Below are 72,089 nucleotides of genomic sequence, written 5' to 3'. Positions count from 1 at the left end.
AAAGGTCGATGCGCTAATCAGCCATTTAATTCCAGCTGTGACGTTTCGCGACTCTGTTTGTCTCAGTAGAGGTATGCTGAGAGATGATATTATCCTTTGAAGCTGAGCTTTTCTAGTCTGAACGGTAGTCTATCGAGCATCTGTATTCTAAGTGCCACCGTCCACATTTATTGGTCCAACTTATTGATGGAATAGTCACGTAATCCGTAGTTCTAGCTAAACATGCGTGTTTTATCTCTTTTTCTCGATTTGTTTTTGTCGAAGATCAGACGACACTTCTATTTTGTATATTTCTAGTTGTCATTGTAGGAGATATGTCTTTTGAGCTCTGTTAGAACCTTCTGTCTATCTTTTATTACTATTGTGCGATATTGATTAGACAGAAATACTACTTAACATACAAATATGAAAAATGTTTGGTTATTTTATCGAATTAGCAGAACCTGGAAATTAGTGTCGGCTGAAAATCCTATCTTCTTTTCCTTTTAAGCAAAAAGGCTAGATTCCAGCCGTCAACGATGATATCCACTTAACGGTTTAATTACTATTACCATTATCATACTTGTATTTGTAATAGAAAGTTTCTCACTCCCCGCTGGTATTATGATCCAACAAATATGTACTATGTCAGATAAACAAATGGCGTATGGGAACCAGCTGCATTGCGATTTGCACATGTTTACTTACACGTGCCAATTATTCATCAGTTATTTAGGCACCTGTTGGCCATAAAAGAATTCCATTAATGGAAGGCATATAATTACTGGCATTTTTCTAAGTCAACTAATTCACTTCTGTAAATTCTATTTTTCCTTCGCTATTTCCTCGACAGCAGAAACACATCAATGAGCTGAGGTCATGGCAACGATTGCTACGATGATGGGTTGATCCAATTCCCGCCAGGATCTTCAAAAACGTAATAAGCGGAAGATCTTTCTTTTAATGCGCTAATCGACGTTGAACGGTTGTACTTTATTACAGTTCAGTGCTAATCGTTCCCACAGAAACAGTACGTATGACACACAAACTGGCTCTACAATACACAGCTGTCCAAGAGAAGATATAGTTTGAACTGGAACGTTTAAGCGTCGACTACAGAACATGTTGAACATTGTGGAACCACCAATCCTTATGAGGATTAATTGGCACCCTAAAATAACACATCACAGAGCAACACTACTTGACCTAACCCCGCTTAACATAAAGGTGCACCTGATCAGTTAAGGAAAAATTGCAAACACTGCCGCAGTTGCCGAAGCAGACGGGTAACATCCATAACACGCATGGGTACTTCACAATGCTGTCAGTTTTTTCTCTCTGAAAAGGGACCGCTGGGAAACGGCAGAGGAACCTCTCGACGGAGGGGCCAACCGAAGCCCAGAAGGCGCCACCGCAGAGCAACAATTGGCATTAGAACCTCCATGTACATCCGACGATGGAGCCACTGGCGTCAGTCGCAAGGAACCACACCAACCATTTAAGGAATCCTAAACAGGCAGCAAGGGGCTAAAAAGGCTAGCCCTTTCCCCACTAGGAAATAGATAATCCCTGATACTTCCCAAGCGCTCATTGAGGGAGCCACTAGCACAAATTGGGAATGGGTTTAGAGAGAGGAATGGAAAGGACAAGCTCGTTGAAAAAAATAAAAGGGAAAGTGTATTTTTATAGGACTTTTTACTCTGGCATAGAAGGATATAGAAAAAGACGAAGGCTCAGTGATCCATTGTTCGAAGAAGCCCTGTTTGACCGGAACCGAATGCTTACGTAAAAAACCACTAAGTTAGCCTACGAGGCAAACCTAATAACGTCTTTTATGAAATTATCTCCAGTCTACATAAGCAAGGCAGGCCGTAAATAGTTAGTACACGTAAATCTTCTAAATCAACCTGGTATTGAAGATACACGACTACCGTTATGGAAATTTGACGCCAGTATCATATTAGACATACTTCTTTTAATTACCAAGATATTCACATATTAAGTTAAACCAAATCCAAGACCAAAATTACAACGCTTACATAAACTAAAGTGATAAGTTGCCGAAAGCCGCAGGAATGAGCAGATACCAAAAGGACGCTTCTATCATTTGACAATGAAAATTACACATCTGATAATCTTCCAAACAGTTTTATCTATCTTTATTTTAATGAATACTCAGAAAACTGAGCTTGATCTTTTGCATTCTAGACTGCGTGACAACAGAAGTACAACCCAGATTGACCATGACGCACGCAAAATCTAAGCATCACGTTCACACTATTTCATCCACAACTCACCATTTTCTAAACAAGCAAAAAACTTACTTAGCAATTTGCCAAACCTTAACAAATTATGTTTCAACACTTATGCATTGTAAACCCACAACTCTGCTATGCGGAATATCTTAGAAACCCGTAATAAAAAAAAATCAAACGGAATCAAAGGAAATTTCCGACCGGCAGCTGTTTTTTGTAAGTGTATCTAAGCAGGATAATAAATTCTATAAAATTTTGACGGTAATTCATGCGATAAAATTGTCACTAACCATCACTTTTCGTTCATTTCATCTAAGATTTCTCTCATTTTAGTTTAATTGATAACTCTACTAATACTGAATGCAACCAAAGGCATCATGCAGCTTTATACGGTTGTCTTTGCCTTTTTATTCAAGGATTCGTTTGTTTTTTGCTTTATACAACACAAAGCACCCTTATTCAAACAGAGATGATACAAAGAAGGTGGTGGAACATTAATATGGCATACATAGAATATCCTTGATAGAAGTTTTATAAAAAATATTTATAGGAAGGTCCTGCTGACCGAAACACTTGGAGGGCAAGACGCTGGACATTTGTTGAAATCTTTCAAAGGTACCATTTTTATTTAGGCAGGTTTTATGTATGTGTATGGCAAGCTTGGCATCGAGATATAAATTCTAAGCTGCTTACTCAACAACTTATCTTGCAGCAACCCATAATATATAAGTATTACTAAGATGTGAACTTCACCTATTATCACATCCTGGACTGCCAGGATTTCATTACTTTGGACTTATATTAAAATAAGGTGTATAAAGTTGCGTAACAAATAATTCTTGCCACACACCTATGGAACAAGTTCCTAATTCAATGAACAAAAATACTAACGTGGGTTTTTAAGATTATATTGTTCCCTAAATAAACGGAATTTGTTTTTTAGTTAATTAAAAAATGTGTTTCATTGTTAGGGGGCGCAGTTAAAGTGCTATCACGCATGTGTGCGGCGTCCTCTCAGACTGACCTGACTATGGTAAATTTCTCTACATCAAGGATATATATTCTGCAGTTTCTTTCCCATTCGTGAACTTTCTTATAACCCTCCTATGCTCAACTTAATTAATACTACTAAATGTCCACACTGAAAGCATACGCAAATCTGGTATTAGGTTTCTGGTCCAACTTCCCTTGGCTGCCCTTTTAAGTACCAAATCTCCCGCGAGGTACCAATAGTGGCCTTGCTGGCCATAATCAAGTTCATATCAGTGTCCATGAAAAGCGAGCTCATTTTTTCCGCTAGAAAATCTAAGCGCACTATTTTAACTAGGATCAGCGACGCTTTGATCGAGACCAGTCAGTCAATCTGGATTATATGCGTAGTTCGTATAGTACTGCTTCTTCCACAACCGAGGCTGAGTCTGCAGTTGCCATTTGACATCCTCGGCAGAAGTAGAATCACATTCAAAGTGTTTCACTGGGTTCTTGACGAAACGTATTTTACATGTGCAAATTTCAATGACGCGGCGTTAAGAACGACCCCGAGATACTTTGCTTCTTTTGCGATTTCTGTCAGGTGGTCCGCTGCTACAGAGTTATTTGTCCACTCACAGCCTATGAGGTACAGGGGCTCTTCTCTTTTCAGGCTTTAATGGCCGCATCCTGTAGGATTTTTTCCGTTCTGCCCATGATTATGAACGCAAGATTATCGGCGTAAGCTAGCATTTCAAACACTTCTTAAGGTTTTTGTAGTTCTAGCACTACCGTCAAGAGCCAGATTTCAGAGAAAAAGTTCAAAAATCAAATCCTAGGAAACACTGGCAGTAACCTTGCCTACTTCTCCCCCCCCGCAACTATCTTCCGATATTTCAAGTATAATGAAATCAGCGGGTAGAGATACGGTAAGACAAGTTTGCTTCTGGGTGTGTTTATATTAACCCTTCATTTCAAACTATTAAACCATTTTTAACATCGACTAGATTTAGGAGGACAAGTTCTCTAGCTTTAAGCGATTTAGCCTTCCACTCCCGGCTAATTCCAGAACCTTCCTGAGTGCTTCCAGCGAAGACTTTCCGTCTTAAATCCGTATCATATACCTCTGAGTAAACCTTTTTTGTATGTTCTATATGCTAGTCTAGTCTATAACCTGCATACCAAAATATTTTTCAAAATCTTCAAAAAGTTGTCTAGTAAACATAAAAGTCTGAAAACTGAGGATGTAACCGCCATTTCGGATCTGGGGATGAGATCCAGGCTTGTTCTCGTCCGTATCGTCAGAAAGCATGTCTCCTTGAAAAGTCCGTTTACCAATTCACGAAAGAGAATAGGCCTTTTACGCACGAGTAGTCTAGCCGACTCGTATCTTATCCGGTAGGAGTGAAAGCCGTAATCTAGCTCCCTTATTTTTCGCGATGTAACTTCTGCACTATCCCCGTTTCTACTTAGTGTTCTTCCCCTCCCTTTGCCTGGTTGAAACGGTGATAGAACCAAAACTGTCTCCTTAAACACACCTTAATAAGAGTATGTTTTCTTGTTTGTTTACAGTTCTCCGTTATTTTCTAAGTGCCCTTAATGGACGAGAAGAGTCCTCGTCTCCCCAGCTTGCTCTTTAGCCATGCCATCCCTGTGCTTACTTCTTCTCTCATCTTTTCTTCCCATATAGAATAAATTGACGATGTCAGCGAAGATTGCTAGCAAATGCTCTGTCAGGCTACGGCGTTATGTTAATAATAGCTCTACGTTGCGAGTTTTACGTGTAGTATTCCATCAAACGGTTGGCTTCCAAGCGGAAATGAAGTCAGTTCGAACCTAATCCACAACGTGTCCTTAAACCCAAAAAACAAATACATTACCCACTAAGGTATCATGGGGATGTTATTACCAGTCTTTTCGGCCACGTAGTGACATGCCAAGCCCAACAAAAAAATATATATCAGTGTATTAATTAGTTCGTGTCACTAATTTAATTCATCGTCAGAGTTTTCGATACATCTTGCATTTGAGTATTTGTTTGCAGTTATTTTTGACTCCAGAATTTGTATACCGTTTGATTACTTCCGAACTGTTAACGAGCCAGCTAAATTCAAATAAATTTATTATTTTTCGACTATATTAGCCATGTACTATTAAATATACATTTTAAATAATAATAGCAAAACTGTTTTATGTACCGTCGTATATTTATGTTTTGGAAAATATAAAAGTAGCAAGGGTATCAAATAGCATCCGAAATATAAATTGCATGCCTAAATATAAACAACATAATATCTAGGACGTTACCATACATTTGAAGTGTGAGTTGACTCCAATCTCATCAAATCGTATTCAAAAGAACAGTTTTTCGCTAATTTCAAACTATCTTTTGCTCAAAGTCATTCAAACTATGGCAGCATATAGAATAAAACCTTGACTTACATATTTTTTTTAATGATTTCAATATAATTATTTCCTTAATCTGTACATACTTTTCATGATAATTCTTCATAGAAGTGAATACTATCATATAGAGTTTAACATTATAATAAGTTTATTATCATTATCATCACCGTTATATACAAAACCAAAGCTATTACCCTTGTATCTGTTTATAGGCGTTTGTGTATATCTGTCTGTGTATTTAAATTTGTTTCAGTCGTCGCCCTGTTGTCCCATTATTTTGTCAGCATTAGCTTTGCAATATCAGCTCGTAATCATTATCTGGTTTACATCGCCATGCTCTACTACGATATATAATCACCACTAACAGCATCCTTTATTTACTATCAATACACTTCGGCCGCAAGAGCCTACTAATATTTTCATTAAAAGCGATGTATAATAAAAACACACATTTTCCAATTTACTCTTGACCAGATTCGATAACAAGCTCGAAATATTATTAGTTTCGCCAATATTATCGCCAAATAATAATAAAATATGAATTATGCCAACGGATCTTCTTTATCTGCCTTATCTTTAGCGACTTAAATAGCGAAAACTCTATTGAGAGAGATTAGTAATGATTATTATAATGAAATGGCTGTTTTTCACCTTATTGTCATGATCCCATGGTGAATCTATAATTAGCATGTGCAGGTCTATGACTTTTGTCACGACCGCACCATCAGTATGATTCTATGATAAGAATTTTATTATTTTCTCAATTTCCAATCTTGTGTATCGTCACTGCGTCCATAGCATCCCTATATTATGCTGCCGCTAATTGATAATTACATATACTTTCATGTTATATAATCACCATAATTAACATCGATTTTTAATGACTGAACAGAGTTAGATTTAGATTTGCATTATACGTTTGACAAGACTAATTATCTTTTTCCTTATTTTCTTCTCCCTTCAAACTTTTACTATCTTCTTGATAGATATCGTCACGGTTCTGCCAGCAGTAATAGTTCGCTTTTATTAGCATCGTGGAAGTATTCTTACGAATCAAATAAGAAGTACTGACTACGCTTATATTTCGCAGAAATTCTAATCCGACACCATATGCAATAAAAACCAGTTTTCCTGTGTTTGCCCAGATTCACTTGACCGTCGTTAAATTTCGATTTAGAATTTAGCTTATTCGACTCGTGATGACAGACGATAAAAAAATTCTTCTCAACTTGTAAAGTAAAACGGGCGACTGTGCATACAGGAAATATTCTTTCCGTGTCTCTAGTCCGCTACGATGGCGTAAGAAGTTAAATATGAAACACTGCGAGGTACAAGTTGAAGGTTTGTGAAGGAAGGGTTGTCGTGTACATTTCTTCTCTTCCATTACTGAACCCTTTCATTCTTCATAATACCTATACAAACAACTATCCGTGTATTCATTCAAGAATCAATTCATTCACCGTGTTCCATCAGTTTCTGCAGTTCTTCTCATTTTACATTGCATCATTTCATTATTACACATTCTATCGTTGTGTGACCATCATATAATAAATAGCTTTTTCTATTTCCCTTATTCAATGTTACTCTCGTTTTCGTTTTTTGAACAATTTTCATCAAGCAGTTTGTAGACGAATACAATGCACAGACCTCATGCCATTTATTACACTCGATCTCCGTTTCTGTAGTATAATAGGAATAATTAATAATAATACCTGCATTCGTATATACCTATGATCATTGCACTATTCGGTAACCCTTCATTCTTCATTTTAGCTCTAATTACTATATCATATCTTGAACATAAGTCTAACTTCGTTATCGTTAATAGTGTCCTTTAAGTCATTAACCATCACATGATTTATCGAATTTTACTAGTTTACTATTTTACTGCTAAATTTGCTCTAGCTCTCCTGCATTCTGTGTCTGATAAATATCTTTGTGACGATTCTCTAATTCTGTAGCATGTTTATCTACATCGAATGAGATACATTGCAGTACATACTTCTGTCTGATGCTTCCACTAGTCCTAAATGACTACTGAAGCTCTCAACACACTGCTATAGATCGAAGTCGAAAACGCTAGCTTTCCCGTTTGACTCTCGACTGTTTATATTATATCTGTTTTAATTTTCTCCTTTTCGTATAGTCGCTGGATTTAGTAGGAAAAACGGTAAACAATAGAAATACGTATACATTTAAGAATAGTACAAAAGGGGTACTAATAAGCTTTTCTACTATTTTGTACTTGTACAAAAAAAAAATAAAGTCAGTGATATTATAGGCATTGATGTAATCTACGTAAGTACATATCAAAACTGCAGTTACCCATTATTAATAAGTGGTTGTAGAGTTGGTCAGAAATGTCCTGCAATCAGACCAGATATATATTCTTGCGCATCCTTTTGTGAAACATTCTGCGGTTTTATTCCATACTTAATTTATGGATCAAGGACCTGCCATATTTAAGATAGTTCGAAAGTAATACCCGCGCTGAAACAAAAGGGTATGTATATTTTAGATGGTAGTGAAGTGTAGTAGTTTTAGAAGTGTTTGAATGAACGGTACGTTGTCGTAGCACTTGCGGTTATGACAAGTCGGTTAAGCTGAACCGCGATGCCGCTAACCGTTTCGATAATTAAATGACATGAACAAGCAATAAATACCAAGTGTAATTACCCGGTTTTTTCTTGTTTAAAGTAGAAGATAAAACGTACGTTTGTAATGGTCTCATACAGTTATACTTAACGTCAAATGCCAAAGCTAAGTTGTATTAACGTATTCGACGAAAAGATTGAGGGTCTTTACAGTAGCTTACTAACGAAGTTTTCCGCGTATTCACAGATCACAGTACTACATAAGCTCGATGATATTTTTTAAATTTTACTATACTCCAGTGCCGAAGCGCATAGTTTCTCATGTCGGCGTTAAGGAATGCGTGAATCTGCGAGTATAGTTGTACCAGATGGTCTTGTTTACTACTGTGATGGTACGTTGTTGCAAATCGTCAATAGAACCGTAAAAAAATAGAGAACAATTATTAAGGAAAATTTTTGGATAATTTTTAAGGATAATTATGGCAGCAAGTCTTGGTATTATTTACTGTTACGGGGCATTTTCAAGATATTCAGAGTCCAAAAGTAACTTTACGTGTTACTTCTCTACGAAAAACACTTCAATAGATAAAAAAAAAAAGAGTATTCAACATTTGCGAGAAAAAAAACTTATAAAACGAACTGGCACAACACTATGAAGTCAGGTAAGTATATTTCTCTGTAAATAGACCTTAACTTTCTTTAACAATATCGCGAATTCTTAAGAAATTATATTAGACAGTTCCACTCGATGTCCTTTAGAGTAGCATTGCAATTCACTCAATAATTACTCGAGTGTTACTACCTGCGGTATATTGAGTACAACTCTCTACATTACATAAAACTAGACAACACTTCGGATGTTATTAAAAATGTCTAATACATTTTTATGGTTCTCGCTAACATGCAGAGTAGATATTCATTCCAAGGTAATTTATGTCCTAGTAGTATCTAATTTACAAGCGTGACGACTATACGTTTGGTTCTCTTACATCTTGCTTATTCTAAGATTACAATGGCTTTTCACATTTAATTAGAACTATACTGAAACCAAGGTCGATTGATTATTTTTCTTAAACAGTATCCATGATACCGACATCTTGTACTTCTCCCACGTAGAACTAACATGCTTTATTCGCCAATATTCAATCGTTATTTCTATATATTATAGCAGTTAGTGTTGCTTTGTATTTATGCATTTGCAATTGAGGATGGAATGTCCTTTCCATTTTTGAGTTAAGCTCTTAAGTCAACCGGTTCTCTTGTCTCTCAGCTATTCTTTCTCGAATGGCTGTAATTTGTCAAGAAAATCTTCCTATTCATATGTAATATCCCTCTCCAGACGGCCCCAGAGTTTCTCTAAATGATCGTAACAAATCCCTTTGACCGGTTGTTTTGACTTTTGAGACCTTGATCACGGTTTGACAGCCTTTTCCCTAGTTTCAGGTAAAAAAAACCTTGTTGAACAGGTTGTCGTTCGGTCTCGTTTTTAATGCGAACTCAGTTGGCCAAGGTTCGGTGGCTTTTTCGAAAGCTTCCAAATTTCTTAAATAAGTTTTTCGTTAAGGCCGAGTGGAGAAAGTTTTTCTATTGAGATTTCATTGAAGTCAGCTTTCGTTGTCTTGTTCTGTAACATAACATAAACGGAAGCCACACGCTAATGTTAGACCTAAAACGATTCTAAAGAGAGATTAAGAGAACATCGACTCCAGTGAAACTCCATTAAAAAACCCCAAAAGCTACTATTCTATTACCACAGTATGCAGTGTAACGTAATTTAGTCGTTATTGAGTAAGATCAGACATATTAGGACAGTTGTATATTATGACTAATAAAATGTTAACAAAGTGTAAACCTGGATTCTTGTCGATAGGACGTGTACTCGAACCACATCACGTTAGGAATCAGCGTCGTATCTCGCAGCAGCAGCAACTCACTGATTCGCCTGACGAATTTTACGATATACAATAAACCCTGTTAAGTAAGTACTATTCACCTATATAACGCTAGCCGTAAATAGTATCAGAACGACATTTCCTTCTCCCTTTCATAACGACTTAGAAGACGTGGAGCTAAATCTATATAAATAAACCTCTTTATCCACACGTATTGAAAAGAGGCGAAAGGAAATAATTGAAGCTGCATAAGCTCAAAATTATCTCTTGCTACTAAAATATTTTCAAACTCGTGGTGCTTTCTTTACAGTTTCTGATTTATTATTCAATGGAGATAGCAGCCCAGATAAAATAAGCTCTGAGCTTTATGGAGTTCACTCTATTGCTAACAATATTTGTTCTATTAATAAATTTGTCAGCAAGTGACCATGATTATAAGATACAGTAATTGTTTAAAAGAGTATGGACTGGCTGAACTTCGCGGTAGAGCATTTGGGCTTTTTCCGCTCATTTTGTATCAATTGTCTTTGTCTGTGTCTTTGTAATTCACTGAATAGATTCCAGTTCATTTCGACGACATTTTATCTTTAACCGTAAAGAAAGTGGAAAAAGCAGACCTTATGCATTTTGCAGAAGACGAATAGGAACGGACTTACTAATTTATTTTAAGTTTAGTTTTCCAAACTAAACTAAGCGTCAATAAATTAATTCACGCGGGTATTACAAACCGCAGACAAAACGAAAGATAAAACTAGTTTTACAGCGGTCTAGTTAGTTTTAAAGCATTGTAATAAAGAATTTTAGTTACGAAGGCTTCCAACAGCGCTAAAGAACGAAAATATGGGAGCAAACGAGACGGCATGCAGGCAAATACTACGTTATTGAGGGTTTTTAGAAGTAGAGTCAGAACTCGCACAGAGCATCTGATGGGTTGTTCACTACCCCAATACGCTTATTTACATTTGGTTATTTACATTTTCGATAATACTGACTTGTGTGCAACTTTTCCAGTACCCTACATATTTAATTGACCTGACCTCCAACACTGTCTTTCGCCCCAGATTTAAATAGAACATATTTTGCTTCGATATTCTGTCTTAAACGAACAATAGTGACGCTTTAAATAGACTAATATTGCAAAAGTTGCATTGCGAAAACGACATGAATATACTGACCAAAACTTTTTCTTTTTCAGCCATATTTGATTTCAGTTCAAACTTAAACTCTAAGCCGACGGACTATGTACTTATTAAAATACATATAATTGAATAACCACGCGAGAAAGAAAAGTAATACCATGAGCAGATATAGGGGAATAGTGGTGTGAAAACGCAGTGCGTTAATGCGAACCAGGCGCACGCGGCCAAAGCTCCCAATGCTCCTCCAGCCATCACCTGGGCTAACGTGTGGTACTCAAGATAGACGCGCGATGCCGCAACAGCTCCTGCCCAAAAAAAACCTCCAGCGATCAATAGATGCCGCCAAACACCTTCCCACACGGAGTTATTATTGGAACCATGATGCAGCCTGAAATCGTCAAATAGGAATTTTGCAAACAGTGAAATCAAATACCGAAAAAAGAAACCACTCATATGATTAAACGTATATAATGCAATATAACCACAAAGATAAGTATTTACTATTTCGAAGTTATTTAGAAGGCTTAGAAACGTTGATAACATTTGAACTACTTACCATTAGTAGACAATATTTAGTCAACATTTAAGGCTAATGACGAGTATAAGCCGATCATGAGTATAAGTGAGTATTGTCATAGTATCATATGTTTAGCGACAAATGCATCATTTAATGCTAAAAATCAAATCTTGATAACTTTCTGTTAAGTTTCTGTTCTGTGAAAATAAAAGCGTTGGAAGAGTCTGCCGAAGATTGGTGAAAACATTGGGAAGGAAGATTCTCAGCGAAACAATAGTTTGTCATTACTGCAACCTTTTTAAGACCGAAAATTGAGAGATCGAAAAAATCACAGTGGTAATAACTGTATACACTGTAGCTGAAGTGCAAATGCAATACAATAGTTCAGGATAGAAACGCAGGTGGTGCACTTTAAACACAACTTGCGCAACAATCATCTGCAAAAAACCTGCCTGAAGTACATCGTCACTATAAAAAAAGATAGACGCCGGTCTGTATCCCCTACCACAAAAGATTAGAGCGTGAGAATGATATCGAACGGGAAAGAAAACAACTTCGATGGCAATGCCAAATGGATTCGGGTATAATCTGGTGCTCACACTTGCCGCAGCCATCAGGTGCTTTAATTACTACAAGATACAGGCCGAAAAAGAAAAGGGTCAATGTAGCTAGATATCGCGAATTCCTGAAGAATCTCATGAATGAAAGGCACAACAATCGACGGTGAAATTACTCAATGACAACGCACAACCCTTCAATCGAATCGAGCATGACAGAACCAAGTGGCAGCTTCAGCTTTAACCATTTTCAAAATGCAATCTGTTTGATTTCAATTGCTTACGTGTCTCTAAAACGATAGGTGATGTAACGGATCTTTTAACTTTATAACTAGGTAAGATATGGTGTACGAAAATCGCAAGTTCACAACCGCTGAAAAATTGCCAAAGCACTGTCTTCAATGTGTAGAAAATGAAATGGAATACACACAACATTTTCTAAAACATCATTGTTGTACTTTATGTCGTTCTAAAGCCACTCAAGTTTTTGGACTAGTAGTTTCAGACAACCTTATTTAAAACACATTTAATATGATATTTGGCTTCTTTACACAGGAATGTTTATTGTTATTGCCGGCAGTAAGTCTTACCTGAAGGTGATAAAAAACATGAGATAGGTTGCCACAAACCACATGAACTGGGAGTGGCTTGAAGGCATCCCAAACTCCACGGTCATCTCTTCCTGTCGCTTCAAAGGTCGAGGTTCCCGAATTAAGTGCTTCAACGTGTAGTTCATTACCTCATTTAAGAGTATACCGGAAGAAAACGTTATCTGCGATGGAATTAGCCAACAAACGTAAAGAAAACATTAAAATATGAAACGTGTACAATGAAAAGGCAAACAACATTTACTATCAAGCCAAACTCTAATTCAACTGGATGCTTTACACGTTTATTTTTCTTTGAGCAAGGTTCATTAATGTAAAAGACCCTTAACAATACTGTTTGATCACGCTGATCAAATGGTACAAGTCGCTTTCCACGTTCGATTTGAAGTAAATGCGTGAAGCAATTATGAATACAAGAAAACAGTACAATAAAGTCGCATTAAATGAATTGGACTGCACTTTGGTCACAATCGAAAAAAGACTGTAGTTAAAGGGCTGCTCGTTAAATAATAAATGCTCATAAAATTATTTAATGTTAATTACGCCAAACATTATAATAGGCACTGATACGAAAGCCACAGTTTTTCGCTTACAACAGTTCGTTGTCCAACAAACTCTGTCGAGCCGCATTTGCGGTAAAAGGAAATGCAATTAACATAAGCAGGCTTCTACTTTATTATTTTTTAACGTTTTAAATGACTGCCTTTTCATCTATATTGTGTTTTAACACAGAACACAGTACTAATCTTTTTCCATACTTATTTTGTAAGTATGGAAAAAGATATAAGCATTTTTTTGCATAATGCTATCGGGTGACTTTGACATTGTTATCTGCCTGTTGTGTGATTCAACATACAGCAAAATGTAAATTTCCTCAGTGAAAAAGGAAATGACATTTTATAAATCACAAAGCTCTCGTAATGAAGAGAATCTTTCTAAATCTGTTTTGTCATTTGTTCATTAGTTAGCAAATCTTACCGTGTGCAAATCTCTGCGAAAAAGGATGAGCGTGAGCATGCAAACGGCAATCCCCAATGGGGACAGTGAGATGAACGCCAATAGCTTCCCAAGACTATCACCTTCAATAGAATAAGAATTAATACTTTCAATTAGACTTCAGACAATCAAAGGAAAGGTTACAATGCACTAAGGGCTAGTAAATTCTGACAGCTATGTCCTCATTTTGCACTATACACATCAAATGTTATATAAAGGTGCACATCTTATTATCCTCTTACTAACCAAGTAGTAAGCCTTTCTTGATATTCCTTTGTAAATTTAGTAGCATATATCAGCTGAAAACAAGTCGAAAAAAGAATATATGTACGTATATATGTTACGGTCAAACCTAAAAATAAAGAAACAGTTTCTAGCTCGGATGGTGGAAGCTTTAGCCGTTAGTCTCAGATAAGCGGCCAGTTGAATCGCGGTAAGAAGCAAGCCGGTTATAAGTCAGAGCGCCGCAAGAGGCAAGATCCCGGAGCAGCTATTAGTATCGGTAGTGGCGTATGCTGGTTGCTAGTCTACATGGTCGTCGGTATTGAAGTAAAATATATACACATGCAACTTATTTCCCAATGCAATTGAGCAACTACAATTACTGTTTATGCAGAAGATGGTTCTATAATGCGAATACTCAATCACACTGCATGATGTTCATAGAGAATGATTTCGTACTGTTTATTCAGAGAACTATAACCATCGCACCTGTGCGCTGAGGGGTTAAAATAATGCGAACAAGGCAATGGAAGTCAACTGAGGCAGAAGTTCCTCGAGCAGTACCTATACGATGGCAACAAGGATGAAGGAAAACGTAACGGATTGCTGTTACCCAATATAATTTTCTGTCAAATTGCCTTTAGTCACATATTGACACATATTTTGTTGTAGAATTATAGTATAGTTAGATAAGACATGCAGCTGATCCGTAAGTCCGTAAGCAATAGAATTCCAACTAGCGGAGTAGTTTTCACAACTTGCTAACCACTTATGATTTTCGAGTAACATGTAATGTTTTATTTCGATTTATTCTACTTATTATTAATGTTGAATAACCAAATTTCGTCTATTGAGTAAAAAAAAGTGCGAATCTTGACTCCGAAAAACCGATCTTTAATAATAAAAAATATCTTTAGTAATACATATTTATTAGCCTATTTGTAGTGCCAATTTCTTTTCATTAGCTTCCAAGCCGACATTTAGTTTGCGTTTTAATATTTTGAACAATATTTAGTTTACTCTAGCTTAAGTTAGCACAAAAACGTTCAAGTGTTTGACTTTTTAGAGCCACGTCTTGAATATATTTGGAATCATTAAACGAACGTTTTTTTCACTAGAAACAATTTAGCAGACCGACTCTGACACCTAAGCAGTAAATGTAAAAAGCAAGACCATATATAGCGAACGTGAGTTGTAATTGATTAAATTGCCTGGCAAAAAGCAACCGAACTTCCAATCACTGGACTGCTTTTATCATTAGTCCGTTATAGGGGCAAGACTTAAATGTTTCGCCTTTTATGTTCGGAATTACCGTTAGCTACGATGTTAGACGGCTCAACACGAGCATTGCGTTTAATCATCGTGTCTAACATGCGTCTCACATTTATCCCTAAGGTTCAAGAGCAGACTCGTGAGCCATCATAGTGAATCAATGAACCATCACAAGGTTTCACTGCGGAATTTGTATATTGTAGTCAAGACAAGCAGTTCGTTAACATTCAGAAACTAAATGTCTTTAATTTTAAAGGTAGGTCGTATGCGTAAGTAAGTACGCGTAGGTAAGTAGCGGAACCAGCAGTCAGGATGTATAATACGTTAACTGAAGCAAGATTTTAGCTGGGAGCACGCTCAGTTAGCCCCAAGATGTTCTTGAACTTCCTTCAAAAATTTTTTGAATGATACATTTAAAATCCAAAAATCTTCTTTCTGACTACGTCAAAAAATGCAGAAGGTAGTCAGTACAATCAGTCATTAAAATATTAAGATCACGTACCTTTTTTAGTGTTTAAGGATGCATAAAACCTCAAGGCATACTTGCCACTTATGATATACGCTACTTTCAGAACAACTTTCCAGCTGGCAAGCCAACGAATTCTAAGCTGCTGCAAGTAAATTGTAATTTTTAAAAGTCACTATAAGAACTATATATCTAAATATAATTTATTAATTCCATGTCTCTCTTGGAGATAGTCAACTCAGTTAATCATTTAATTTAATCATCTTGTATTATATCATCTTGTCTTAAATCAACGACTCGCAACCGAGCATCACTTGGAAATCAGTCAAAATGGCCAGAGGCGCTTTGTCTGTTAGTTCTGCTACGTTGATCCATTTGTACATTGTTTCTTCGTATAACAAAAAAGGGTCCTTCGATAACGATAGTTCTCAAGTTGACGAAGCTTTTACCCCTCTTGATAATTTTTCACCAGTACTCTGATAAAAAGGAAGAACTGCTAGTAGATACTCAGAAAAACCAGTTCAGTAATTTTATATTTCCTTGGTTTATTTCAACCTAAGACGTTATACAAGATAAAATAGCATGGTTGAAATGTCGCCTTTATTGCATACCGCTATCATATGATCTGAATCTCACAGATCGAAAATACACAAGTGACATACAGGTTCAATGGCTTGCTCTTTATACGCCTTCGGTGACAGATTTAAAAATAGTTGTTTTTTTGTTATATTTGAACGGATTGTATTGTCATAGATTAATATTTGTAATTTCATGCACATATGAATACACTAAAAAATTTTACTACATATATGTTCGAAACATTGTGATACATTTATAAGAATCTTTCATACAAAAATAATTTATAAATGTTCGAATTCTATTAAAAATGAGTTGACAATGACGTATGCTTTTTATTTAAATGTTTCTAATTTTTTTGTTAGGCAATACATTAGATTCAAGAGTCAACCTCTTTCTAACGCAGACTAACTTTTGAAACAACTGGATTTAGCATCTTATTAGTTATTAAAATTAGTTAACAAAAACAGGTGTTCGAATGGTGAGAAATATACCAATTTGTGAGAAGAGAATGGTGTAACTTTTGGAAAATCTTTTATGTCAAACATTTTTTACGTCCGCTTGCCAATTGTATTGACTGAGCCTGTAAATAACTGAACTAAGATAGGTGAATTGCGCATTGACATATGAACATTTCATCCAAAGGTGTATTAGAGAACTTTTAATCATCAATGCATAGTGAGACTCATTCTAAATGGGTGAATTATCTTATAAATAGGTAGATCACATTTGTTACATCATGCGAATTTGTATCACTTAGGCTTACCGTTAATTCAACTATCTTCTAAAGTTTTAGGCTAATTAGAAGGACGAGCGTTTGAACAAATGTTTAGTGTTACGTGTGGCGTATTTAAATATCTTTATCATTTGATTAAATAACTTTATATGTATCAATTACGGCACGACGCTTGTAAAATAGAAGAATTAAAGCGTGGATTTGCAGGTGATAGATAGGAACATCTTACCTACCTTTAGGGTATTGGACGTGGGTAAGGCTGAACGAACTCCATTCGATAACTGACGGACTGCTAGGCAACTGCCCGGTGACCACCTCCATGATTCCTTCACTGGAGGTGCTTATCAATTTCGTCCGCCAATGACAGGCACTAACAAAAACTAAATAAGCGAATGGCCGCTGCACGAAACAATCAACGCCAGGCCCTCACTTCTTCTCTACACTAGAGCCTTGTAGCCTTTGTGGTTATTACTAGTTTATTCAATTCGAAACTGATTCTTTTTATTTTTGCTGCTATAGGCGGTCCTACCTTGATTCCGCTAACGACCTAAACAATGCACAGTTAAACCTATTACCTGATAAACAACAGTTGATTAGCTAAATCGACCTGAATCAAGCCGATGTTCTCAAATCACGCAGTTTTGGTAAAGAACAACTGTTTTACAGAAATTCTCACAGTATTTCTTTCAGGTCGCATGAAAACTCTCACAGGTAGGCACGCGCACATGCACATATATAAGAATGTAAGAGGCATGAATTAATGCCCTGCTGTTCTGTACATTTTATTACAAAAACAGACACATCATATACAGCTGATTCGTAGACGTTTTTTCTGGTGCACCGTCGAAGTTCGCTGAGACGATTGCGATAGACACTATGTCAATTGATCTTTCCTTCTATCTGTTGATCGGTAATGACTTCCTTCTTCTCGGTTCTCGAGCAATCATTTAACATAGGGAATACAATCTCGTTTTTGGTCCTAACAACAAAAATGTGATAACATGAAATGTGTCCTTTCCCTTTGACAGTAACCGCCGACCGCGAAAAAGCGGACACTGTACTGTAGCGTCGAATACCACTCTTTCAACTCACTGTTCAAAATTTCACTTCCTCGACCACGATCACCATGACTATTATTCGCTTGTCAGAGCCTTTTCAGAATTTAAAACTCTCTCGTCACTTGCAGAATGTTAACTACCATGTTCCTCTCCTGATGAGGTCGTTCAGTGATATTTCTATAAAATCGCGTTTGTTTTTTTTTTCGTTGAAGCTATATTACTCACGAAATCTTGTTACAACTAACGTTCATGCTGTTGTTGTTGTTTCCCGTGTTGAGGCATAGTCGTTTTATTCTAAATTGACCGCGGTCTCCTATCGGGCAATACGAATTGGCAATGGACGAGGCAGCACGGATCAGCGACAATTCGCTTACTGTAAAGAGAGACGACAACAGTATACGGGGCGATCAGCAAAGCAACAACCTATGATATCGTAAACGTCGTCTACTCCGACTCAGTCGCCTGTTCTGTCTTCTTTCAATACGGCGAACGACGATACGGCACGGACAGAGCACGTCAGAGGAGGCGCTGGCATAAATGTAGTACTCACTACCAGTAGCGGCCACTAATCAGCCGACAACATAGACTGTACAATATAGGCAGGATAACAGACTCTTGTACAATAAGAACGACGCATCGTCACTCAGCTACCTATCCCAAATACTTACTCATAACACAGACTTTCACCCTGTAGTACTCTCTCCCACCCCTGACGCGCAGCGTCGTAGCGCGATGTTTTATTTGATTTGTCGTGACTTACCTCCGTTTAATGACGCTCGGCACCGCTTCAGCTAGTACTATTATGACTATGAACCTTTACCTGAAAGCTATCTTTAGTACTTTTAAAAATACCTTTCATTTCAGTTCGGAGCGGTGATGTCGATGGCATTCACGGATGCTCGAAGTCCGATGCAATTGCAAGCGAATTTCAACTTGTCGAATGCGTGCGGTCAATGAATGGATGAATGACTGTTTACCGCCAACCGTTATTCCAATGATGTGGGCGGCTAGCTTGAAATGGGAAAGGAAAAAATAGCAGCGGCTAACGACGGCTGTATTGCTTGATAACAAGAAATTATCGCCTTTGAAACCTGTATTAGTATGTTCGAATGAGAGCTACTGAAGAATATAAATAGTTATCACTATAATATGTTTTTATGTGTTTCTAAGATCATAACATCTTTGAATTCAGTTTATTTTTTTTTGTTGTTCTCAGTTTTGTCGTGAAACCATAGGGTAGTTCAAGTTCATGTCCACCATTTTAGCACGCAAGACTTGCTACAGCTGGATAAGATTTGTGCCACATAGATAAAATCTGGCTTAAATTATCAATAGTGGGAGTCGTTTTGTTTCATCTATGAGCTAAGCCGAACCAGCTAAATAGTTAAAATTAATAATTTTATATAATTCGAATAATGATACAGCTTTATAAGAAGCTATGATAATTACTATGGGGCACACATATAATATATACTCGTTTGTAAACCTAAAAGATAGGAAAAAAATCAGCACACGGACAGACACACGTAAAGTCGTACATTTCATCTCTAAACAAGCCAGAAAGATACCTTATGCTGCTTGAAAATCAACGAAACACGGCTCGTGTATCTCTCATATACTAATTTACAAAGAAGAAATGCTTGCTCCAATATACCTTATACCAGTCGTAGTTTGAAAAGGTCGTGTTGGGAGAAAAATATTTAAATAAAAGCGGCTTATACAGCCCAGAAAGAAACAAATATATATATACATATATTTGTTTCGTTCGACAGTCCATATCTTTGTTTAATACTATTACAGACTGTCTGGAGATCTGACGTTACCAGGTCAGCAAGTCAACCGGACATCTTAATTTGTGCTTGCTTTTTTACGTTATCTGGATGTCCGCAAAATATATAAGAAATCTTTTGTCCTTTCAGCTAAAGCTCTGTAAACAGTAGCGCTTACAAGATCTTGGCGAACAGTAATATAGGCTATCGTGCGTAGGGCGTCATCCTTTTTGTTCTCAGGAAATCTAGAGAATCGTAATAAAAACAATAAGTTACATACAATTTACTACTTGATATACAACCCAACAGAAAAAGTGCGCTTTTTATGTACCGAAAACGGTAACGAAATGGCTATGGATATTGTTACTACAAACAGTATAATAGACTCAGAAACGCAAATCGCATATAGTAGTAGTAGTAGTAGTAGTAGGTGATTTGATACATAGCAACGTTAAACAGAACACCACTGCGAAATACCAGTAGTACTTCGTATTATCAGAACCGTAAACGCTTTGCAGCCGTAGCACTAACAGAAACGATCCCCAAGGTCCTCAAGGTTGAAGAATGATGAAAGGCTTATTCGTTATATAAATGAATTGGGAGATGTAACCGTCACTGCCTGGAAAGCAAAGTGAAAAATGATACTGTATAAGAAATCGAGAGCCGCCGATAGGTATGTTATCCCAATAACAAACGGACTGACACTCTCGGAGGAAGATTGACCTACTACACGACATAAGAACTTCTATAGATACTTGCACTGTATACCTAAGGCCCGTTCGTCGACATCCGTACACAGTAGCAGCGATATCAAAGACACCAGTTGTCTTGCGCTGGAACTGGCGATGGGCTAGACTGCTGAACGGAAGTCCACGCAAGCAGAGGGCACCAATTTCCGCCACCTCGTTCGGTGCATTTGTGAGAGGGCTGAAAAATAGGATCAAGGATAACAGTTAGTCTGTATCGGCTAAGAAGGAAGCAGTAGAGAAGGGAAGAGATGAGCAACTGACAAACTAAACAGAGGAAACGGGAAATGCAATTAGCAAAGAAGGGATGGGATCTGATGAGCATTTAGCTTAAGACACGCGGGATATTCCTACGCAGTCAGTTATGTTGGAATAGCGGGAAATTAGAATCCGCATGGGACTAGCGCGGCTGGCAAGCCTTACTTAAATCTTACAGAGACCCGACGAATGCATGTACAAATCTACTAGTTATTTCCATAAGCAGCGGTTTGAAATTATATTCGAATCGATTACATTAAGTATACGCGTTTCTGGTTTGGTAAGCGACGGTCACAACAATGATAAACAAAGATCACCAATCCCTTAACTTTCTAAGTTAACCATAAGTCACAATGTATGCTCCAGTTTCTCTTGCAACAAATCACACATCCTGCTGTCAGAAACTCGTGCTTTGATAATGAATAATGTATAAAAAAAAAGAAAAAAAAAAGGATTATGTGCCTGTGTATGCCTATCAGCACGAATGGAGACAAAAATTAGAACTAGAAAAATGTTCAATGAGCACAGCTGAAATTATAGCTCCAATCCAATTAAAATCCAATCAGTAAGTCTATTCACACACATTGTTTGGAGTACGCCATACTATCTTCAGTTAAATACGAACATCTTTTAAATTAAAACAGATTATTTTGCAGAAATGCTGAGGAAAAAATGTTAGCATGAAGGTCAATCGGTTTGTGTTTTTACAGCATTAAGCGAAGTTGTTTTTTTAGGAGCCAGTTTAAAGTGAGATATTAATTGCCTTAGATCGATCAATGCTGTATGCTTTCTATTTCTCTCAACAAAATCAATAGGTTAAAAGACAAAGTCCCGCAAAAAAGTAGCTAACTCTTACATCACACTATACAAATGATAAGCTTCAGCAGTACGGATAACCTTTATCTGTCACTAATATTCAGTCTCCTCCATGGTTACTGAGTGTTTTCGTTGTTAGGTCATAGATATAAAGAACAAATGATATAATAATTGAGGTACTTTTTTTTGTTTATCTTTAAAAACAACTAGGGTGCAAAAGGTGTTACTGTATGATCAAAATTTGAGACGTCACAAATAAAGTGTTTATATATGTTATTCTTGGAACATTAGCTAGATGTAGTTGCAGATATCGATCGACCCATGTCCTCAAAACAGATCAAGATTAATGAGTGCTGGGGCTTTGTTCGGAGATAAACCTTCTGAACATCTATTGTTCGATTGTTTAACAGAATATCCAACAATGTTACTTATGCACTCTGCTCAAAGCACAAAGCAAGAACCTACGTTACTCTTTAGTCCTTTATTTTATCCTAAGCGTATAAATGTGCGACAAGTATCACATGTCAAAAAGGATTAGACATTAAGTTGGTCTGTTAATAATACATAAGTTTAAGCTGCGTTTTTTTTTATTATGAAAGGTGAATTTCTTTGAAGAATTAAGCGGTACTCTTTTTAGGTATAATTACACTTTTACAAGGACATGACCTCTTACCATAAGAGCCGCGATTCTGTAAATGTTTCGGAACATCTTATCCTTATCTTAACCGTTATAAGTATCTTAACCGCGTTAAAGCTGAAGTTCGATAGCGAACTAAATACACTTCAGAACAGCTTGACCAGCCAGGATTGTAACTTTATCGTTAACACAAAACGTCTGTCCACTGTACACATCTATTGCATTAATTTGAGCGAGAAATCAGAAAACGTCCGTCCAGACCACCATCGAATATTTTGACATGTTTTTATGTGTGATTCTTATCACAGTATAACTGCAAGTGACGGGAAGATTATTTAACTCTGCCTAACGTCAGTATAACAAGGAGGCAACATTGCATCCTTTTTCTTTTTGCAGCTAATATACCTACAAATATCTATTGTATACATCAAGCATCAAAAGAAGATACTTTGGGCCACCGGTTCTTTAAGCTTCCTTGAAATGAGTCACTAGAGTGTAGTGCGCTAGCTTCTTTGAGATGGAATGTCCTATATCACTCGCCCGTAGAAAAACCATTAGGCTATTTTGCGGTGTTACTTGGGTACTTAAACCGACCATTAAAGTTAAAAGAGAACGTTTAACGTGTCTCTAAGTTAAGTAGGCAAATACGTCACCTCGTGCGTTATCATGGAGACGGGCAATAAGCAATGCTTGACAGCAAATAGCGGACGTTGAACTTGAAACAATCATGTGAAAAAAGTTTTGTTTGCGCATTTTTTTGCCGCGCAAGTAGTATACATCGTGCACTACGCGTTCATAAGGCTGACTCAAATCTTAAATTAAAATTGAGCTATAGCATGTTGAGCGAAGCCAGCCATAAGTCCAAACTGAAATTTCTATCTCCTATGTATATATATACCCATAGTCTAATGTACGTAATGACTGTCCAGTATTCAAGACCTGAAACACAACGGTAAAATGATTTTACTACAATAGGTTTTTTGAGCCTATTCGCGAAGCATACGATAGCATACTGTGTTTCCTTCACCGACTTCGATTCGTCGTTGTTTTGGTAAAACATGTATACGACGTTCATGCGTAGTGTAGATTCCGACGACTAGGCTTAAATCAACGATTTTGGCTATTCCAGTTGGATGCTTTACCGGGTAAGCAACCGAGTCGAAGTGTGTAAAATTACCATATTTTACATATTTGAAACAAATATTTTATTTATATTTCTGTCACTCACATGTAAATGCTAAAATATGGGTTCAGAAATTATAAATTCATTAAAAGTTGTAGATGACGTAAGACAGTGAAGTTTCAGCAGTCATGCTCATGGAAAGTGATCATAAAGTAGTCCCACAGCGCGTATTAACAGGAGTCATCTCGTTAATGTCTACTATAAACAAACGGACAATGATGACGCCCACGCATGAGATATGTCATTTTTCTATTCTTTCGTTTTTTTTTCTTTTTATGCCAGTCATCAGAGCACCAACGGGGATGAATGTAGTGTCTTGGAGCCTAAATGTCTTGCGTTTTGCGTCCGGCAGGTCCGTTAGGCATTTTATGAGACGGCTGGCCCCCAGCAGGAACCGACGTGCGTCTATGCCCAGGTTCCATCATGTTACCTACTTTGCTATTACGGGGACACCAACGTTTCATTCGCTAAATTTTCCCTTTATGTGCACAAATGAATTGATTGTACGCTGATGTTTCTAGCAGATCATATATACTTTTGCTAAATCAAGTTCTGACAAACAGCGGCAATGGCCAGAGTTGGTAAACCGAAGTGCATACTCCGTGATGGTACAGGTGTAACATGTTTTCTCACTCAACTTCGTAGCCCGTGAAGTGGACCAAAGTCGAAGCCGGGCGTGGACGTATTCTGTGTTGACTAGAAGTCAGCTATCTTAAGCAGTATCGATACGTTGCGTTTTTTGAGTTTTAAACTCTTAGTTGAAGTCTGCGATTGTCCACACAGAGGCTGAATGCACCCACTGCTCGCTGAAGCTGAACACAACAATGTTGATATATCGGCTCATATGCATGCTGGCTCTCGGATGTTTTGTGCCGGTCACTAAAAGTTATAGAGAAAGGCGAAAGATTGAGTTGGTCGGCCTGAAGCACCACCATAATTTAAATAGATTTCCAGCTTTTCGTACAGCATTGAATATCGCACGAAAATTTAAATATCAAAATACTTTAAAGGATTGGTTTCCTATTAGAACCTACTGCATTTACTTATTTATTTATCTTTTTCTACATTTTTGCTCCTGGTCTGAGCATTCTTAGGTTAATATAATTTACGTACGGCATGACACTAGAGTTCAACTTATATAATGTGAGCTGAATGTGAAACCCAACGAGTTAACTTCATTTCGTAGAAACAACTACTCGCTGGTTTTCTGTTCTTTACTTATATATCGCCCGGTGCGAGCACGGGTCTTCATAGTGATTTTTGTACTGCGAACTAATAAAAAACGCCGCCGGACCAGTTCGTTAAGACTACCGTGGTCACTACCTCAGACGCATCAGATCTTAAAACTACATCAAGTAACACTCTGCGAGTATGAACAAGTAGGCACTGCTCGACACCTTCATTGCTGATAAGGTCTGACTCGAAGCCTAATAGCAGATAGAGACCTCGAAGTTGTGTCCAAACAGATCATATATCAAATATCTAAATTCCGACATTGTATGTCTAAATATGTAGGAAGGGTCTAAATAATATCTAATACTATAGGTGAGGCGCCTATGAAACCGGGGATCCATTAGAACCTATATGCTGATCAAATGTACTAATGATAATTTTTCTTCTTTGCAACAAAATTCGGCATGATTTGAGCCTGTGTCACTTGTGTATATAATATGTGTCTTCTTCTCAAATACAGGCCTCTGATATTACTATGAATCATTATCATGTTTATGTACTCCTTAAAAATCACATAGGTATATCAGATAATTTCCAAATATCTTCCATCGACGCTTATGATACGCTCTAACACATACCACAATATCGAGGGTTTTTGGCAGTTTTCACTTCAATTAGATTGCTGTTTGTCTGAGCATTCTCAGAATCAGGTCAAGGAAACCTGGTCGTCTTTCGTCGACATTTTGCATTAAAAAAATGATATTCAAATAATCAGTTTCGATGACAACAGCTTAACACCCCAGACCCTTACTTACCCTAATGTAGAGAATTAAACTTCCGTCTATTCGAACGGTGCATGCTATTGGCAAAATCTCTAGCGTTTCCGAAGGATCAGAGCTGACCGACTGTTCAAAATTTTAAAGGTCAAAAAGGTTTGAATAAAGCATATGTGACAGCCTTATTGTGGTCGGATTCTTAGGGCCTAGTGAATTTGCGCACCTCTCTTAATGTGTATTGCGCACGTATGTGTTGCATTTATCGATTCGCAAGTATCCGACAAAGTTTTTCTCAACGGGCAGCCAGCACAAGTTGATTTAAGCTCTACCATCTGCGTACAATTAGCTACTTGAAATATATTGATGAAATAAACATTAAAGTGCTAAGCGTTGTAGTAAATCTACATACATTTCGGTCTAGGTTCAAATCTGACTCTGAGCTTTATGAGTTCAGAACAATTGCAGAAACTATGAGTAAAACTCTTGATGTTATTAACTTAGATAATTTCTACACTAAGTAAAACTCTTGATGCTATTAACTTAGATAATTTCTACACTAATGTCGTTCAATACCGCGAAATTAAGAAATACCTCAATGAAATGCTCATAGCGTAAAAAATAAAAAAAAAAACCTGTCTTTTAGCATTCATGGTGCTCATAGTATTTTTTTTTTTGTTTTCGGGCTTGTTTTAGACTGTACAAATGGAGACAAGTCTCTTTCAGATGTTCGTTGTTCGAGTTTTGTTAAACGGACCTGCCGCTACTGGTGCCAGAACGCTTAAAGAGCATGACCTACTTTTGCATGCTCACAACTTCAACGATAAGAGGAATGGTCATCCTCCTTTCTAGCCGGTACGATTTTATAAGCATATCAACGACATTGTTTTTATCAGCATTTGAGAAGCTCTTGGCCACGAAAAGAAGCGGATAGGTCCAAGCCGAACCGTGATCGACGAGAAGGGAAGGGGCAGGCTATGGAGAACGCTTGATTTTTTAGTCAAGCTATGAGATGTCAAGCCGTGTTTTCTGAAGCGCAACCAAGGAACGCCGATAGCACAGCCTGCAACTACAGTATGAAGGTTTAGAATGCATTAGAAAATATAGTAGTCCTTAAATTAGCATGCCTATTTAGGCAACTGTCGTGGAAATAAACTGACTGATGAGCCACCACACGGTCGGGCGTAATACTGATCTCCTTTTTCGTTATGACAATCATAGAGTTTCAATGCACGAGTATCAAAATATAGGGCCATTGTTGATGTAGTAGCTCGATCTGAAATAATAAAAACGGTCGTTCTGAACCTCCTACCTCCACGCCGAAATCGTACATTAAACATTAGGTGTCTTTTACAGGAACCTTTTGCACCGTCTCGTGGAAAGGTTTGTATCGTCGGTTTGTAGGTTTCCTTGCGCGAGACAGACAATGTCGTTAGTGCAGTGGTTGAGAGCATGTTAGGTAAACTGGCCAGTTTACTTTTTCAGATAGAAGACTCTTTGTAGCCGAAGCTAAATGAATTAGACTTAAACTATATGTTCATACTTGCCATTGTGCATTCAAAACATTCAGGCTACTGAGGGAGAGATTTGGTGACATATAGTTTTCCGCGAGGCGTCTTCATTTGTTGTACTTAGTACCGCTAAGTATTTTTCCGTAGAGCTTTGAAAATGTGTAGGACTAATAATTTTGTATCCTAGAGACGATTTTAATAAAGATTGACTAAATGTACTCTAAACCCCCCAAGCTTCTAACTTTGCAGAAAAAGTTAATCCTTTGACAAATCGAAGAGACATTCACAAAAAACTAAGTAAAAAAAAAAAAGTAATAAACGTAGATTTTTCAAATGCCATTTTAGATTTATATCATATCACACAAATATTTGAACAGTAAAAAGATTTTAGCTTTTAGAAGCGACCTTAATGTCACGACCGACAGTAGACTGGGCACCGGCGAATGACTTAATGCAAAATAATTGTTCTGGCTTGGGTTATGCACTGTGCCCCAGTAACAAGACAAGACCAACTCGCCGTGATAAGTGCACTGACTGTAGTGAAATAGCCGGTTCTTAAAACTAAGGACTTCTTATACATACATATATTTTATTTTTTTTTAAGTTAGAGAATATTTCTTGAGTCAACTTTGAGTTTACGAGATCTGTATGTGCATGTTCATTCCATAATATCTCAGTCTGATACTACCCGATTCTTCAGCACCTATTATCTTGAGAACTTTACGAATTTATGAGTTTTACACCACAATTAAAGCCCGTATCTTGTTTCCTGAAATCATGATGCTTGCTTATTATAAGATTTTTCCGGTTTTTAAAAGGTGTGAAAACCTGTGAAGTAATTATCGAAGTGCGTTAACAAATTAAGGGTTTCGCTAAAAAAGCAGGAAGTTGCTGATCTAAACCAGGCGGTGCTGTTTTACCATACAGTGCTTAGAAAATTAAGATAGTGTTTCTAATTCGTACGTACCTTTTTTTTACGATCTTGAAACCGCCTGCATAGCTAGAAATTACTTTAAATATTTGTGAATAATAATTTATTGAAAGACAACTTTATATTTAGTTAATGCTATTAAACAACCAAAACATATTCGAATACAAATGGTTTGTCTAAACCCATATAGTGGGGTCATCTTGATTGAGGGGAAGCAGGGGGAGAGGATAGTATCTGAGGAGAAAGGTGGATGGTTGAACTATTTGTCGAGCCCAGATGGTCTCAAGGTTAAACGGATAGTTACTAGCCGGAACGAGGGGTTGTAGTGGAGCGGAGCGGACCTGTACGAGTATTCACTATCCGTTATGGGTTTTACAGACCCATTTGTATACAGGATACTTGTATGCATATGTAACGTAACCGCGCTATAAATACGCAAGAAATTTTATAATTAAAATGATGAGCTGGTTTTACAAGGAAAGGGCCTCTATTAGAAAATTGTTTTGCTTATCTCGCAGTTGGTAGCGACCTTTGAGCGGCGTAGGTTCCCCCAGAATTTTCATAACTGAACTCTCTTCGCACAAAGTATCAAACAAATGGCATTTTTGTAAACAAAGTGAAAATATCATTATGAATTGTTTGCTGACTACGAACACAATACTGGGGCATCTTCATACATTGATGCATAGGGCTTAGTAGTAAAAATACAATAAAATTCTTTCCAGATATCTTAGTATGTTGTCATTTCTTTCTTTCAGTTCTTCTTAGAAGAAACTGTCCATCTATTTATGTGACTTTACCACCTTGGCGGTACCGTTTTAATCTGGTTTCAATAGAAAATGCGGAATAATTAAGAAGTGTTGTTTAGCTACGGAATTGATTTTACAACCATGAGCTGCGACCGAATCGTTTTTGCAAACGATTCAAATTTCTTATATCAGTGCTCCGTGCAATTATGTTTACCCAACAAAAAGTAAAAATGCTAGAATATTGACATTGGTTTTATAGAAGTATCACCCGTTGAAGAAAACCTTTACGCATCAAACTTTCAGACAAAAAATCCCATATTAGGAGAGATGGACGCAGAATAAAATGTCGTGCATTATAATATGTCTTGTAATTAAGCCATAGTATCATGGGCGAGTCTTGCTTTCATCAATCTTCACTAATTTTTAGTATGACAAATATGGTACAATAGATATGAATGCATTTGCTGCTATTTATTATATTAAGCTTTCTTTTAAAAAGGCATGTAGATATTTTATCGACTGAAAGGAGTTGGAGACACCGATAATTCGCATGAGTGTATTCTCTCGCTCGCCATCGCTGCCATCGAATATCGAGAACAAGTAGCTCCTTTCCGTCGATACTAAGCTTAAACCTGTTAGCAACCTCTAAAGTTGCCTGTACTGTATATTTCCGGTGCACCTTCGCTCTAAGGTAGCTTTGACATGCATTATTGTTATTACTATTGGAGTTTTTAACGAACAATACCTGTAATGAATAGTGAGAAGTAATTTTTGATTATAATGCTATCGAAAGTAGCTGTCTTCACGCGAATTCCGTCTAAATAGGTTCTTCTTTGTGCTCGTCGTTGCAGTCGTCTATTCCCCCTAAAGTACGATTTTTCCTTCTGGCTTGAAGAAGAGCGAACCATAAGCTGTAAATTGAGGGCCAGGCAGCGCTTGCGGTCCGAGAAAACGTTAATTCCCAGTGGTCCGGCCTGTTTGGCGCGCTTAGCGAGAGTGAAAAGCAGAGAGGCAACGTTTTCTGACTGGTCTTCGAAGCTAGCCAGTTCTGAAATAAACCTAGAGAGGTCAGGCGAAACGGGACCTAAGGACGCGACGGGGAGCAGAGAGAAAAAAGGCGGGGAGGCACAGGGGTTAGCAAGATGATGATGGCGATGGTGTGGATAGTCAGAGTGCACAGAAGAGCTCGGTTGCGCGTATTGCGCATGCGCCTCTCCCCCGCCTTCTCTCTCTATTCGGCCTCGCGATGTGTCTCTATGTGCCCATGTCTATATGTGTAAGTGAGCGAGTTCGTATGTGTATCTGTCTGTGTAGATGAGCCTGCGTGGCCTGTAAAGGCCCGCGTGCGCTTGCTTGTGTGTTGTACGCTGAGCCTGCGAGCTTTGCTTTCAATCAGACGCCCTTGGTAGCGAAACAGCAACGGCCGTGTCGGCAGCGAGAGCAGGCCCACGAAGCAGGCAGGCGGCCAAACGACGGGTGGAGCGAACCAGGGTCCAAAGCTAAGCAGCATCAGCAGCAGTTCAGTGGAGCCGAGAGAAGTGAAGCAGGCCAGTGCCAGTGGTGGTCATGTCAAAAGTATTGTTCGTTGGTTGGTACGGTACTCTTTGCCGTGCTGTGCCTGTGTTGTGCTGTGGTAACACCGATTCAAGCAACACGCGCTCTTAGTAGCGATCACATGTAATGTTTACCAGCGGACGACAACGACAGCAAGCGTGACACTGGGACGATCCGATACTGGTTTACATAGCACTGGGTGCCCTATGAATGTATAGCAGGTGTAGTGATTAGCAGATGGACTCATACTGCTCCACAACTGGCGGCGCTGACGGGTACGTTAGCAAGAATAGCTACAAGCTGTGAAAGGTTAGTGTTATTCTGTAGCAACATTAGCAGGAGTAGCATTGGTATGAGATGATTTGTCGCAACATTCGGCGATCATCGCATCCTAGTTTTCCCAGTTACATCTGCCATACTATACAGTTTGATCCACTGTCAAATCACTGCCTTTTCTAATGGAATACTTCATAGTTGGCTCCAATGACTGACCTATATTCGAGTTATAAACGAACAGCTTTCAGTAGAAGTCCGCCCCGTAAATCAGTCAGTGGACCACACACAGCAAGGTCGTTCAAGGCGGTCCGTTGGTATTATTTTTACACTCATGAACACATCGTGGCTCAGCGGTGGCTTTGTTGTACGGGAAAGGATAATAAGCTTGATAAGGATTGGCCAAAATTATGTTGTGTGCCCGTGCAAGTCGGCCATTGACCACGTACGTGATCAATCAACTCAGTACAACAATGACATACTTCACAGAAATCAGTCCTTATCTTTCATCAATCAAAAAGCAAATCTGAAGAAAATGCTGAGTTAGAGAAAGTTAGAGTAGACGTAGCTTTTGACATATGTGTGCTTTCAATTTTTATCAAATCTTTTACCTACATATATTATATATGCATATGCGGCGTAAGATTCTGGCCATGTCACTATTAAACTGTTACCAGCTATATTTTTTTGACGGTTTAATGTACATATATTCGATATTTTATAACAAGTGTTCAGGAGCTGACTTAAACTTTTTGGTAGTCAACGAAGACGCCAATTGTTGAACTGTCAAACGTGAGATGACGCTATAAGAACGTAATAACGTGCCCGTAAATCTAAAAGAAGGATCGAAGTTAATTATAAACGGGTTAAAACCGATGATAGTCGGTGTGAAGATGTGCATTATATAATTGTTTCTCCTTGAAACTTTGATTCCTCGACATTTACACAAATTCAACCGTAAATTTAAATCATTCGAGAATTTAAAGTTTTCCAGTGCCTATACCGTTAGGGAATACCTTCGATGGCTGGCTTTCAGCAGCACAAAACCACATGTGGGTACGTCTGGATTCGAATCTAACCCTTCACGTGTCCCTAAAATTACCGTTCGCGCACGTTACCCACAACGCTATTACGAAACCAGTCGTTCACACACCTATTCTATAGACCAGATTGAATTTTCGAACGGATTCACAGTGAAGGTTTGTTTATGTATACTGCTAAACCAAGATGTCAACAAAGAGATTCACCCTCACTTAGCGAATTTGCATATGCATAATGCATTTTCTAGCGTTTGAGAGCGTAGGATGTGGTCACTTTCCATCCATCCTTTGACCAACGAGGTGGCTTGGCTACAAAAAAAAAATAGTATGTGCCATTACTGTATTTTAATAAACTTTTAAATAAAAAAAAATAAAGCAACAGTTGACGCAGTAGCCCTACTTTTGCTTATAATATGTGATGGACAACAATACAAGCATAGAATGAGCGCTATCGCATGTGGTTTCAAAAAGTCTTATATTATAATGTGAGCTCACACGCATGTGAAATGGTTACCATCAATGGGCTTTTTCATGTCACAGAACTGAACGAACGTACCCAAAGAATTCACCTGCCTCCGTGGCTTAGGGATTTAGAGTTTTTAACCTACACCTACCTTACACCTACTGATGGCTTCGCATTCGGTAAGCCACAGAAATTCAAAAAAACATGATACCTCTTTTAAACTCCTATCGAAAAGCGGGTCTTGTGATGTTCCGAAACTTTAAACTCAAATAAATGTTATGAGTTACAATTCTCGAATTTCCTAGGCTTTACTCAGTGACATAAACCCTTGTTGTACTAATATTGTTATATATACAGATCGATAGCTTTCATATTTATGCTCGTTTACGTTTGCTAGCAGAGAATATAGAACGTGAAGAATCCATTTCCGTATATACACTTATATATATTTACATATACACATATATAGAAAATTAAGTATGTTATTGAATATATTTATGCTTTACTTTTAAAATAGAAATTTGCATTCTTATGCCAGCTACTTAAACGAACTCAAAGGACGATTTTGCAGCAATCGAGATTTTGGTAATAAATCCATTCGCATAGCCTGTAACGCAAGAAGGTATATGGAACGCAAAATATCTTCCTACATCAAATTTTTTTTCTAAATTACAAATTAGGTTCCGTATGCAATCTCCCACAATGTAAATGAAGTAGACTATTATGATGTTGATATTACAATGCAAGTACCGGATGGCAACGCGCCAGATTAAGGCCATGGACTTAAGTGATCGGTAGTCGTGAGCCTAGCACTGAGTTGGTCTCCTATTTGGTTGGTATCATTTAGTACTTGGAGTCGGTGCTAAAAGTTGACGCGTTTTGTGTGTCATGATTCGCCAATGAAGCCACCAAGGTAAAAAAATTAACGTAAAGCTTCATATCTATGTGTTCGATTTGATGCTCGATGTTCCAACTCGGTGGAACTAAAAACAAAAGTTCGTAGAGCCACGGATAAATTCAATTTTAGTTAGCTAATTTATATATCAAGCAGGGCCATGTCTGTGGCTCTGCCTTACGATACAAAGTTGCGACCAACTGTCTTATCAAAAAAATTAACACCATATATATATATATATATGTCGCAGCTGCGTAAGTAAATAACAATACTGTCTCAATTTTTCTTCCAGTGATCAAAAGTGTATCTACGGGATGAAAAATTGCTATGGTAATTACTAATGGGAAACATACGTGTATAAACACGCGCTAGAATAACAAGCGCTACTAACTGGCTGAGTAGAACGTATAGCGGTAATTGTTTAGTTACTTTTCTTCGACCGACAGGGTACTTCTGGCTCATGTATCTGAACAGAAACGGATACGAAGTTGTGCCACAGTCCTTAATAAAAGACAAGCAAGGTTGCGGTGCCGTACACACACGACAATACCTTTGTTGACTCGTTGATAAAAATCGGTAACAAATAAAGCAATAAATGTGAATGGATAAATTCTTTCAACCCACTTGATGCGAAGAATATGTCCTCTTATACGTCTTTAAATTGGACAACGTGGTTTTCTCTAGACTCAGAAATAAGCAGAATTAAGCGGACATTATTTTAACCTACTGACATACTAAAGCTCACCTTGCTTACGTTTTCAATATGTTTGAACTCAAGTATGTCTATTTTTTTGAACGTATGCCATGGTGGGATCCAAAAAGGAAATTAATAACTGGTCAATATATTCTACAATGGACTACACATAGACATTATTCTTTTTTTTTACCTTATTTTCTTGTTATTTCTGTTTTAGGTAAATGGGGTAAAAGAAGCACTAAAATAGCCCGCTTTCTTCGCTTGTCTCGGAAGTTGCTAGTTTACGTTTTTATTATCGGGAAACTGTCTTTAAAATAAAAAAGTCACAAACTGCCTTTTGTAGTCATTCCACTATCACGAAAGGGGACCATTTTTATTACATTATTAAAAATTACACAAGAAAGTGTTTTGATTTTTCCAGCTCCATATTACGAACTCTAAAAGTAAGGCTCAAATTGATGAAGCCTTATATTAGTTGCTTCATGGCAAATAAGGATACAAACATATATTGGTTACAAAGTACTTAGCCAGAAATATTTAAGCGAGTCGCTTTTGCCGAAGAAGGGGTAAACAAACACTTTAGAGCATTTTGAAAGACCAATAAAGAGTATTCTATAACCCTTTAATTTGTATTTGAAATAGCGAAACGGCCAGTACATTCGGCCTGATGATTGTCGGGGTTTCTCACCATAAGCTGATGTGTACCTCAGGAAGCATTGAAAGCATATTGCTAGATATGTGAAATAACTAAAGTACTTGGCAAATAGCACAAAACTTTTGTGCGTCTTAAAGGATAATATTGTTTTGCACACACTGAGATTACTCATGTGGTACTTTGTTCCGAGAGTTAACCTACACAAATTAATAACAAAATGGACGCGACTAAAAATCTTGTTGACCGCCGTTCTATATACCACGTGGTGTTATTTTTGCGCTTTTACAATAAAGAGGGTGTGTCATATACCTCTTAACCTATTATTTTACTACTATGATTTCCGTATTCTTAGAATAGAATAAGGACAAAATAATTAGGGCAACAATACGGAAGATGCTCAACCATCGTGAAATCAAGATCAACAAGGAAATTACTCAACAACTATAAAACTTGAGCTAATTGAAAGTTGAAACTTCCGACAATAAGGTTCGTAACATAATAGTAGTTTTAAATTGATTTTGTCTGATTACAGCCAACTTTCATTTTAGTAAACTCGCTTCGGGCTGTAATTACTGCTATACCTTATATAGTGATAAATTAAGGACAATCGACCTGAGATTAAACAAAAATGAATATCTCAAGCGAACAATTATGAACTAGAATTACATGGCCGCATCGAAAAAAATTAATAAAGTAACACTCGCGTCTTATGAGGTTTTTCGTGTAAGCAACACGTTTCTAAATTTAGCGTTATACTTTATATAGTTGTACACACAAGAAAAGCAATGCAGTGTTTGGTTCAAAGGGCAAAATATTTATGCATATCGTGGCAAAATACCAACTGCACTTCTGTATACGAGCCCAGCAGAAAATTTGGCAACAGAGTTATATATTTTGTAACGGAAAAACAATAACCGATCTTGCAAAAAATCAATTTATTCTTGTTAATGGAATATGTATTTGAAACGCTCTTCGTATTATAGTCAATCTGAAAGGTCGCGTACTAACCAAACGTCATCGTTTCCTATGTATGTTATTTAATGAATGTAACAGAATAGATACTAAAAGCATGTAGTGACTGTGTTCGTAATCTTTGTCTTCACCGACATGAAGCATTTCGAATAAGGTGAATCGCCTTGCTTTTGTATAAAAAGTATAATTACATAAACTGCCTGCAAGTTGCGTGGCGCTCACGCTAACTTGCCACTTTCATTTTCTATTTAGTATAATAACTTGATTTGCCGATGCTTTTCTGTATATTACTGTTCGATAGATGAACATTAGACTAATACGGCTCACAGGGCTACATCAGTTCATCTTCAAGCTATGTCATCCTCACGAACAAAATTTGCATATATTAATAACAAAATTGTACGAAGAATTAGAAGCAAGTTATCGGGTGGCATGACAAACTGCGTCCACGCCAACAGCAGCTCTAAGGACAACGCTTTTTTATTAATAATGACAGCTAGGTAGTGTAGTGATGTTGAAACGCCTAGGATTGCTCACACTAATTATACTCATTCCAATTATAGTCGCGTACTATTTATAGTAATTTGATAAGTATACGTAGCTACAGAACCGATGAAGGTAGTATGGTACACCTCAAGTTCTTCAGACAGATATGCATATTACATATATGTAACTATCAAGATGCTCGACCTATAGCTGTTTCCGATCGGTTGGTGGGTATTATATGCCTATCGGTGACCGGAACCGAAAACGCATGTACCCTGTTAATGTGTTTTCTACGCTCGTTTTACTCAATCACGCAATTGTGTGCAATGTTTAGATTTCAAACCCAATTCTTCCTAATGTTTCTTAAATTCACTACGACATATAGGTGCATTGTTCTACTTGCTTCTCGACCATATTCGAGCCTGGGCATCGATCTTGTCAAGGGGCTTGGTTGTTGCCTAGAGTGGCGTAAGACAACGGGCTTCTCAGACAAAAGTGGTCGGTACAAAAGGACTATTGTTTTGGTGACCCAAAACTTGGATACGGAAGCCAAAGCGTCCGAACTAACGGCGAGTCCTGACGCTTATCGGACAACACGGCTTTGACCCATGAAGCAATTCAGACAAAATTGCGCAGGCCTTATTTGCAATAGTACTCACATTGAAGGGGACTTTGGAAAATAGTTTGAGAGTAAAACCCCAAACGCCTAGAGCAAACTATGTACGACCGCTCTACAGATGGTGCGCTCTACCAACTTGTTTTCTTCCGGGTGGGGTACGCCAGTCTTCGCACATGGCGAACATGGAGACGCATTAAACCCTGCTTGATGCGGTTGGCTCAAAGGTAGCTCGCGTAAACGGCGCTCGTGGCTGCGTAACGTTTCCGAAGTGTAGGTAGGTAACGTTTCTTCCATGATCTTGACTGTGACGCAACAAGCTAGGAAAAGTAAACGAAACAAATGGACTAGTCCATAGATTCCAAAGCGAACGTGAAGGCAAGGTCCGGAAATTGGATCCGCTGGTAAGCATCCGTCAGATCTAAAGTAGCAAATACTTGGGCTGCCTTTAAGGCTTCGACAGCATCATCTATTCGCGGCAAAAGGAAAAGAACTCTTTTCATTACCGCGTTCAGTCTCGGATCGCCTGCACAATAGTGAGTAGAACTATTTTTCCTTACAAAGCACAAGAAGAGCCTAAAGGTCAAAAGAAGCTTCGGTCACGCTCTGGTCAACCATTTGTAGCAGCACCTCTACAGTGCCGTCAGTGCAGGCGCTCTACGGCTACTCGACCCGTTAAAGATGCAGAAGATGTTACCGATCGGAACTGTATGAGCAACAAAAGGTGTTTTGAGTAACATCTTCGGTTTCTCGGACAGATGCTCAGATTCGCTGCAAAACAACTCCATCAGCCGGCTTTGGCTGAGTCCACATAAGCCCTTTCCAGTGCAAGTTCGGGTTGTATACAAGATGGGTGCTTTTGTAGGCCGAGAGTTTTACTTTCCACACACGTGGACATCACGCTGTACAGTGTTACGCATGTACTAATAGGAAATGAGTACGGAGTTCCTTCACCGTTATCTGGGGCTAACCGACCATTACCACCGACCGATCCAAGGGGACCACCTGAGCCATCCTGCCAACAATTTTGTAGGTATTACTCGGTGTACACTGGCGCATACAACTCACACAATCAAGAAAATGATTAGTCAAAACAAAATTATCGCTACAGAGAGTAAGATCCTAAGCCAGGTTGTTAACAACAACAAATAACCTTACCTGGCTCCCACCAACGTTCAACCGATTTCGTCTACTATGTTCAACGGTCCCTATTGAATACTGGCGGATCCAACAGCTTGGGAGAAGCCTGCAGTTTCGCATCGGCGCGCTACAAAAATGTGGGTCAGTTATTTGATATTCAGAGAGAGCGAGAGAGAGAGAGGGAGCTGATATCTCCCAAGCGCAAAAGCAACTTCTCTATTTCGAACGTATGATAATCTTACGACTTATGTATAAATTAAGGCAAATATTTCTTTTGTTCAAAGTAAAGCCTAACGGTTTAAGTACGACGCAAAGTAAAGCACGAAAAAAACACTAATTATTTGTTTGTCCTAATGTACCGCCAGCTATATTCTGCTCGAGCCTTCAGTTATTTCTGATAGGAGTTCAAGTCGTTTTAATACCTCCTATTGCATGATAATATTACTTTAAACAACGTCACTACACCAAAACAGGTTTAGATTACACTGAATAACGTCAGGTTACTCACGATGCTCGACAAAAGGATCAGTTTAAGGACCTACTAATTACAAAAAAAAAATAGCTCATTGCTTAATGTTTAACTATTCCAGATATAAACCGGATTATTTTATTACATTTTATACACCTTGGATTGGTGCTACACGTGTTTGAGGGTAAACGCGTTAGTTTCATCATAGCGCAAACAAACAAGTATTAGTGTAAAGCCAAAGTGCACCGTGGAAAAGCAAACCTAAGCAAAAGGCATACTAGCTTACTGTTTTCAATTCAACTTGTAATATACGTGGATATACTTGAAATATGGCCCAATGATGAATAAAACCATGGTATAGTTGACAGCATAAACCAGGCGCGTAATAAATGTTTAATATGCTGCGTCAGTAGTGTCGTCTGCTAACAGCGACTCATCGGCTGAGCCCGAAAAAGGCAGGTTTAGGAAATTGGTTGAATTAGTCAGTAAATCTTTTTTGCCATAACCGATAAACTTCGATGAAATTATGATTTTTTCGAAATGTATGCTTTTATTGGATTGAAATCTGCTTTACATTAGAAAAAGGTATAGGGTTTATCGAAATAGAGACAGACTACACGCCATACCTAGCAAGTTCGCGTCATGCCCGCAATGTTGCATCGTTGACTTAGCGTACGGGTAAGGGAGCTAAGAATAAACCACTAGTAATGATTTTCGGAAGATAATACTGATTGACCCGCATCTCCCAAGCCGTGTTCGAAGACGATTACATTAATTAGAATCTAATAAATAGAGCTGTACGACACTCTATCGATGTAATCAAAATTAATCGCCGATCGGTTTCCAGGGCATCAGCTTAAATTCCATCACACAACACTCTCGGCTGGAAACCGAGACAACGTTAGCGTTTGTACATTAGATTCATTGAAAATCAGTTTCACAGAGTTAAGAACTATGTGTCATATTTGCTACCTATGTAGAAGTTCTACTTTCAATGTATTAATTTTATGCTACTCTTGTTTTCAGGGGATGTTGAGGTCACAGGACTCAACAACGAAAAGGTATGAATTAGACCATTGTAATTTAGGTACATCTTTATTTAATAAGCTTTTGTTTAACTTTTTATTCTACAATTTATTCTACTGGATAGAACAAAAAATTACAACCGCTTTAATCATCGTGATCATGGGCATAAAAGTAAGATATTTTAGAAAATGACTAAGGAAAAGCCAAGGAATTAAAAAAGAAGATAATTTTGTAAATAATAATTGTATTATTAACTGATCTAAAATAAGCGATCGTAAGGGCAGACAGAGTCAACCATACGTTTCCGTAAAGACTAAAATGAATGTAGACATATATTTACGTATCCGTTTAGGCCTATGCAGATACAAGTGTTTTTCAGCTTAGTATAATGAAAGTTTGAATTGAGTTAAATTAAGTCGAAGGAGTACTGGCAACGTGTTAATTGTGCAATAAGACCAGTATGATAAAGATGTCTTATACATACGCTCGTTTGACTTCTTATCCACTAAAAAAGTACTTTACGCTTTTAAAGTACAAACAAGGCTTCGTGCACTGTACATTGAAGCACAAAGGTGGCACTTGGGAAGCGTTCATACCATTAAAATGCAGTAGTTAAACTTCAAAAAGAATGCAGAGCTCACCGGGTCATCAAAGGACGACACTTGTTTTTCTGTACAGCGGGTTGCCAAAAAATACACGATTCTAACGATACACTGTTCGTGATGATATCACTAGATAACTTGAAAAATTCAAATTTGGCGGGCGCCAAATTTTAGTTAACTTTTCTTGCATAGCAGCCGTGCTATTCCCAACTAGATTTTTTCAGCGAACACACGCATATTAACATTAAATAACAAGTATTAAGTAATAAGTGTGATATTAGTATGTGAAAAGAATATAGATAAAACTTGAAGTCATGTTTTACCTCTTGCTCGTAGAACTCTTTATTTGTTGTTTTCAGCTAAAATATTTCGTCGGGGATTACATATATATGTTGCTTTTTTGTTATCGTAACTTGATTATAACGGATATTATTTAACATTACCGTATACTGTCCATAGATGTTCTTACTATGGTTCAACTTTTGTCTTTGTCTAGTTATGTATATCAAAGTTCTTATAAAAAAGAGATAAACTCATTCTTTTATACCCAGCGCGATCCCAGCGTATGATGTGCCACATAAAAGCATTGTGAGATGACAAAAAGCTACTTATATAAACGCCTTTAGGTGTTGCTGATTATTAAGGGCGTCGAGAGGTTATATTTTTACCTTATATTATATTACACAACTTGTGTGAATAAAGGAAGTTGTATTTCAAAAATTTAGTAAACACGAAGCGATACAGAAAAACGTGGGCCTTTAAAGATGGAAAATGCAATAGGTGGCCCAAAGGCTTCTTTCGCAACCTTAGTGTCCTTAGATTTATATATTCTAAGACAAAAAGTAAGACACGTTTTATTCCAACAGGACTTATTAATTTAATTGTTCTTTATTTAAGTTTTTGGATATAGATAGAACTGATTTTCAGGACAAATGTGCGATAAGTATAATGCAGCCCGCTAATATCTATTTTTCTTTTTCCTATTAAAGATGTTTAGACAAAGATTAACTAGTTTCGTATGAGACGATCAATTTGCTTACGAAAAGAAGCAAAAGCTATGTTGTAAGGCCGTAATGTATGTCTAAATGCCCTTTCTTTCTGCTACTTTACTGAAAACATGATCTATAAGTGTTTTTCCACGTAGGACCATCATATAGGAAAGAAGACAGAGTAAAGCGATAAAAACAATCCGTCGGTTAACAGGACGAAGAAAGCATAAGCTAATTTTAGAACGTGGTTCCGGCCAATCGTTTTTCAATATATGAAATTCTGAAAAAATGAAACATTTTATTACAAAAAAATTGTAGTAAAATTCTGCGTTCATCTACCACCAAGTAATCCACCACGCGGATCAATAATATACATGAAAGCTATGGGCAACAATTGCATCATGGAATACCAATCAAACGAAACTACTTCGCTCTTGCCCAAAGCTTCTCGTTTGTCTGCATATGCGGATCCTTAATTTTATTTATAAATCTAACCTACAGAAGTTTCAGCGGCAAGTACAAATTTAAACATAGGACGCTGCACTATGCATTTCACAACGATTCTATTCGCTTCTGGAGCGTTAAATCGAAACTGAACGCATTGCGTGTACTAATTATTATCGGATCAGTGAAACAGTGGCTATAGATGTATTTTTTTAAAGCGTAAATGAAATCTAGTTGACTCTTAAGCGGTGCGTATGTACTATTGCCGGGGTATACATACTTTAGCTTGTCTCTCTTCCGCCCCAAACCTTTCGCTCCTTAAGCTTTCGCCGTAGACACATGATTTTTGACCAACGGCTTGCTTTCAGGAATGGCCTGCTTGCTACCATGGTTATAGATGTGTGCGATATTCTTTCAAAATTAGTATTTTAGTGACGATTTTAGCGGCGCTAGTCATTGATTCATAAGCATTTGTTGATACTTATGTTCGCGGCCACAAAGCTGTGTATCGGTCATAACATCGTCGGCTCTCCTCTGCGAGGGAAGCAAACAAATATGGCGCCACTCAGTGCTTTTTGCTGACCTTCTGCCTTCCGAACTGCCGGGTCCGGTTGAAGTGTCTCTGGAGTCAGTATTGGTGCACTCTACCTGTATAATCCGTCTGGACGGTCGAGAAAGACGTTCTAGGTGGACTGATTTAGTAATAGTGAGCGTGCTAAAGGGCGCCCAATACTACAAGCATGGGCACAGGGTATTCAAAGGTTACTCCAGCCAACCCCGTGGAGGGCATGGTCAGTAGTGACGTATCAGGTGTTTCCGCGCGAGTTAATCGGGTTCACATTGATGGAGTGGCTCGAACTAAAAATGACGTTCTTGCTAAAGCTGTTCAAGATCTCATGGATTGCACCGATTTTCAACAGGTATGTAATCTGTATGTCAAATGTACCTGTAGTAAATACTGAAATCCAAGACCACGTCGAATCGAATGCAGTTACTGTTAGTGTTAAACAGCCAGATTGTATAGATGGACAATCATAAACAGTTTCTGAAAGAATTCGCTTGCGTTTCTTTTTTTGCTTTTCATTTACAATTGATTTCTCATCTGATTCTTATATAGATTTTGTGTTTAGTCTTTTATTTTAAAATCATTTGGGAGTCTTCCCTGAAATGTATTGTTTGCGTACTTATAGAAGTGCCGTTTGAGATAAAATTGAACAAATTTGTTTCGCTAGGGGTCTGCAATACTCGAAACTCTTCAAAGTGGCGGAAAGTACTATCACATTCCGAAACGTCTTTAGCTTTTCAATGCACGACAGCTATTTTTTTATTGTTTCCAAAAATATATACTTGTTTATATAGTTCAGGTCCTCATTTACCGCAGTTCGGATCATTGTTTATAAACATATATTCTGGAGGTAACTAATGTAGTCTATTGTCGACTGTTTTCTTTTTGTAAACTATATTTAATTTCAAGAGTTCAAGACATGTAATGTCATTGAGTAACATATAATAAGCCCTTTTTTTATTAAATCATCAATAAATCTTTAATATTGGAATGATTAACTCGAGAAAATTTTGCCGAACAGGTCACATATTTACATTAAAAATAATTAAGTGTTTTGTTTGTAGGTAATAGAATAATCTTTATTGGCGTTGCCTACCCATAGTTTTGTGGTACTTATTTTATCATGTGACTTTCTCATTTGCTTTTCTGTTTATTTATTCTTTCTGAATATAATAGTTTAGTAGTGAAAGTTAATCGCGAATATCTAGCAGAATATTCTAACTAAATTTGGCGAAATCATAATATTTACTATAAACGACTATTTTCGGTCAACCTAGCATCATATTTTGTTAATCATGCTTTTTTTGATCATGCTAATAGTCTTATTTCCTTTCTCGATTATTTGTTTAGGTGCTCCTACGATGCTCCGATGTTCTACGGCAACTAGAGATGCTCGATGCATTCAAAAAGATTGCTGTCAATATAGACACGTCAAAAGGCCCTGATGCCGCTCCGAATGAGTACGACGTCACGTTTAAGGTGCAAGAACGAAAGCGAGTCGTTGGCGGTGTCACCACTTTGGTAGACCACAATGAGGGCTCAATGGTTGTTGGTGTCAAGCTACCAAATCTTGCCGGACGCGGAGAAATTCTCCAGGCAGAATATCAATATGGGACAAAACATTTAAGCAGTTTCAATTTAACCGCCAGTAAACCCTTTCTTGGACGGCACAACCCCCGTATTACGGCAACTGTTTACCAACAGGCTGCTGATTTCCCTTGGAATACGTTTAGGGCGTGCAATCGCGGCCTTCTTGCAGGATTTGATTTTGAATCTTTGCAAGGCTTCCATCACACTTTCCGGTGGGAGGGCGTATGGCGAGAACTTAATCCACTCGGTATTACAGTTCCGTTTCCAGTGCGAGAGCAGATGGGTCATTCACTGAAGTCTGCACTTAAACATACCGTTACAGTCGATACAAGGGATAACACTATCTTGCCGACATGTGGTTACTTTGTTCGGTTGAGTCAAGAGTTTGCTGGAGGTAGCTTAGGTGGGAATATTAACTTTATGAAACACGAATTCGAGCACCAGGCTAACTATTCGTTGTTCAATGACCTCGTCTTTCAAGTAGCGTCAAATGCAGGCTATATGACCACTGATGGAAGTCACAATATCTGCGACAAATTCTTTCTTGGGGGCCCACTTGACCTTCGTGGTTTTCAATTTAGGGGTGTAGGTCCTCATGCAGAAGGTTCGAGTCTAGGTGGCACGACCTACTGGTCAGCTGGGGCTCATCTGTATACGCCACTACCATTTAGACGTGGACACGGATTCATTGGAGAGTACCTTCGCTTGCATGGATTTATTACAGGTGGTGCTCTTTGTGAAGAATGGAACACCGAACGCCTGAAGGACCTCAGGGTGTCGACAGGTTTAGGATTAATCCTATCAATGGGACACATGACTCGGATCGAACTTAACTATGTTGTGCCTCTAAAATATCAGCCACAAGACCGAATCAATGGGGGCCTTCAAATTGGCATCGGCATGATGTTCTTGTAATATGGAATCGTTAGGGTGTTGTAGCCAGGTAAATAGCTGTATAGGATAAACAATGTAGGAGGTTTGGGTTAACGAGTTTAGCAAGTTGTAAAAGGTATGAATGCATCAAAAAATTGCAGATTCGTCGGCTTTATGAACTCGTCTGAAATGAGTTTCACCAAAAAATCATCAGTTAAAATATTTCTACTAGCAAAGATATTTTTCTTTTTCTTGTTTATCGTGAAATTTAGAAAAATTAAATGGGTAGCCAGCTTTTCAAAACCCTATAAATTAATTTGTTCAAAGCTTACATCGAATCGAGGTTTTTTAATTTACGTATAGCTGGCAGTCTTGGGCACTCAAACAAGTAGTGATTTCGCCGATAGATTAACTTTAGGTTGCAACGTTATAAATGCTGCTGTGACTATAAATTGCTTCGGAGGGCCATATAAACCATTTTGTTTACGATGTCTAGCCAAAGTTGGATCTTCCGGGGCTTAGATTGGAGAGCTTAATAACCGCCAACTCTAAAACTTGACAGAAGATGTGAGAAGAAGCTGTAATCCGCAGCGGTGTATTTTTATTATCCGTGAGTCACATAATATAAAAATCTTACGTCGTGATGTCTTTGCATGGGTAGAGAAAATGATTCGAGAAGTCAATTGTTTCGAAGGGAACTACCATTGTTCTATCGCGGAAAAAATGAGCACTGGATCTAATGCGGGTAGTGTTGTAACTGAACGAACTTAACACGCTCATAATGCTGAAGTATAAACATCATAATATTTTAAGAAAAATAAAAACGCCTACTCCATCTATAGACAATTATGATCTATATGGTGAGCGCCTTGAAATAATCGAAACAGTCATTTACTCTATATTTATGTGTATGCTAAATTATTTGGTTTAGGATAAATAAATTCGTCTTCGTTGGACATCTGTAGTAATGAGAAAAGTGAAGGTAATAGTTTTGTGCTCTGGAGTTTGCCCTGAGTGAAACTTGAACAGTAAATACTACTTGACTACATCAAACGACGATAATATAACTGTCTTGGGCTATGTGAGTAACCCAGATTGATATTTTTTGTTAATAATTACAAGGCTAAAAAACGAAAAATGGGAAGTCCCATTTCTTTATCTAACGGGAAAATAAGAATTTGTCTTGCGCCAGATTGTCTGTTCCTAGTGCTATATGCACGGAAAATTCCAACTCAAGTTATATTAAGAGTTATAATTAGTGGCTACTGTTTCGATTTGCATATGCTCTGAAGGTCTATTATAAAAAGAGGGATATAATTACTGCTATTACGAAATTGCAATAAAAGTGAGGATGAACGGAATGCGAGAAAAGTATGCACACGGGGTGAATGTAGATGCGAAATTTTCTGATTTAGTTTTCTTACGGGCGACTTAGTGCTAATGTGTTATGAAATAGAATGGGAGGTGGTAGAACAGAGAATGAGAGCAACAAAAAGTTCTAAGGTAAGAAAGAGAAATAAAGTTGTATATTTCTTTACTTTCTCAAGGGTTGCCGCCATTAATAGGTGCAATGAATTAAAAAAAAACCTGTAAAAATGCCAAAACGAAATAAGAAGCAGGCGCAACAAGAATGTAAGAGCGATGGAGGTGCTTAATAAATATTTCTTTCAATGATTTAGGGTGGTACTTATTTTAGTAGTTTTTAAGCTTCCATTGAACCTAAGTAAATGTCTGAAATTTTATGTAAAATGGCCAAGTTCTAGCGAGAAACTAAATGTATCTTAGCCCAGTATCGAATACCACCTAACGTGCTACTAAATTTAGTTGACATGTTAACTGCATTATTACGAAAACGTTTTGAGTTTAAACACAACATACTACTAAATTTTAACACTATATGTACGATCAATATCCATTAAACTGCAGGGAATAGGTGCAATGCTCTTAATTTAGGTTAAAATCAGCTTATAGTAAACAAAGCTTGTAGAATGTGCGTATGTGCCGAGTTAGAATACAATGGCCGAGTTGAACCACGGCTGCCACGCTCTACAAAGAGTTAAAATGTGTTAAGTTTTTTTTTCTATTTAATAAGTATGTCATCTCGTTTGGTGACTTTGACATATATATATATATATATATATGCAAGCGGAATCGACATAAGAAATTGCAGACATTTTTAGTAGCAGAACAACAGGCATATCAATCTGAATACTCGAATTATGCTGATCATTTTGTAAATAGGTGATATTCGTGATAGTACCATCGTGGTGAAATTATGGTCGCAAATATCTGGTTCTCGATACAGTTTCAAACTTCAGTTTCCAAGTTTAGACAATCTAACTCTAAAATCTAGTCTGCCTTGATTAAAACATAAAAGCTGAATTATTTAATTTCATATAAATTTTAATTTGGTAAGAATTATTCGGAAAAAGCTGAGTTTTTACCGAGTATTCTCTTTATTGGTGTGTTGAAAGGAGTAATTATGGCGCACGCCTCAGAATTTGAAACACACTTCTGAACTGCTTCTACGTCCGACACAACATCTGGGGTTGTGTACGATGTTCTTAAAAAGCACAAAAGATATTCTTAAACGATTATATTAACCACACTTTTTTCAAGCCAGGAACCCAAAATACGGATTTTATTATAAGAAAAGGTTGCTTTATAGAGTCCTTGTTTTATACAACCAAATGGGATTAAAGGTATTTACTTGTTACTAACATTTTTCAATAGTAAAGGTAATAAGAACATAATTTGGGTGAATAAGGACAACTAAATATTGGGTTGTTTCAGTGCTTTTTTGTAGGTGCCACACGTAAATTTTTTTCCGTAAGTTTTGTATGTCAGTAAAAACTAATACCTTCGTGCATAATAAACTTTGATATTAAGGATAACATATTTTAACGTAAACATCGTTTCCTTAATTTTCTATAAAATAATGTTATACTATAGATTCTAATTATTACACAAATTCATATGCCTAACTATATACAGTGATGGTAAGGCTGATAGAGGCGAGACGCTACAAGGACGACATAATGATACACACCTATGTGCACAAAAATGTGCATTGTAAGTTTGATATTTGTCTAACCAACGCTATAGACCACCCTTAATAGGATTAACTATTTAAGGATTCATCTAAGTTGCTAACCAGTTTAGTAAATATCTATGCTGTTCATTTTCGTTTTTATTTTTTAAAGAGCATTCTATTAAAGTAGAAATCGTTTTTTGAATAATGCGCAATAACACCTGCTTATTTTCATATTTTCATAGTACATATAAGGAAATGTTATCCTAGCAATAGTAACATATTTGTTATTAATAAAATTGGTTTCTGAAGTGGTTTCCGTATTTCATGTATATACTAGATTAGCTAGAAAATAGTAAAACAGCCAGAAGAAAACAATCTAGTAATTATATGTTAATTTTAACTGCGTTCTTATTTTTCATTATATTGCACTCTTTTTACTGGCTGCTTAATACAAAATATGAAATGAGCAGCATATCGTAACCTGTATTCGTCACATATTTCTTTTAAATTGGTCTTCGTTGAATCTAAGGAAATTTAGGAAAAGGAATATCTCAAGTCAGAAAGCATTATCTGTAACCAAATCTGATCTAATTAGAAGTTCCCTGTATTTGAGAGACCATATCATAAGTGCAACGTTTCTTCGCAAATTTTTTGCTAAAAAAATCTCTGTTTTGTGTTCGTTATTAATTCGAAGCCATTCCGTATCAACGAAAATTATTGGGGTAATTACTCCGAAAGGTGACATACAAAACTGGCCTACGTCGAGTTCTACACTGTTTTGTTTTGAATATTTTTCAGTTTCAGCAAAAATATATGTAGTCTGATATATATATGGTAAGGTTTAAGTTCGAGTGACGGTCGCTTTCCAATCAAAAGGGCTACTCTAACTTGTCATTGGGTAGGCTCATATAACTCAATTATGGTATGATCATCGCCTAATTCTTTTTTCGTCGATACGCGATCTCTGTAGTATAGTACTTATGTCCTATTTGTAAAACAAATACATTGAATTACCCAATAAAATGTTCAACTTATTATGAATCCTGTTGGACCCACCAGTTCGCTTAATATGGTCGCTTCGAACTACGTCGTCACTTCTTTTACGGCGACTCATTTAGCAAATCTAAAGATGGTGTTTTTGACATTTTGTTTTGCTAAGGGGCTGCTGGGAATGGCTAAAATATTTTACAGGAATTTTAAAGACTTTTAGGTTTGTTAGCTAATGTCCTTTTTTTCATGTATTCTACAGTTGTTCTATAAATTGTATGCATCTATCGAATATAGACATCGAATTAATGTTTAACTCAATGGAAAATTTAGATAACAATGAAGCAGAACTTATATTTTTGTTTTTAATAACTGAAAGGACAATAATGCGGTCTTGTAACTTGGGCTGGATATAATTATTATTCTAAAGGCTACATATACTATTATATATTATATATTACATATATATGCGATAAGCCATAATTTCTCCAGCTTGATCAGCTGTGTAAGTACGAGCTTCTTTAGAGGACTTTAAAGTCTTCAGTGTTACAAGTACAAGCATTTTAGCAAACTTCTGTCTATTGTAGCTAAGGTCATGCTATACGTAAATATTTTGCGCTTAATAATTATAAAAAGATCATAGTGAAAGTTTTTAAGTAAGATTGCGGGACGATCAAATTTTCTTGCGCTCTTCACTTCCACCGGACATTAAATCTGGTACATGAAAAGACAGGTGAAAGCTAATTTTAGACTTTGAATTTTATGCGTTTTGTAAAGAAACCTGCCATTGGCGCCTTACTCGGTTGTTATTTTGATGATATTACCAAATCTTCTGTTTTCTTCTGAACACATCCCATGCCACACATAGTTTTTGATACACAGGTTACGGCAGAATTACGAATCATATGCTGTCGATACTAAGCGCAACCGTCTCAAATTTTAGCGCTTGGGAATCAACTTGACTTTTCGTTGCAAAATCAGTCGCTTTCACAACATTCTCCAGAATTCTTTAAATGTGGTTCACGTGCAAAAAAGAATAACTCGATTCCTGTTAGGAACACCTAGCCATTAGGTGTCGATTGCTGTCTCGAGCAATGGGATTTAAAAATGTCAATAAGTGTCGTGCTGCTCAGGCATTTGGTCCGAAGTTTTTATTTTAACACTTACAATCAGATTATGACTTTTTTGCTAGGTATTTAAGGTATTCAATGTGCGTAGATATTGATACTTTTTTCATGGATTCAATAGAAGTAAGCTCGTGTCAGCATACTTATACCATAAAGTAGATTTTAAGCATGATTACACTACATGTCTTTCGACCAATGGGTGAGGCAGTTCTCAGTTGGATGTAAGGAGCTCCAACGACTAGCGGATTCTATGACAGGAGTATGCTTTGTTCTCCTATCGTATATTTATGTAATGAACATTAAATACACCCTGCCAACTAAAAACCGAAAGTTGTTCAAATACGAAGTTTGCGTAAGAACGTAGTAGGTATGGCATGAATTATATGTTCAATGTATTTGCTTGTATTTAGTAAAAAATGGCTCTATCTGTAGGCGAACCTATTTAGAATAGTCGATCCGATTAGTCAAAATCGAAGACGCCATTGGATTTTTTGAAATTGATAAGAGCAAGTTTGCCAATTGAAAAAATTATTGCCAGCCGAATTATCTTGTACTAAGTCGTAGAAGAATTACGGTGAATTAACATTGTGGGAGACATGAAGGTACAAATGATATAGTAAATACTGATAGTATACGCCTATAAAGGTGAAATTCTGCAGTATTTGCGCATACCAAAAAGCACTAGAATAATTGTTTTGACTGAATTACTCAGTCGTTTTAAGACCAGGCTCTCATTTTAATCAGGAAAGCTAATACGGTTAAGTAAGCTAAAATTCTATGTCTCGTTTAGCAAACCTTAATACATGATTGGTGGGGCCTATTCCTTTTTGTAAATATTACTACATAAGCGCAACGCAAGAGTTCAAATCATGTTGAATGACTCTCAGTAATTCTACTGCACTTTAGGCTGACGCCTGTTGAATGGGCCGTCGGCGTCAGCCATTACTTGCTTTATAGATTCTTTGACCCATAGATTCCTTTGGACAAAAACGAAAAGCGCACTGAAGAAGCCGGAATTTCCCTGACGCATACAGAGTGCTCAGACAGTCTACAACAATGTGATCTCCTTCGAAGTACAGACTAGCGTAGCAGACTAAGGTCTTCGATTGTTTCCGTCATAGAAGCATCGTGGCAACTCAATCCACATCGTCTTAACAGCAGCGAAACTGGAACTCTTCCTACGGAGGTGCGCATGCAGTCGAGCCGCCAACTGGTATTGCGCATTGAGCCTACGCGTACCCGGCAGCAGGATAAGCTTTACAACTGCTCCCCCGAAGGCACGGTTACCGGAACTTATTCTGAAGTATTCATAACGTGTGAAACTGTAAATTAACTTATCTGCATAGTATTTTTCAGGTGTACTGCCAACCTCCTGACAATTTCAGAATATTTTTGTGTAAGGGAAAGACCTCTCAAAGCAACCATATTACCTGTGGCTTGTCCTAAATGTCTAAAGGCACGGGCCTTAATAGCAAAATAGCACATGCCACCAGATAAAAAAGTTAGAAAATTATCTCATAATTTCAATTTCAAGAAGAAAATGGATAAAATCTAAAAAAAAAAATTAACTAAAATGTGCGCCTCTAAATGCACTTCTTAAAAAGATATAAGGTATCGCACCTCGAAGGACCATTTGTGTGAAATGAAAGGTACGCCTGCGTGAATGGGTTTAAGTTTCCGAAATGCGAGGGTTGTAAACAACAATAAGAACTAGATTAGTCGCAGTATCACTAACCGTTTTCCACAGGTAAAACAAGGATATCGATCACGTAAAATATTATTCCGCTCCGTTTTTCGGTAATGTTATGTTTACCGCAGGTGGATAACCTGTAGTGCGCTACGTTGCTCGCACGTTACTGTATAAGCTATGTCTCGATTAGACAATTCGATTAAGAAATACCCATTCCATTCCACTTCCTTAACTCCAAACATGTTCACCTTGTTTGAAAAAAGTTAGAATATATTTTACTTCGAAAAGAGAGAATACGACGCAAAGCTGCGGCGTGAACAGCTACACGTTGTCGGCGTTTGGAAATATTCACACAGTTAAAAAATTTAATACGTAGTGCTATGAAGTAAACGTGATGTTAAGTTATACCTTCAATCAAGTACTCCAGTTGTATTCATGCCGACACCTTCTCCAAAACTTATACAAAAAGAATACTTATATGTACTAGAAGCATAGATTTAACAAGCGTAGTATGTTCGCGTTCTGAAAAATGATGGCTGTTTTGCAATATACAACCTTATAGTTTCTGAATAAATTATTGTAAAGCTACGATTTATTGTACAGACTGTTCCGAGTCAATTTTAAAAGGAGCACATAACACAAGCAGTTACAGTACCCAAAATACCTATAATCACTCGTTAAGGTCAACTTACCGGATTTAGGTAAACGTAGATTATATAGAAAGAAAATATCCTTTCCTCTAAGGATTCACTACAACGATAACAATATATTTACGCATTAACGTGATGAGTGGTAAACATCAAAATGAAAAAGACCGTTGTCAAGACTAGCGTGATGATCGAAATCAAAGTTAAAGGTTTGCGCAGGACAATCAGTATATTAAGAATCATCAGTATATCTCTTAAAGTACATTGCATAACTTGTTTAGAATGTGCAACAAGTTTATAAAGCAAGAATCAATATCAGCTATATGGCGGACCGTCTTTATTATCTATTTACACCTTGGTCAGGTAATTTGAGTGTATGAATGACATATTGTACTTTGACCATGTTATGTGATCTTTTGAGCAGCAATTATATTATTGCAGTAATTTACAATATGAGCTGAATATCATTCTTTCGGCTGCTGACTATCGGCAGCTGACTAGTGTTCGTTTAGATCCTGGCTAAGATGTCTCTTCCATACTAAATTCCGCGCCTTCAATTATTTTTGAATCGCCTTATCAGAGCCTGCAAACGATAACACTGATTAGTAGTACAGGTGGGAAGAAATGGGTGAGGAAATGTGTATGCGCGTGTTGCCTATTGTGTCAATCCTGTATCATATCTTACCATAATTCGTGCGGCTGAATAGCTACTCGATTAATAAACTATCCAGTTGCCCAAAAAGCAGTCATTTTCTTCAAAGGGTCTTTTTGTTATCTGGGGTCAAGAGATATCGAAAATCAGGGGTCATCGTTGTTTTATCACTACGGCTTAATGACATCGCCAATATTGCTTTCCGTGTCCTTGCTTTTTTTAAGTTCTTCGCAATGGTTTGTGGTTTATAGTTCATATTCCGTCGCCTAAAGTTCATTCACTCTTATGGGTGGTATTTATTTTTGCGCCTCGAATCACCCAAATGTTTGGCTGGCAGTAGTAGCAACGCCGCTACTGTTTGTTCTTTGTCACTAAGTAAGGATGAGCAGGCACTGACATCGGTTCCCTTTTCAACGTCAGAAATGACTACCTATATGTAAATGAGAGTTGTTCGTCTAAGAATAGTGATGAGGGCGGTGCGAGAATGGGGGCGGCAGGATGCTCTCTGTTCCGCGAGGGCAAATGGGAAGAAGAGTGCAAACAGATTTACACGAGGGAATTGGCATCGCGGTTTTTATAGCAGTAGCGGCGGTACTAGCCGTTGCTGGAAAAACATGTTCTGTATTCTCTGCGCTTATCGGCTGGCGAGCGGCCGCCAAGAGTTTGCTTGCTCTGGCTGCTGCGGCAATCGCAGCGACGGAGATGACCAGACATAGCAGTCACACGCCGGGCCAAATCATCCACCAAGGACATTTCTTCGTCGGCACAGTATATGCACAGTGTATATATTAACATAATAGACCAAAAACCTATGGACAATTAAGTCTTTATACCGCATGTGCTAAAATAGCGAGGCATACGCAAACTATTGCAATGAAAAGAAGATTTAGCTGTGCATTACCCTCATCCATTCTAGGAGATATATGGAGAGCACATCATAAGTCACATATCTTAGCGTAAGATTGACACATATCGTTTAGAGTTTTTGGTCCGACACCGCCGTTAGACATTCCAGTATAAAACGAAATGGGTCTATGCTCGAATTCGAGTCTACACCACAACGCATACGTAAGATTAACAACCTACTAAGCCAACACGCGGACGAACAAATACAGAGTAGACTAAATGAAGCTTGAGATTCACCATTTACAGACAGAGACTTTTCGGATTGGTATTATGCGTACTTCAACGTATTAAATCATAGCACGATCCGATTATTATAGAATAACCATTCACCCCACTTTGGATAGTCCGAATGAGTCTATCGATGGCGTTCTCCGACCATATATAGTAACAGTCTATAAATAGACCGACAGTTGATAGCTAAAGCGATCTGGTGAACTGGAATACCCGAACTAATAAAATGGCCACATGTCACCACTTCAATGTGCGTTCCATTATATTCGTGTACTTTCTGTTTTGCACGCTCCGATCTGCTTTTTCGATCTCCCTAGTTTGAGCCGAATATTCACTGGCATAGAGGTGCACGATCGCAGGAAAACGATCTCCTACGTATCCATATTCTGAGCAAAATTAAAACATACAACTGTTTTACGTAAGGTTCGAAAAAAAAAAGACATCTTTCCTCCACAAGGTAAGAGAACCGCTCTATGGTTCCAATTCGATATTTAATGCGTTGCCTGCCACGCATACATTAAACGTCATAACAAGTTCCCTGCTTTAAATTGCTCGTATACATCGGACCTTCAACTGCCCGTTACTGTAGATGCAAATACTGAAGATGAATTTGTTTCCACGAATACACTTACTTACCATCACAAAATAGAGAATATTTTTTGTAGGTGTTAAATGGCCTTAAAAATTGTACTGCTATGATGAATAACGGACGGGGGATATTTTGAAATCGAACAAAACGGATAATATTAGACTAAAAAATATAGTGCTTTTATTAAGGTCGCTGGCACATTTTAACAGTGAAACAGTCCGGCAGATTGTCTCGTTTTGACTTCAGAAAGAGCCCAAGCTTTGGCCGAGGCCCGTAGATGTAACATCAAGCGCGATTCCAAGTGCTAGTCAGCGCCTTAAATCTATTTCGTTCGTTTCTACATTTTAAAGCCATATCATGTGGTTCGTAAAATGACGACAAATTGCGCTTGGTATATTCGATCGAATTACAGACCTTGTACAAATACCTTTTTGCTTGTTTCTTTTCTCATTCGTACTTGTGTTCCGCACAGGTATCTTGCCGAAGCGCCCGACCGATGATAATGGTGAGTTGGTCGCGCAACTATAACATTATAATCATTAACACCGGGTCCTTCTGGGTAGAAGAGTGCGGTGTTATATTCGTACGCGTAGGTTTCCTTCTTGCACGTCGTTAATTCATAGTATACGTGTGCGTATTATTGTCGTTGTTGCCACTGATGCTAACTGTGATTGTCCGTGTCTCTGTTTGGCCTTTCGTTGTCGCTTCCCTTTCCCTTTCGGCAGATATTATCAACTCAGACGCGATCTCTAGTGCTCCTGCCAGAGCCACTGTAGGCGCACATTGGCGCTCGCTCTACTGCGTCCTAGATCGTAACAACTTTCAATGCACTAACCGTCGTTGCCGCCTCCCCTAAAAGCAACAACAAGGGCGACTACGATACCGAGGATAACAACAAGAAAACGAATCGTTTTGCAAAACGGCGACAGCGTCCGCAACAATACCGACTGCTACTGACCGGTAAAAAAACTACTGGGACCGGAAATAGCCGTAGCAGCATAGGCTGCATTTTTGTGAATCGCTAGGATACGCGGCGAAGGAGTGTGCGAATAAGCGAGCAAACAGACGTAGAAGAAGAAAGGCAGGGAGAAAAGAGGAAGAGACAGACGACTCCAGCAGTGGTTGTTGCTTGCTGTCTTCGATTATAAAAGTGAGCTAGGCTGCGGCAGCCGCTTGCCGTCACAGCCACTGCCAGCACTATTAACAGAACCAGCGGCGCTGTTGCTTGTTTCAACGACGACAACCACGTTGCCGTCGAAGCGTCGAGCTGAGGCGCATTGCGCTGCGCCCGCGCCACCTTCAAGCTAACAGCAGCAAGAGCGTTAGGCAGCAGCAAACAACGCGAACGAAAGAACCAGCGAATGGACGGCGAAACAGCGGCACTGGCTAACGAATAAGTGGCTGAGTAACGACAGGAACAGCGGCAGCACCAGCGACAGGAGTGAGAGGGCGCCAGAAGCAGATAACGTGATCACCATCTTCCTTACGCCGCTGCTGCCGCCATCGTCATCGACGACATCATCATCTGAATAGCACCGTCAGAACTGCTGTTTCAGCTACTGCCACAAACAGCAACAAGCGCACCAGCGCTCCTTCTCCGGAGCTCCTCCGGTGCCACTATTGCCACCATCGTTGGCATCATGAAGCTGCGCTGACGACGACCTATCGGGATTGTCGGGGCCACGATTCTACAGCGACCATAGCAGCAGACAGAACGATTAGAACAGTGTGAGTGGTCGAAGCAGTCAGGCCCAAGCAGAGCGGACCAGCTAGTAACTGCACGGAGGGTAACATTGACCACGAACTGCCGTATCCTTTGTCTAGTCTCCACCGTTCACTTATTCTTCGTCCCGCTTAGGAGTAACATCCCAGATGGTTCGGTAGCTGTCACAGCATAGCACAAGTGTCTTAGCTCTACGGCGGTGTATGTATGTATGTATGTATGTATGTATATTTATATTTTGAAAATACAATACAATAACAAGAGGAAAAAAAAGTGATTTCAGCCGAGGCGGCAGGCCGATACTGCCGATCCTTATAGCTTATTAGTGCTGGGCGATGTGGAGTAATATTGTGAGTTTTGTGCTAATAACTGCCGGCGGTGCGAAAAGCAAGTGGTAGGACTGTGAAGAATTATTGTCGATTGCAGATGTTAGTAATCGCGTCAAATAATAGCTCTTTTGTGGATAAATTAAGTACATGTTAATTAGCTGATGACTGATTGATGAATTAAGGTTCGCTTAGATTCTTCTGGGTATTGGCATGACAACGAATTCCGTGACGATAACGTCAACCGAACCATCTGTAGACTAGTGGCTCTGGTAAATTTATGACAGCGCTTGCCTAACGAGCGTCATTTCCAGGCCAGCCATCCCCAAAAGACTGAGGGGTGCCGAAAGCGCCACGTGCAAAAGCGACCCAGTGCTGGGTCAATAGTACAAGTGTTCGTGAGTGGTAAAAGAGGTGTTTAAGTGTGGCACACTTTTGCAAGACAAAAATAGGACAGGCACTAAGGCTGTGTACTAACAAGAGGATAAACAGAAGTGTAACGACAGAGTTGTAGATCCCTCGAGCGAACTGGGGATCCAATTGATGCTATCCAAACTGCGCCTATTCTTTTGTCGCTACTTGAAACAGCCGTAGAGTGTGAACCAACATCGGCTAACGAAATGTAACTGTTGACCGTAAAACCGCTGCCTCCCCCAAAAACGTGTGTTAGGTTGTTGTTCATCTTGGGCTACCGTAGCTTGAGTGCAAGTGATCAGTGAGTGCTACAGCTGTATTTTCTTTTCTTCCCTCCCCTTCCCCTACACAGTCACACGCAATACATTGTGCATCTTCCAGTAATTCTCTTCTCAATGATCGTTTTGTATCTGAAAAAAAAAAGGTGCAATATCACCATATAATATTAATGATAGATGACTATCGCAATTAATGACATGGTCAGCTGCAATGGCGGGTGAGCCTGGAATTGGTGCTTTTCCACACTACGTCTCCAATTCACGTTTAGCGGGAAGCAACAAGAGGGAAGACACAGAGAACGAAGTACCAGGGAGACCTACAACTATTACTAATCGCTGTTGCTATCGTCTGAAAGTCACTATCAATAAATAAATAAGTAAGAAAAAACAAACGATAGCAAGGACGCGCGGAAATTATCGACGCGTGTAGGTACTTGCCTACCAGTCTGCGAGCGTGCGTGCATTTGAGGTTATATGCGTTACTGTGTGTAGACGTATTCCGCTGCCTTCTTCTGCCTAGTAGTAATAGAACATGCTGAAAGTGTTGAAGTCTAGTCGACATCAATAAATGCTCGATTGTGCGGATTTTCTTCAACTCTGCAATTCTTCTCGTCGGGCACTTTTAGGCTATCATCAATACCGAAAACCTTTTTATTATTCTTTTATCGCTCCGCCTTCCCGTACTCACTGGGCTTATGTGCTCGTTTGCAAAAATAAAGAGCGTAATGAAGCTAATCGTATGAAAGCAATTGGAAGAAGAAAAAGCAACGCTATAAAAACACGAGAGATATACCGGAAAAGTGTGATAATGCATTACCACTTCAGTCAACGTGTAAATATCTTTCTCGCCAATTGGCTAGCTTGAAATTCTGCAGTCATATACGGCAGAGGTAAGACGTAATTGAAGCGACGCGCTTGTTCACTAGATCAGCAATTAAGGGTAGCTTCTCGCGCCGTGATGAAAGTGCGTAGTTTTGGGAGCTCCGGGATCGTAACCGGGACTCCCACGAACACCCAAGGCGGCCCGAGTCCTGCCGGGACTACAGCAACCCAGCAGGATACTTGTGCTTCGGCTCCAGGCGAAACGCGCATGGAACGCGTTCGACGATTATTGAGTTCACCACTGGCAGCGCGACGAAAATCTTCTCACCCGGGTGCGCACGATCATCGAGTCTTCGGCGTCCCACTTGATATTCTTATGGCAAAGAATCAGGCAGTTCCCTTCGTCTTATCCAGGTAGGTGATCTTTTGACATTGAACACTTCAGAGCTGGGTATTAATAAGACAAATGATGACTATACCTTTATTGTTTTTAAGTTAAAAGGTTAACTTCATTTTACTTTTTGTAGCTGTAGCAGAGATCTGTTTTTGGGACAATAGATTGATTGATATTCGGCAGGTGCCTGTACACTTAGCAGTGAGTATGCAACGGGCATCTGACAACCCCCTTAAGGCTGAAACGATACGAAAATGGTTCAAAGCTATGTAGAATTGAAACAGGTCTCAAGAAGTAAAGGTAGCGAAAAAGCTAAGGGGCTTTTCTTGGTATTTGGAATACATACTGAATACATAATTTGCAACTAAGCTGATGATATTTCGCACTGTTGGAATATCCTATACGTTATTAGGCTAAAAACGTACATATCGAAACACTAGAACCTACCATAGGATTTAGTAGGTGAAAGTTCTACTCTATTAACCGAATGCCTTATTAAAGGTATAGTCTGGTCTACATAGTGTATAGGCCTCAATCTCATTGAAGCAAGTTTGCGAAATAAGTTAATTTAAAGGAAAGAAAATGCTTGCGCGCAATTTTTTTTGTAAAGTCAAGTTCAGAGCAGACTATAGTCCGTGCATTTTTTTTTGAGTTAAGTAAACCAAAAAATGCCGCCCACTTATTGATTGTTCTATCGTACTTTGATTTGGACAAAGTTTTCATTGCATATTCTATAACAAAATCAAATTTACTATAAACGATCGGACACAATGGATCGAAGCATATATATGCAACTTTTTTTGCTCAATTACAGTGTGCAAATTTATCAGTTAGTACTATTCTACACTTTTATGCATTTGGGTGTACGAGGACTTATTTCATCTTGGTAGCAATTTGCAGGCCCTTATATTTCAGCAAGTTGTTTCGGCTTCGTATTGTAGTTACACATGGCGCGTTCCGAGCTAGAACCTTAGATGATGTAGCGTTTTTTTGCATTCTCTGTTGAGGTGAATACTATGCGCTTGATCGATTCGCAGATTTGAAACATAAAACAAAAAAAAAAAAGAGGAATTAACAAGCATTGACCTAATCATAGGTTTTACCTTAAAGAGCTGTTGAACTACTCGAGGTTTCAAATTGGTACAAGCCAATCATTTATCACGAAAAATTCGGATCCAGTTGTTTCACGGACTGCTTTGGTATATGGCGACATTCACACTTTTTACATTCAGCTCTATTCCGATTGAATTGTACAATGAAATACCTCAATGGAGAACGGCTAGACCCTAAAACATTAAACTGAGCCATATATATTTATATTCATGGGTTTTAGTGTTTATATGCCGGCTCTTTTTGTAGGACAGAAATCAATGAATCATGATGAACTTTAGATGAGTGGTTAAGGGTGCTAGGATGCGAGGTGTGTAGGTTTATCCCGATTTAAGACTAATATACCTTTTTAATTTAAAAAAAAATTAATTGAAGTATTTGTAATGCAAATTTTCTAGGGGAGTACCATAACTCTAAATTAATGGCCAAAGCGAGCCTCAAATAGAAAACACAAGCGTTGGCATATAAGCACCTTGGTGTATGTGTGCTAAGAGGTGCATGGTCTGAAGCAGGCGGGTACCTGCTTCGCACAATGCAGCAAGTATTTCATAGTTTCTTGTAGATCAAAAGCTAACCCACTACCGAGCTCAAACCGATTGGGTACACTAGAAATACGTAACGACACTTTAGCTTTGTCTCGGGTGGAATACCTATGTTATAACAACCACTAAAAAGAGTTGTATTGTTTTGCTCCTGCTGTTATTGAAGAAAGCATTAGTATACCGAATATAGTAGTCTGAATTAACATCCTACCAATTTTGCGTGAACGTCAAATGGAAGCTAGGCACTGGCTCAAATTAAACATTTTATAAGGCATGGACAGGTCTATCCAGTAATAGTGAAAGTTTTATCTGTGTTTAACTATGAAATAATAACTGGAATATGATAACAGTGTGAACAATGTCTAGGTTTTAACCTAGGTCCAACTAGTTATTGTGCCGTTTAGTTAAATCATTAAAATAGGCCTAGAACAAGGCTTGAAGAGTGCAAAGGTTTCTTTATCACAAAGAATGTGTTATAGTATATAAAAGGTTGGCGGCCTTGATAAGTTCGGGGTGCTGTTTTTATCTTTGATACTGGCTTTTTTAATTTAGTAAACTCGAATAAATTTGATTTTCCTTGTTGCTAATCGTTCACGTGAAGTACCGGCTTTTTGTGTATGATAACCAAATCTACTCCGTTGGTATGAAATATTTTATAAATGTGAGGGTAAGGTGGCAAATTTCGAATTCTCACCCTTCGAGGTCTACATAAAAATGAATTTGTGAAAGTAATCTTACTTTAGTCTCCTAAAAGTTCATTACGATCGCTTGCCTCAGACGGACTGCAAAAGAATCTCGTACCGACTGATGTGTCTCAAGGTGCAAGATATAAAAGCGAATGAGAATTATTTCTGGAACTATGCGTAGGAGCATTAGACATGTTGTCCATAAAACTTCATTTTATAAAATACTTCTAACCACAAAGACGAATGTATATTTTAGAATAATTTCTTAAATATATTGCGTGAACGAGCAGTGTTATCTATTAGTTCAGAAAAATTTAAGCTATGTCGTTCAACTATGCTCTTGTACATGTGCCTTCAAATCGTTTTGTCCGAACTGTCCCCTAATGCTTCTGCACCAAAATATAAAGTCGAAGCAGCATCGTGTTTTTTGGGCAACGAATTCGCTGTTGTCAGCAGCTATCTCTTCTTTTCTAACCCAATATCATTCCTACCACATCACTTCATTAGTGAATCTACGTTACATACTGTTCTCCTATCGCAGGAAAAGGTGAAAAAGGAAACCTTTAACTGTTTAGAAAGGCATAGTAGAACTAGGCATTATTAGGAAGCATTTTCAAAGAAAATTAAATTTTGCTTTTGGTACGTCCAAGTCTAGGTTCCTTTGATCACATTTGAGTCCTTTTTTCGGATCAACTGAGTTGGGCTATGTGTCATGGTCAAGGTCAAAAAGGCGATATAGGGACATGCGCTTCAGCTGGGGAGTTACGGCGACTGCTTATTCATATGACAGATGTATAGTATGTCTCTGGACAGCTCAAGTGAGGGGATTGTTCGGGCAAGGAGAGGAGGAACAGGGAACATGACGAATACAGAGAGCACTTATTGGTCCGTAAGTAGAACAATGCTCGTTGAGTACTCTTATGTGTGTAGCTTCTAATGAGTGTATTTCACTGGACGCTAGAACTATTTGTTTTTTTAGGGTTTATGTAGCGTCTTGATTTTAGACTAGGAACTTTTAGTGTGAGCTCACGATCAATATCTTCATTATTTCATCTAAATCAGTTTTAATTCTGTGCTTATATACTATATCTGCTGCCACGACAGCGTTAGCGTTAGCTGGCTAATAGCTACAACAATCAACCAATTTCTTAACGTTGGCGTCGCACGTCGATCGTTCGACGACTCCCCCTCGCTATTTGTCATATATAAGTACTTCCCTGTTTACTAAGCATTCCCTTGAAAACTTCACTGTAGTATTCTACTTTTTGTTGCCAATGTTTGTTCTTCCAATCATTGTTTATAATTTGTTGATTGCATATCCATTGAAATCCTTTCGTAAATTGATCAGGTCAGAAATGGAGAAGGTTTCCTTCCAGTCCTTCCACCCCTTGCTGCATAATGATGACGGCGCACTCCCAGCGCAGTAGTCTTTCTTCGTGATTACACACTCATTCTACTTTTCCCGCTATCAGTCCTTTCCGCAACGTTCGTTCATCATCGCGTTAGTAGTCAAAGTCATTCTGCTCACTGTTTTCTGCAGCTATATCGCACTGCTATGCGCGCATTATAGCAAGCGCTACCACATTGCCGTCGATCTCCCAAAGTCACGACCCTGAAGTTCTTGTTGTACCAGTAGTGCCCGTCCTTGTTGTTTCAAACGTCAATTTGTTTACGCAGTTTTTTCCGTGACGACCGCATCTTGTATCTGAAAATTTGGACGATGTGCTCAGGTCAGTTTCGGTACAAACTTCACAATTAACTCCATACTTGTGTAAGTCTATTCCTGTTTATACAAGGTCTACCGCTTGATCTACTAAGAGTCCAATTAGCGGCTGATGTTATTTAATTAGACTCTCATAAATCGTCGATGAGTAGTTCTCACGGAGGTTATTTTAGCGGATGTAGTAATAAATTGGGTTACATGTACTGCTCTACCAGTCGAATCAAGGGAATTCTTGCGTATACTTAAAGCATACATATTTAAGCGTTTGTCATCTGCAAGCTGAGATCATTTTTTTTCCCGCTAGATCCTTCAATGCTAGCGTCCATCTGCAAACTTGCCCTATTCCATGTTGAATATTACTACATTTCCAAGCAAGAGTGCTTCTTACATATCTTCTTCATCTACGCAAGCGCTTTTCCGCGTTTTGTAAGGATTCACATTTTGACGTGACCGAGAATGCATCACTTTTTTCTTTATTCTCAGCCGCTGGCTATCACGCACTTAAAAAAAAACTAAGCTCTGGACTCTCACTATGGCAGGTTCCGTTTTTCCCCTCATCCATCTGCCAGGCGTTAGTAATAACGATGGGATTTACATTACATGACCTCGCACTGTATTTGCGTTACCAACTAACAGTCTTTGAAACATAAACGGTCTTTTGTTGAACAGCCCACATCTAATTTTTTGTAATATCTCTGGGTCCAACAAAATCTCTGCCTGGTGAGTAACATGCCCAAGAAACGACAGGCGCCGTCAGCTCACATGAGTACTGTAACTTTGCTAAACTTGTTTAAAGTGTAACGACTTATGGAACATTAGTCTTTTCAACTCCGGATCACGTAATAGTTGACATTTGTGAACAGAGAATAACATCCTCCAAATAACATATTTTTGTTCGGATTTATTTATTTGCATCACTTGTTTTCTTTCAATGTTAGTTGATTCCTTATTTCCTTTACCATCATTGAAATTAAGTGGTAGGACAGCAACGCATTGTCAATACAGTGTCGTTTTACCTGGTCGTTTGCTGATAATCGGTCATTAGACAAGTTACGCGTTTTGTTTTTCCACGTAATAATAAACGCCTCGCCATACTCGTGGCGTTTCTCTACTGTACCCGACATTCTGGTTTCATCGATCTTGACAATTCATCTTCGGGAATGGCATATTCAGGCGAGAAGTAATAATACCAATAATTAAAGTTATACAATTCGGTTCGTAATGTTATTTTACCCTCATCCATTTGTATCGATCCCAATTGCCTTTAACTTACCGTCCTTCTTTTCACTCCTCCTCCTCCTCGTTGCCTATTAAATCTTATAGATCTCCTGCCATATATTGAATACTGATTGCTTATTTCGATTTTGAGCGCTCATCGTTACGCATGTATCTTTTAGCTAAATGCTAATTACACTTACTAAGCATATCCTAAAAGATTGAATCCTAAATAACAGTCAAATATAGACTTCAGCTCTGTTACGGTGATCCTCTTTGGAATGTGATGTCGAAAACGTTAATAACTGAAAGAAAACATGTTTTTCAAAGGTTTTTTTTGAGTGACCTCGCAAATTGATTCGTGGTTACTCTACTATAATCATAGTTCGATTAGCGTTTTACGATAATATGATATATTATAGCGTTTTCATGTAATTTTGCTATAAATGAAGTGTACATTGATCTGATGTGAACAAATAGTGGCCACAAAAGCATTTGCTAAGCGAACTGCGGTAATTCTCTCCACTGAGGTACATACCGACCTGCGATACGTTCGTAGCCCATTCATAAACTTCAGCGACTCAGTTTAAGCATTTATATAGATTATACTGCTAACACATACTGAGACACTAAGTTGACCAAGAGCATCCCAACGTCAACATCATCATTCTGTTGGCGTCACGTGACAAGCCGAAATGAGTATTTGATCTCCCTTTCCCACTTATTGTTCCCTTTCCATTTGCGTGGCGGTACCCATATGGCGCAAGCCACAACTTGCGGAATGAACTAAGGAAGTATTCTTCCTCGATTAACAGCGGGGCCGAGCAGCACATGCATGTAATTTTGAGTTAGCTGGGCTCGACATGGCTCTCATGGATATACTCTTGCTAGATTTGCCAAATGTTTTCTAAAAGAAGCTTGGCGCTACTTGAATAGATATCTGGTACTGTCAGATTTGTTTGTTCCTGATCGTTCTTCTTTCTCTCTACGTATGGTTATTCAAGGCAGAAATTCATTTATAAGCTAGCAGTTGTAATCTATAATGTAGGTTTATTCGGAAGTGGAGTCTAAAGCATTTTCTCTACCATGGTCCGAAGTCGTAACAAGCAGATCACTTACTGTGTATACGACTAGAAGTTATTTGCGGCTATGAAATCACAGAGATACAAATGGAGATGTGCAATGATGAAGGCAGAAATCTAACTGAAGAGGAATTACGCTGAAAAAAAGTTACTTAGAGCGATTGGATTCATCCTGCAACTTTTGCGGAGTTCTAAAACTGGTAAAGGTTAAATTCATAATTTAAAATATACAGAGTAGTTGTAAACTCAGAGCACCTCTTCCAATTGTACGATTAGATTGGTTGAAAAAAGCTGGAAGGCAGTTACATTTTGTTTTCTACAGTGCTTCTGTAGATCCGCTTTTGAGGTACGGAACCACAGGCACCGTAGACCTAGTGGATTTTGTATATAATAATAATAAGTTTTCGGACAGTACTCGTGACCTTTATTGCTCGCTACTCCTTCGATTTGATGCTAATAAGTGATTAATAAAGTCTATAGGTTTTACCTTTGCGCTATAATGGTTTCATGAATGTAGGAAAGCGACACAATTTCATCCCACTCGACATTATGGTATCTTAACATAAATGCTTTTCTCTTAATTATCATCAAGTTTATCATAATAGAACTTATGAAAGGTAACCTTCGTGGATAGGACACAATTTGCGAATTAGGAAAAATCACTTAAACCAAACTGCATTATATTGGTAGGGACTGTTGGGCCCAAAAGATTAGATCTTTTATAATAAATAAGCACCTTTATTAGTTATATTATAACGACATATCAATTCTAAGCACAATCAAGTATGAACCTTTTCAAGATAAAAGTATTGCTATAAATGATAAAACGAAACGTCTTTTGAAAATAATAGCTCTTATCTGGTCTTTGTTGGAGTTCTAACAGAATTTCATAGCAATATTAATAGTAGTCTTTATCGTTGAAGTTAAATGACTTAATAATTAGTTAATGAGTTAAGAAGAAGATCAAATCGGAAGAACCTTATATAGATTGCCGTTGAACAATATCTAACACCACGTCACATTATGTAAGTATATTATTGAAGCACATTTTTCTCCTATGTTAACTGTATCATTACGAGACGCTGATTTATTCCGTTCTTCCCTATAAATCAGCGTAAAACTTTGTACCCGATAAAGAACAATAGTACCTGAAACAAAGCTTCAGCCGAGAAGATGCATTAGCTTCAAGTAGGAGAAATAAGAAAAACTCGATGTTTTATTATTATAATAGTTATTCTGCCTAACTTGAATTGATTTCTCCAAAACTTAGTCGTTTACATTTAGTGACCCTTAATGGTTTTTGTGATATAAAATCGGCTTTTTTTTTTTTGATTTTACTTTCTACCATTTAGTAGTCTTTTTGCGTTGTTATTCAGTTTTTTTGGTACATCCAATATATGACTTCAACAAAATGTCCTCGCAACGGATGAAAATCTCTTCAGCACAAGCATTCGGTTAAGGCTACTGATGACAAGTAATTACTACCTGTATCCCCAGTAGAAAGCGAGGTACAGCTCTCATTTGATTTTGATTCAAAACCCTTTACTGACACAGAAACAGCGATTAATCCATCCAACAATGTAAAATGAACAATAAGGGGTTGTATAAGTTCTCCTTTCTTTTCTTTTAGTCCGGAGATCGATTTTTACCAACAAATTATGCAGGGAGAATCTGTCATCATTCTCTTAACAACTGGAAAGTTCTTTTTTTTCAGTTGTGGACCTCTTGACAATTAGCTATGAGAAGCGAAATCACGGTAATCAGTGTTCCCATTGCCTCTGATAATGTTTGAAAACAACCGTTGCCTCTCGGCAGTAGTCTAACACTCAGCAATAACTGCATCACGTATGAGCGTTGTAAATCGGGAGAAAACACATCAGGGAGCCCCGTAAGAAAACTACTGCGTACGTCTTACCCTTAAAACATAACTAAATAACAATGAATAATTACTGATTGATTTTAAGAATTAAAAACGTGTTCCTCAGCGTTTTTATTATAAACGAAGTACTTTGTACGATGTAATTATATATATGTCATAAACGTTATCTCAACTGGCCGTTGTTCGGTTTTGGGAAGAAGTGACCTTCACCAACAGAGGTTAAGTCTTTGGAGATCGCCGATGAGCGGAAATACCTTGGTTAAATGCAGTTATAATACGAACCGGCGAATGTTGTTGTCATATTGTCGAAGTACATTCATTCTATAAAAAAAAAACAAGGTACGTTTCAAAAGGCTTTCAATATTTTTTAACGAAATTCCTACGACGACAAAACTTCCGCTTTATTGCTATCCATAAAGGTAAAAAAAGGCGACGGCATTAGAGATGGCCTTTGACGTACCATTGCCACCCACTATAAACACTTGTTTATTTCACTAATAATGGTATTATTTAAAAGCTATAGGCTACTGCGATCGCCTCTTAGAAGACCAATCAGACCATAGTACAGTGTCCTAGCACATACAGCGGGTCATAAGACAACGCTGTTTCATAGAACATCAAGCTTACCTACTAAATAATAGAACTTCCGAACTCGAAGCTTCTATTTTCCGCTTAGAACTTGGTGTTTCATCAAGCACTATAGAAACTGAATCAAAAGATGCGTATTACATTCTAACGCAAAAGTGTTTTTAATAAGAAAGTGCCTCCACCGTTCGATGATAGCAATAAAGTAGAAAATCTACGGGTGATCTATGCTTATGTTTGAAGATGGACTGTATGGACTGAGCCGGCAACGCAGCGAACGGCACCATTTGTGTAGCGAACCTTTCTTAAAAGCAAAAATAAACAAATTTAAGATATGGCCAAAGCGTAAGGAATACATTACCCAGCATAAACATTATATTATACAAGATGCGGATGGCGACATTTCCACATGTACACTTCCTCACACGTTTTAGACCCACAAAAGAGGATGTGTTTGAAACTGCATGTTTTTACGAAAATATTAAATAGATCACGCTTTTCTTGATTCGAGAAATGTATAGGAAACATAGTATCTAAAAAACCTTAAGTGGACTAAAGGACTGAAATTGCTAAGTACGGTGTTACAATGCAACACATGAAAAATCCGATTGCGAGATTAAAATTAGGAGGACACTGATAGGAGCAAGGGGTAGTGTGAATAAGACCGAGACTCCTGTGTTCAGTTCGATCACTGTTGTTGTAGTGGCTTTGTTCTACACAATAAAAAGGTAGCGCTCGGGTGTTAATGTTTTTGGAGAACTGTTAACTAGTTGTTTTCTACTACAAGAGAACTTTTGCCTTCTCCACCTAAATCCTTATATCGAAGTAGCAAGGTTTTTCCAATGTGATGTCTATACGCCTACTATGCATATACTTATTGGTAGCAAATTAGCTGCGGCAGAAAGAAAGTCTATTTGAAGGATTCTTGAATGTGTATATTTGTCTAGGGGAAAAGGTAGTCTAATCAAACAGGAAATACGATTACACAAATGGCAAATAGAATACGATGCCCATGAAATACGGCAAATACGAAATATGAAAAAAAATCTTCTGTTTTTTGCTCGTCATAATGAAGAAAATTTAATCATTCAGTAGGCTAAGTGTCTTCAAACTCAACTTCGACCGGAACGTATGACCTTAGATCGCGTATAAAAATTGAAATTGGCTTCAGATTTGATTCCTCGTTCGCGGAATTAAAGGGTAAAGCTCAAAATGTATGTCGATGTAATACTGTGTATAGCACTGCAACATTTTATCGCTTGAAGTAAATCGTATTGTCTAGCGTCTTCCTGATATTACATCTATGATATAGTATCAGGGTGCTCTCAGGTAAGTTAGTAGTCTTGTACGGAATTATTTCTGGACGCGTTTATGGTGAAACATTACATTGAGTACGGATACTCAAGATCAGCGATAGGTTCTGTAAACAATATGGTCAATAAGATCCACTAAATACGTTTTCGTATGGTGACAAATTCTCTAGTGTTAGAGCAAAGTAGTCTCCCAAGCGACATCGAAGTTGATGAAAAGTTGTAGGTAACTGGTCTGAAAAGCGTAGTTAGTGGTAATAAAAATGCTTGTCAGGAACAATTGAAAGACTGTAATAAAAACAGTTCTAGCTGGTTACTTTCATTTAAAAAAAGTAAGTAGTGCCAGTTGGCCACGCCACGGCTTAATTCGACAGAAGATATTCAGGAATCTACCTTCTTTAATAGAATTAACTTAACCTTTGTAACCTATTTGCTGGCCATGCATTCGCGCTACTTCAGGACCTTCGTTGAATTGTTTCGAAATTACCTGGAAATAGTGACCGATCTGATCAGGCGGCACGTTGGGAGCTCTAGAAAGAGATGTTTAACAATTTCATACATTTTTATCGATTTTTTCGATCGAGGTGGTTTTATCGATTAACCTGACGTCTAATGCCGATGTCGACTCAAGCGTATAAACCGACGGTGATATTAACTTCTGTATTGAAATCATCATTCAGAAAAAAGTACCTTTTTAATTTAAAGCTGCAGGTGTACCATGTGCGTATGATGAAAGCGATTGTTATCGTGTTACGACTGATACAATTAGAAAGTTCATTTTAAATAAGTACTTTTCCTTTCCGAGTCTTGCAGGGAATTCTGGTGGTTCATAGCGTATGTTCACTTACAAGCGGGTGGTTCTAGAGCTTGTCAGACAAGAAAGAGAGAAATACTGATTTGTTTTTAACGCTATTGTACGTATAGATGAAAAACGCTAGCGATCTTCTGAACCACAAAGAAGATCAATCGAACCATTCACGAGTTTCGTCTCAACGACAGTGGTCATGGTTGCTATTGTTCAAGATTGAATAGCATAACTACGAATGCTCAGGGACCCGCTTGTTGAACGAATTGCTTGGCAGATCTAAACGCTTTATTGGAAATTCAACTCGGGTAGTATTGACTCAATGGTAGAAAAATTTAGACTTTCTACTCGTGGAATGACTCAGGAGCGATTTGCAAGCGCCGTGCTATTTATCTAGGTATGAAGCTATTGGCACTGAAAGCTTTTACGTTTTGCAAAGGTAAAATTCGTTCCGAAAGTATATATTCTATTGGGATTTTTGTGAACTTGGTTTCCTTCATTTGGAATTAAACGCTACATGACGATATATTGTTAGCTGGCTGAATTGCAGTTCAAAACAGAGTCATATGGGTGTATCTATACACGGACGTGACGGAAAGTATATTATTACAGTTAACATATAAAATATGAGGGTTTCTGTTTAGTATTTGAGCGTTCGAGCGTTTGAGAACGCGATATATACCTTGTCACAAGACGAGCAGGTCAGGGACGTGTACACCTGCCTTTTGCGTGTGCATAACTGACGGAGGACCCGTCCAGTGTAAGTTCATTCCACACAATTGAACACATTCATTCATGTGTGATTTTTGCATTGAATACTATTATTATTAAGCTTGTAGAAATCTTGAATTGTTCCCTCGTGTTCGGTTTCTGCCAGCAGTAAACAAATTCAATGTAATAACATTGTACCTTGTAACAAAGGTACTCTGCATTCGGGTGAGGCCTCAGTTATGTTAAATATCGCTCAGAAAATTAACTTTCTAGATCTTCTTAAGCAATATATATATGTGTCTCAAATTTTATCTTTATGTTAATAAACGACAGTTGGCTTATCAGTAAAAGCAAGTATGAAGTAATCGTATTTATGGCTAGTTGGCAGCTTTGTACGTTACCAGTGTTTCAAGCCACGCGCCGACGGCTGATGCAAAACAGAAGGAAGTCGCGTACAAGGCTCCTTCACCTGAGGGCCACAAATAGCGTGTTCGGGCTAATTATATTTGTCTACTGTGCAGTAGAATTGCGCTAATGCGTGGAGAGCAAAAATAATCGCAGATGTACACATTGTTGCAACCATTCATGGTAGATCGTCGATCTGATACTCAGGAACGTCCCAAGTATTCTAAAATATGGTAAGAAGCCGTATGGCTTGTATCAAGTTTTCTTTTCTGCTGGCCTGACTGTAAAGCAAGGTTAAATAGCGGAATCTGTCGTAGAAAAGGTTACGGTAAAAATCTGCTATGGAGAATTATGTAATTCCCTTTACTTCCTTACCCGTTGTTGCCGTTATCACAAAATTAAAGAAATTTAGTATATCTATATGCTAACAGTGAGCGTTAATTTCGAAATATGATACTATCTTTGTATAATGTTATATTTAGTTACAATTATATTATTATACTAAATATGCGAGGCGCGAATATGTAGCTCAGGACCCTCTTGATAATCATGCCACCGTAACTAACGATGCTGCTGACGACAACAGCTATTGAACTATTTTAGTTTTCGCGCTAGTTTCTAGGCTTTGAACTACGAGCTTTGAACTATCTCTAACAACTGGCAGTCTCTGTCTGTATTAGCAGAACCAAAGTTCCCATAAAAATGCAATCCAACTTATTGATTTAATGATTCGGGTATGAAGTGCTTATGCACTTCGTATGCTTATGCACGTATGCAATCGTGTCACATCCCGTTAGATTTCTGAAGTCTTTTTCGATATTGTTATGCAAACACCTTTCGCCAAAACCGTACCATATTTATGTGAAATGGCACTAATACGAAACCCTAAAGCGCTTGCTTTAGGTACCTAAAAACTAAAGTCTTTGCTTGCTTTTACATGTTTGTTTGTTGAACTAGTATTGAATGCAGCGATCATTTGATGTTGTTCACAGTCTTAACTGTTGGCAGAGTTTTAGTAGGTTTAGTGATAGCTTTCTAGTAGATACACGCATCTTTCTCATCTTAACAGTTCAATCTCGTTGTCTGCGGCAACGACAAGGAAGCTACTTCGAGGATCCTATATCCTATCTAATGCTAGCGGCATTAGAAAATAAAAGGAACATAGATTAAACAGGTTCATTCTTAACGTAGGCTTCATATAAAGATGGGCGGAGAATAATTTCGAACGTGGAATACGCGAAAATAATATTAAGGGAAAAAAAGGTAGCGCAAGTTGAGGCTTAAAGTTCAAAATCAACTTGTATTGTTTACAAGGCATCTAGGAACGCATGAGCGAATCATTTACTCAGATAACACTTCATCTAAGATAAGAACTCTTGTATCCGTTCGTTTGTCTTAATTTAATATTTCTTCTATTGTAAAAGTTCCGTCAATGTAAGATTAGTGTGATTTATACTATGAGCATGTACGAATTATTGCATGCAGCTCAGCAACCTGTGAATGACCTTTTTTTTTTTGAGCAATGTACTAATACGTCGGAGTATTGTACAAGACTTCGCTAAAAATTTTCTTTGATGATACAACTTTGTTGCTAGATTGTAATACTACAGGTAGTATTACATTATAGTTCCTAGGAAAACCGCGCCAGATCAGCCAAAATTACTCATCAAAAGAAGATCACGTGTGTCTCGCAAGCGATAAAAGCGATTGCATTTGCTGTTCCATTTGGCGCACAGTCGTGACCTAATTTTTCACGTGTTATGCTTGAAGTAGAATTAGAAGAATGACTGAGTGTTGTAAAAACGAATTAATTTAAGTGACCTTCGGCAAAATTTTGCATTATTCCGCAATTTTCTATTCATATGTAATATGTACCCCAATGTTTTATCCATCTTTTATACCCTGTCAGGCTACTTAGAACAAGGCGAAGCCTTTAGTCAAACGCTTAAAATAATACGCGTTAAAAAAAAATTGGCAGGTTAGAGAAAACGACCAAGAAGGGATAATTATTTTTAGCAGAAGTTTCGCTTTTATACCTAAACTCTTAAAACCATTCGATTTATTCTTTCTAAGAAAACA

At 38.0% G+C, this 72,089-nt stretch overlaps 4 protein-coding genes and 1 long non-coding RNA gene across 16 annotated transcripts in view; 2 read left to right on the top strand and 3 right to left on the bottom strand.

The window, feature by feature from the left end:
* CASK (peripheral plasma membrane protein CASK) overlaps positions 1-839 on the bottom strand; it is a 322,381-nt gene extending 321,542 nt beyond the window's left edge. For all 8 annotated transcript variants that reach the window (XM_086977513.1, XM_086977510.1, XM_086977511.1 and 5 more), the window contains exon 1: positions 688-839. In XM_086977513.1, the coding sequence (XP_086833639.1) occupies positions 688-704 (17 nt within the window). In that variant the 5' untranslated portion in view covers positions 705-839. The remainder of the gene's footprint in view (positions 1-687) is intronic.
* Positions 840-5,734: 4,895 nt separating this feature from the next.
* On the bottom strand, positions 5,735-19,249 carry LOC111253160 (dolichyldiphosphatase 1-like). 5 transcript variants are annotated; one of them, XM_086989008.1, is made up of 8 exons: positions 19,095-19,249; positions 17,418-18,615; positions 14,159-14,211; positions 13,895-13,995; positions 12,899-13,080; positions 11,392-11,622; positions 10,056-10,145; positions 5,735-9,827 (listed from the first exon to the last, which is right to left on the bottom strand). In XM_086989008.1, the coding sequence occupies exons 3-8, from the start codon at positions 14,202-14,204 to the stop codon at positions 9,788-9,790; spliced, it is 690 nt and encodes a 229-aa protein (XP_086845134.1). In that variant the 5' UTR covers positions 14,205-14,211; positions 17,418-18,615; positions 19,095-19,249; the 3' UTR covers positions 5,735-9,787. The 5 variants fall into 5 exon arrangements, with proteins under 5 accessions (XP_086845134.1, XP_022667917.1, XP_022667935.1 ...); XM_022812182.2 differs by lacking the exon at positions 14,159-14,211; XM_022812200.2 differs by lacking the exon at positions 14,159-14,211 and having other exon boundaries at positions 19,003-19,136.
* Positions 19,250-30,066: 10,817 nt separating this feature from the next.
* On the top strand, positions 30,067-45,811 carry LOC111243278 (sorting and assembly machinery component 50 homolog A). Its single transcript, XM_086983650.1, has 4 exons — positions 30,067-30,651; positions 39,075-39,109; positions 41,611-42,029; positions 43,025-45,811. Exons 3-4 carry the CDS (start codon positions 41,850-41,852, stop codon positions 44,177-44,179), a joined length of 1,335 nt encoding a protein of 444 aa, XP_086839776.1. The 5' UTR covers positions 30,067-30,651; positions 39,075-39,109; positions 41,611-41,849; the 3' UTR covers positions 44,180-45,811.
* A 786-nt stretch (positions 45,812-46,597) lies between these two features.
* LOC147758102 (uncharacterized) lies at positions 46,598-54,554 on the bottom strand. The gene is made up of 3 exons (XR_015323812.1): positions 54,415-54,554; positions 51,668-52,205; positions 46,598-50,583 (listed from the first exon to the last, which is right to left on the bottom strand). It is a non-coding gene; the product is annotated as an uncharacterized LOC147758102 (long non-coding RNA).
* A 2,666-nt stretch (positions 54,555-57,220) lies between these two features.
* Positions 57,221-72,089, top strand: part of LOC111243273 (protein FAM13B-like) — a 57,876-nt gene continuing 43,007 nt past the window's right edge. The window contains exon 1 of the mRNA XM_086983546.1: positions 57,221-57,977. Coding sequence (XP_086839672.1) covers positions 57,700-57,977 — 278 coding nt within the window. The 5' untranslated portion in view covers positions 57,221-57,699. The remainder of the gene's footprint in view (positions 57,978-72,089) is intronic.

Source organism: Varroa destructor, unplaced genomic scaffold, assembly GCF_002443255.2.
Source record: "Varroa destructor unplaced genomic scaffold, Vdes_3.0 BEIS01000001.1, whole genome shotgun sequence".
Lineage (NCBI taxonomy): Eukaryota > Metazoa > Arthropoda > Arachnida > Mesostigmata > Varroidae > Varroa > Varroa destructor.
The sequence above is the reverse complement of the archived record's forward strand: the minus strand, read 5'-3'. Positions and strand labels throughout refer to the sequence as shown.

Coding starts and splice junctions, on each gene's coding strand:
- LOC111243278 (XM_086983650.1), top strand. CDS start 41,850: ATGGGCACAGGGTATTCAAAGGTTACTCCAGCCAACCCCGTGGAGGGC. Junction 42,030..43,024: donor ATTGCACCGATTTTCAACAG/GTATGTAATCTG, acceptor TTATTTGTTTAG/GTGCTCCTACGATGCTCCGA.
- LOC111253160 (XM_022812182.2), bottom strand. CDS start 17,505: ATGGAGGTGGTCACCGGGCAGTTGCCTAGCAGTCCGTCAGTTATCGAA. Junction 13,996..17,417: donor CCACGTCCAATACCCTAAAG/GTAGGTAAGATG, acceptor ATTCTATTGAAG/GTGATAGTCTTGGGAAGCTA. Junction 10,146..11,391: donor TTCCCCTATATCTGCTCATG/GTATTACTTTTC, acceptor AAAATTCGTCAG/GCGAATCAGTGAGTTGCTGC.